The 72,089-nt window shown below is 44.3% G+C and overlaps 2 protein-coding genes across 2 annotated transcripts in view; one reads left to right on the top strand and one right to left on the bottom strand.

Annotated features, from left to right (window-relative positions):
• The window catches only part of LOC146607819 (uncharacterized), a 1,392-nt gene extending 297 nt beyond the window's left edge, over positions 1–1,095 (top strand). The window contains exon 1 of the mRNA XM_085348005.1: positions 1–1,095. This exon is cut by the window's left edge and continues 297 nt beyond it. Coding sequence (XP_085204131.1) covers positions 1–1,095 — 1,095 coding nt within the window.
• A 9,373-nt stretch (positions 1,096–10,468) lies between these two features.
• LOC146607820 (polyunsaturated fatty acid lipoxygenase ALOX15B-like) lies at positions 10,469–42,692 on the bottom strand. Its single transcript, XM_085347095.1, has 14 exons — positions 42,546–42,692; positions 42,225–42,423; positions 41,973–42,057; positions 41,328–41,450; positions 41,129–41,232; positions 38,557–38,723; positions 38,253–38,396; positions 27,053–27,256; positions 26,781–26,867; positions 26,525–26,694; positions 12,903–13,024; positions 12,678–12,778; positions 10,766–10,936; positions 10,469–10,660 (listed from the first exon to the last, which is right to left on the bottom strand). The coding sequence occupies exons 1-14, from the start codon at positions 42,690–42,692 to the stop codon at positions 10,469–10,471; spliced, it is 2,016 nt and encodes a 671-aa protein (XP_085203221.1).
• Between the last annotated feature and the right edge of the window lie 29,397 nt (positions 42,693–72,089).

Here is a 72,089-nt window from a genome sequence, read left to right on the forward strand (position 1 = left end):
GACATAATATTGCTGAACAAGCTGAATACAGCCCAATTGCCGTTGTGTGTGATGAACAATGGATCATTGTCAGTGGGGGAGTTGCCGCTTCACTTATGTGGATACATATACACCTACTGCCCTCCAGAGGATGAGAGCAGGTGTATGAAATGCTTGACCGATGCAAAGTGCGCTGAAAACTTGACATTAAGGAGGACTGAATGCAAGTCCAACCGGGCTTACAGGATACCAGTAAAGGCAAAGAGTCAGAAGTGGACAGGATGTTCAAGGACGGTGCCGAGCAGTAAAGGAACAAGAGTTTTGGCTGATTGGTATTTCCTGTGTGGACATAAAGCCTATCTATCACTCCCTGAGGGATGGGGAGGATTGTGTGCCGTGGTGAAATTATCCGATCATGTCTTCTTCATGGACAGAGTTGAACATCACCCTAGCAACCGACAGAAGCGTGAGGTGAATTTAGCCTCACCTGACTCGTTTGGAGTGACAGTAGACACTGGAGTGCCGCGAGAATTCCGCATTTGGAGTGGAGGGGCTAAGTTCTTCCAAAGTTTGATCCCAAACATCGGAGTTGCAGAGGTGCGGGATCATGTGGAGATCAACCGATATGCCCTACTGCGACACATTAATCTTACTAAGACTCTGGGAACAGCCTTAGCGGAGGAGCAACAGGCCATCAGAACGATGGTACTGCAAAACAGGCTGACCCTAGACTTGATAACAGCATCACAAGGAGGAGTGTGTAAGCTGATTGGAGAGACGTGTTGTACGTTTATTCCGGATGGATATACGACTGGAGGAGACATCTATGAGGCACTGCAGAACTTAACTGCTCTGCAGAAATATGTGGTAGACCACACATCAGGAGGAGACGCGTCACAAGGCTGGATAGCCTGGTTGACATCTGGACCATGGTGGAATATGTTCTTACGGTTTTTGACTCCCATTCTTACATTATTGGCATTGCTTTGCTTGTTTACAGGTTGCATTTTGCCATGTGTAAGATCGATGGTGAATAGAATGATTGCTAACACCTTTACCAATTACATACTGTTGCAGCAGAGTGACATGGATGCTAAGGCTAATATGTGTGTATGAAATGAAGCCTGCACTGAAAATGTTGACAAGTGGTGTAGAGCTGAAGATATATATACGCTGTATAGCCTTAAAAAATGACAATACAGGGTGGTGATGTTGGGTTTAGAGTTTATTATTGTCATTTGTATTAGGAAACATTTAATCATATATGCTTAGAGGTGTATAATCAATTGTGTAGTGATAAGTTGTGTGATCTTTAACAGGCTACAGAGGCTTGGTGTGTATTCCACACTGGAATGCACACCTGCATCTTGGGGGCATGGGAAGAGGTCGCATCTTGTTTTATTGTTTTATGGTAGGATTAACGTAGCTACATTTGTTTTAGTCTAAGTGCTTTTCTGTTTAGATGAACTGCTGGACTTCCTTACCGGGGGGGTCTAGTCTACCCTCTTCCTGACCAAGGATGATTGCCTTCGTGCCTTCATGTTGTTATATGACCTTTGACACACACACACACACACACACACACACACACACACACACACACACACACACACACACACACACACAGTATTCTTTGTTCACATGTATACCTATGTAAGATGTTATATGTTAATGACCCTATGCATATTCATGTAACCACAATAAAAGGAGTGCTGTGGGGAAACCTGGCTGAGAGTCTGACAGTGGTCAAGTGGTGGAACGACGCTTGGCTCCAGCCAGGTCTCCCTCATGCATGAGTAACCAGAGAACTTTGGTGCCTTGAGTCTTGCTTTTGCTGCGTAGCAGATTGTCCTTAACGTTCCAGCGAATAGGTTTATGTTACAAACCTATCAGTGTCGTAAACCCCCGCCTCTGTTCAAAGATGGTTGCTCACAGTGGACATAGAGGGCTACTTTCACTCCTCTTTCAAACCATCTGTCCTCTCTGTCCAAAATGTGAACATTGGCATCCTCGAAAGAGTGTCCTTTATCCTTAAGATGCAGATGGACTGCTGAGTCTTGTCCTGTGGAGGTGGCTTTTCTGTGTTGTGCCATGCGCTTGTGAAGTGGCTGTTTGGTCTCTCCAATGTAGAGGTCTGAGCATTCCTCGCTGCACTGTACAGCATACACCACATTGTTAAGTCTGTGTTTTGGCGTTTTGTCTTTCGGGTGAACCAGTTTTTGTCTGAGCGTGTTGCTGGGTCTGAAATGCACCAGGATGTCATGCTTGGAGAAAACTCTCCTGAGTTTTTCTGATACACCGGCTACATAGGGGATGACAATGTTGTTGCGTCTGTCCTTCTTATCCTCCCTCGCTGGTGTCTGGTCTTCTTTTCTGTGCCTCTTTGCTGACTTTAAGAACGCCCATTTAGGATAGCCGCACGTTTTGAGTGCTTCCTTTACATGTGTGTGTTCCTTCTTTTTTCCTTCAGGCTTAGAGGGAACATGATGAGTGAGCCCTCATCTGGGACTCTCCTCAGCTCTTTCCGGGACAGTGGTGCAGCTGCCCCTCTGTTGGTCTTCCTTGGTCTCTTGTGTTCTGGGGGCCTCTGGATGTCTGGAGTTTTGATCTCCTCCACACCTGCTTCACGCCCTGGAGGACGGGGCTGTGGCCCCCCCACACCCTCTAGCAGATTATTACATGAAGGAACCTTTTAAAAAACAAAAAACAAGCGCGTCCATGCTCACAGGTGTACACACGGGTGATCACACCCACAAACTACACCCTTTTTGGCTCCTACCTCAAAGCACACTGTGTTCTGTTGATCTTATGTGCTGCACAATAATGTTTAACATTTAGTATTTACTGTCATATTCCCATATATCATTGTGATGTTGTTTATTCTATTACTCTTGTTCTCTTCTGCTTGCTTTCTTTTTTCTTTCTCAGCAGGTGATCCAGGTGATTGATATATGCATTTTTTTTCTCTGTCCGTTCTGTTGGTTTTTGTCTTTTGCCCTTCTCCCCCGTCCCTCTTCTCAGCTGTTTCTCTTTCCCTCTTTCTTTCTCCCCTTCTTTCCCCCAGTCAAGTCTGTCCCGTATTCAGTAAGTGAAAATAAAATAAACAATAAAAGGTGAATCAAATGGACCATTACGGCAAGGCTGGGATGGTCAGTTTGGTAAAGTAAATCCGTTGGGCATCTTTCTTTGCCTTTAGACAACAATTCTGATGGCAAAAGAACCAAACGGGACAGGCCAAAAAACGAAAAAAAAAAAAAAAAAAAAAAAAAAAAAGAGGGAACATGTTCTGCCCGGTGGTGTAGGGTCCTAATTACTCCAAGTTTGTGTTCTGTAATCCAGTTTTGAGATCCCTTCCCAGACGCCTTAACGCCCACTCACATCCTGGGCCATCTGACCTCAGGAATTCGCATGATAAGGTGGGGCCAGGTTTCACAATGAACACACCCGAAACTCTGGCTGATTGGGACCCACACCCAGTTTCACACCATCGGTGATTAGAGGATCATCAGGGGGTCCTTTTGTCCCTCTGTGGGGGGTTACTCCCACTAGGTTATATCTGGGACTCTCCACCATTTGACCTTAGAACTGAAGAAGCTTCTCGGATGAGAGGTGAAACGTCTTCAAGCAACTTAAAGAAGTCCAGACGCTTTTCTTTGCAAGCTCCTTTGACCATAGGCCCATGAAAACGAAAAATCACCATGGCCAATGGCCATCGGCCACAATATATCAATTGTTAAGCTTAATGTGGGAATGTTTCACAAACATTCAGCGATGAACTTACATGCTTAGTTTACTTCTCTGGGATAGCTTTCTCTGAGATGAAATGCCAGTTTGGAAGCACGCAGCGAAGCTCCAAATGCTCCACCTGACCAATGACAGGTATCGCACACCACAGCCGTGCTATCACGTGACGCATACTGCTCTAACGTGCTAAGGTCATACGCTGGGTTACGCCATGTTGCAAGTTTTGTGAGGTGCTTTTGTGATAGTTAATGGATCGGATTATATTTTTTATTTCTCTCCAATATCCGATCCAGTAATTTAGGTCAGGTTCGGACCGATACCGACACTGTATATCGGATCGGTCCATCCAAACTTTGGACCCCAGTTGTCAACCTCGGCCCCTTACACTGTATTGCCTGTCTCAACCACCCCCTGAGCACACCCCTGAAATTGTTTATTTTTTTTATTTTTTTTTTATAACTTTTATTTAACTTTTTTCCCCAACAAATATAAGACTGGTTCACATCCAAAATAATAACACTACACAGCACTAGAATATTACAACATTATGTCCATAACTGTTGTCCTCTAGGATCCAGTTTATAGGTTACTCCCAGTGCTTCCAGTGGTTTCTTCCATTTGTCCACAAAAATTCGGGAGCTCCCATCAATATAATGTCCCAGCCTGATCAGAGTCATAACTTCAATGATGAGCGACTTCCATAGAGAAATGGAGGGAGGCTCAGCCCCCACCCATCTCAACATAATGCTTTTCCTGGCCAACATTAACAGTGACTGAATTACATGCTCATGTTGTACCAGTGAGACAGGAATATATCCCAATATACACATTAATGGGTTTTCTGTCACCTGATGACCAATGGCTGTACTAATATTGGCGCAGACCTCTTTCCAAAATGACTGAATAATAGCACATTCCCACAAGCAGTGGAATCTAGTGCCCACTCTGACCTTACACTTGAGACAGTTTGGAGATATTCCCATATTATACTTACTATAAAAATACGGAGAAATATACACATTGTGCAAAATTTTGTACTGCAGTTCTTTAAATCGGTTACAAACAGAGATTTTGGATGGAAGGAGCAAAATTTTGTCCCATGCCTGTATATCTATTTCACATTTAAGCAGCGTCCCCCAAGATTTTCTCAACCATGCCAGTTTATCCACAATTAGGGCATAAATCTCAGAATAAAACTTTGATACAAAATGTTTATGCTCCCTATTATCCAGAAAAAATTTCTCCAACCGAAAAGAGGCAGTTGAGATTTGTAATGATTTAGCATTTTTTAACACATAATTTCTCAATTGCAAATACTTATAAAACTCAGTCTTTGACATAGAATACTGGGACTTCAAGGATTCAAATGATTTAAACTCACCATGTTTAAAGAGGTCATAAAACCTCTTTACACCTACTTTATGCCATCCCACAAAGCTTGACCCTATGTTTTGCGGCAGAAGGTCTGGATTATTTATAAACGTTGACAAGATATTAAACGGAAGACTACTGTTAAAAAATTTTCTCAGTTTTCCCCACGTCCACATAGCATTATATATCAGTGGGTTGTGCTTTATTACGTGAGGTAAGTCATTTAGACGTTTCCCTAAGAAGTTAACAGGTGAGGATGGTTTACATAATACTTCCTCAATATTTAGCCATGGCAGATCAGAATGTTCATGTATCCAGGAAGAAAGAATCCTCGCTTGTATTGAGAGGACATAATTTTCTATGTTTGGCACTCCCCACCCGCCCAGATCTTTCGGTAACTGTAGTGTCTCCAATTTAATTTTGGGTTTTCTTCCTGCCCAAATGAAATCCACCATAGCCTAGTTAATTACTTTAATATCTTCTGATTTCAAAATTGCAAACAACATGCCTGTGGGATATAATATTTTCGGTAGGATTACCATTTTAATGAGATTTATTCTTCCCAAAAATGATATCGGAAGTGATCTCCATCTTGTCAGCATCTCCTGAAGATCTTGAACCATTCCATTAATATTTTCTCTATATAAGTGTCCAACATTTGGTGTAACTTTAACTCCCAAATATACAAAACCTGATGGTGCCCAATGAAAAGGTTTAACATATAAAGGTTCATTATCCCCTCCACTACACAAAGTCATTATAACAGATTTATCAAAATTTACTTTGTATCCAGATATAAGACCAAAGTCCTTGATACACCTAATAAGAACGGGTAAAGAGTTAACCGGGTCAGTCAGTGTCAGAAGAATATCGTCTGCATAAAGCAGAATTTTATGTTGTCTATCCCCAATTTTAACTCCAAGAACACTTGGATTTTGTCTAATGGCCATGGCCAAAGGCTCGATGGCCAAAGCAAATAATAGTGGTGACAATGGGCTACCTTGTGCTGTATCTCTGCTCAGTGAAAATGGGGAAGATAACAAGCCGTTAGTTAACACAGATGCTATTGGTGATTTGTATATAATTTTGATCCACCCCAGAAAGTTTTTTCCAAACCCAAATCTTCTCATTATTTCAAACATATATTCCCATTCAATTCTACCGAATGCCTTTTCGGCATCCATAGAAACAACAACCCCAGGGATCTGATGAAAATTTAAAAAATGAATAATATTAAATAGGCGTCGAGTATTATTATAAGAATTCCTCCCCTTAATAAAGCCTGTCTGATCAGCATGCACGACAGAGCACATGACTTTTTCTAGCCTAAGAGCCAGTATCTTTGAAAGTATCTTATTATCAGCACCAAGAAGGCTAATAGGCCTGTAAGATGAGCATGACTCTGGATTTTTATCTTTTTCAGCTATCAATGTTATATTAGCCTGATACATAGATTCTGGGAGTTTCGATTCTTCAAATGCTTTATTAAAAACCCTTAATAATAAACTATTTAACTTCATTTTCATTACCTTAAAAAATTCTACTGGGAAACCATCTGCCCCAGGACATTTCCCTGACTGGAGTGCAGATATAGCTTTATCCACCTCTATCATTGTTATGGGTGACTCCAGCAGGCTTACCTGATCTTCAGAAAGCTGAGGGAATACTAAGTCGTTTAGGAAGAAGCCTGAGTTAAGCCTTGTTATGTCCATCTCAGATTGATATAAGTTTGTATAGAATTCTCTGAAGCACTCATTAATCTGACGGTTTCCTACTTGTCTTTCACCATTCACATCCACAATAGCTGTGATAAAGGAACTTGATGGAGTATTCCTTGCAAGACGAGCCAGAAAGCGGTTAGGCTTACTAGCTGATTCAAAAAGACGTTGTCTGGCAAGAAGGACATCTCTTTCAGCCTTTCGCATTATCAAATTACGCAAAGATGTCCTGGCAATATTAAGCTCACTTAATGTTTCAGCTGATTTTGTTACATAGTATTGTTTCTCCAGCTTTTTTATATTATTCTCGATCTCTAACTGCCTTATTAATCGTTGCTTCCTTTTATGACTTGTGTATGAAATAATCATCCCTCTCATGTAAGCCTTACAGCTATCCCATAAAGTTCTCGTGTCTATCTCCTCTTTATCATTTATTTCTAAGAATACTGTTGTTTGCTCTGTTATGAAATGTATAAATTTCTCATCCAAAAGAGACAGTGTGCTCATCTTCCAAGACCTAGAGCGCTCAATATGTCTCATGGGTTGAATGGTTAAGACAACAGGAGCATGGTCAGAGAGACCTATATGACCAATATTTACCTGCTGAACTAACTGACTGATACACTTGGACATAAAAATATAATCTATACGAGATGCTGACAAGTGAGGGTTAGAATGGAAAGTGTACTCCTTAGATAGTGGATTATAGTGTCGCCAGACATCTATAAGGTCAAGCTCATTTATAATTTGCCAAAGGGCTTTGGAATTTTTGGTCAAAATAGATTGTGGGGGAAATTTATCCATTTTAGGGCATAAAACACAGTTAAAGTCACCCGCTAATATTATATTAGCACAGTCCATGTCCACTAATTGACTAAATAATACCGTATAAAATTCGCCATCCTGTGCATTCGGCGCATATATATTACCTAGGAGAACAGTTTCCCCATGCAACATCCCTTTAACCAATATATATCTTCCTTCATTGTCCTTGTGAGTGGCTGTAACATTGAAGGGAACATTGAAATTGTTTCTGCCAGTGGTCTCTCAACCAACCTCCTGAACATTTTTTGGACTCTTGTTCTCTGGCTCTGGCTCTGGCTCCGTTTGTTGGGATTCTATGAAATAATTGAATGAATTAAAATGAATGTAGTGAGATCAATGAGCTGCATGTTATGCAGACAGAGATGTTCTACAAGTTCTTCCTTTGAAACTCAAAATAAAGAGGCAGTAAGAGAATCTCAATTGTGTGTGCCACAATCCATTATTTCTGTTTTAACTGCACATCCTCAACTGTCAGGTGGAAGAATGTCAACCTATCAGACAAATCCTGATTTAATTAGGTGATTAAAATAATTTAATGCTTATAAGAGAAAATATCAGTGAATCTGTCCTAATATTCATTGAAATTCTAGGATTTCATTTGGATGTCTAGTACTAACAAACTAGCATGTGCCTGTGTCTGTGAGATGTACAAATAAAATCTATGTTTTTAAATATTTTACATGACTTTTTGATAAAAGATAAGAAAATTCACAAACATTGACAACACCGTACTTTAAGCTTTGAGTTTAATGTTTAAAACATGTGATCACGTCAAGTCAGTTAAAAAGTATTTTGAAATGAATTCTAAGATAATTATTAAGATGATTAAATGAAACAACATTTTAGACTCATATTTTGTCTCAGTGTCTGGGTATAGCATGGTTACATTAAAACGGAATGCAGACAATGCCTACATCGTGTTGAGAAAAAAAAAGGAAAACCACCCTGTTTATAAAACTTTCACTGCTGCAGCTTCATATCTATTCAAAAGGTTTCTCTGTGCACTGAGAAACAAAGAAGGTTATGATATGCATATGATTAAATTATGAAATACAAGGAAGGCTAAATCAGTAGAATCAGTTATAAACCAGAGCTCACTTTTTCCTCTGCATTCTATTCTAAATATGAAAGACATACAGTGCAGTAGTAATCAAGAAAAGACACCAATTCATCCATGAGTTGAAACAAATAACAAAACTTTTCACTATGTGACTCTTTCACACATACAGGGAGTGCAGAATTATTAGGCAAATGAGTATTTTGTCCACATCATCCTCTTCATGCATGTTGTCTTACTCCAAGCTGTATAGGCTCGAAAGCCTACTACCAATTAAGCATATTAGGTGATGTGCATCTCTGTAATGAGAAGGGGTGTGGTCTAATGACATCAACACCCTATATCAGGTGTGCATAATTATTAGGCAACGTCCTTTCCTTTGGCAAAATGGGTCAAAAGAAGGACTTGACAGGCTCAGAAAAGTCAAAAATAGTGAGATATCTTGCAGAGGGATGCAGCAGTCTCAAAATTGCAAAGCTTCTGAAGCGTGATCATAGAACAATCAAGCGTTTCATTCAAAATAGTCAACAGGGTCACAAGAAGCGTGTGGAAAAACCAAGGCACAAAATAACTGCCCATGAACTGAGAAAAGTCAAGCGTGCAGCTGCCAAGATGCCACTTGCCACCAGTTTGGCCATATTTCAGAGCTGCAACATCACTGGAGTGCCCAAAAGCACAAGGTGTGCAATACTCAGAGACATGGCCAAGGTAAGAAAAGCTGAAAGACGACCACCACTGAACAAGACACACAAGCTGAAACGTCAAGACTGGGCCAAGAAATATCTCAAGACTGGTTTTTCTAACGTTTTATGGACTGATGAAATGAGAGTGAGTCTTGATGGTCCAGATGGATGGGCCCGTGGCTGGATTGGTAAAGGGCAGAGAGCTCCAGTCCGACTCAGACGCCAGCAAGGTGGAGGTGGAGTACTGGTTTAGGCTGGTATCATCAAAGATGAGCTTGTGGGGCCTTTTTGGGTTGAGGATGGAGTCAAGCTCAACTCCCAGTCCTACTGCCAGTTTCTGGAAGACACCTTCTTCAAGCAGTGGTACAGGAAGAAGTCTGCATCCTTCAAGAAAAACATGATTTTCATGCAGGACAATGCTCCATCACACGCGTCCAAGTACTCCACAGCGTGGCTGGCAAGAAAGGGTATAAAAGAAGAAAAACTAATGACATGGCCTCCTTGTTCACCTGATCTGAACCCCATTGAGAACCTGTGGTCCATCATCAAATGTGAGATTTACAAGGAGGGAAAACAGTACACCTCTCTGAACAGTGTCTGGGAGGCTGTGGTTGCTGCTGCACGCAATGCTGATGGTGAACAGATCAAACACTGACAGAATCCATGGATGGCAGGCTTTTGAGTGTCCTTGCAAAGAAAGGTGGCTATATTGGTCGCTGATTTGTTTTTGTTTTGTTTTTGAATGTCAGAAATGTATATTTGTGAATGTGGAGATGTCATATTGGTTTCACTGGTAAAAATAAATAATTGAAATGGGTATATATTTGTTTTTTGTTAAGGTGCCTAATAATTATGCACAGTAATAGTCACCTGCACACACAGATATCCCCCTAAAATAGCTAAAACTAAAAACAAACTAAAAACTACTTCCAAAAACATTCAGCTTTGATATTAATGAGTTATTTGGGTTCATTGAGAACATGGTTGTTGTTCAATAATAAAAATATTCCTCAAAAATACAACTTGCCTAATAATTCTGCACTCCCTGTACTGTTTTAGGAGCTAAAGGAGAAGGACCCATGTCCTATCATTCAAATTGAAATACTGTTTTCAATCACCTCTGGATCCAAGTGTCTGTATGGCAGGTACAAATTCTTGTTCTTATTCTTTTCCTCCTGTTTGATTTCTGTACTCAGCTGTTTGAGCTTGTCTTGGAAATCACTTATCAGGTGGAGAGGAACCTTCTCACTAAAGTGCTTCTCTGGATAGTGGCCAATTGGGATCTGATGACATCAATATGGGAGCAAACATTTAGTTTTGCATTTCTATTATATCCATGAGTTAAGCACGATAACATTTTCTTCATGAAGTCTTTGCAGCGCACTTACACGATCAGAGTACTGCTTGCTGAGTAGCCACATGACAGCCATGCCATGAATTACTGTGTTTATCCCTGGGAATGTGGTCATCATAATTTTCTCACTTGCTGCCCCCTTTTCTGTTGGTGGGGGAAGTTGCAAAGAGGTAGGACTGTTGGGCATAAAGCCACCGTAGTCAAACTGCATTGTAGAAGAAATTAATAAGTCATTAATTATTGATAGGCTTTGAATTTTTGCTCTGGAATGTGATAGGGACGACAAGTTAGGGGGTCATTAGGTCATTAGAGGTCGGGCTAATTGACATCTAATGATGTGCTACCTGGTTGCTAGCTACAGAGCTATGGTCAGGCTAATATAAAAACATTAACACAGGATAGATGAAGATGTAAAATACTGACTGGGATCAAAAAAACTTGCATCATAACTTTGAAAGATTTAGGAGTGATAAGAGATAATGTCTCTGCTGTTTTTGATGAATTCATATTTAAACTATCAGCCAAGGGAAATGTGGACTAGTGACCAAGGCATACCAAATATTAGGTTTGGCAGATGGTAAGATAAATGAATCTATAAAGATAGATACTCCTTTGGTTTGATGTAGTGACAGATAAAGGCTCAAGTGAAAATTCTGTCCATTTTATTAAGGATTTAAGATTACTTTTAATGTGACTATGCTGAGCATGTTGATATATTAAACAAATCGTTCTCATCCCAAAATGTAACATACTGACGCTATGTGACATACAAACGACTTGACCTCAGAACTCGTAACATACACGCTCGGAAGCCAAATCACCTGTATGTTACACATTTTGAGGCATGAGAGCCATTTGAATTCAATCTATAAATGGGAATTTCGTTTCCGATCTGATAATGAATCACTTTGGAAAACACTATCTGATAGGGTTAAGGTTACGGTTTTGGTTAGGATTAAGGTTGGGGTTAGGGCTGGAAAAGATGGCTGGAGCGTGGTTTAGGGCTGCAGCTAGCATTCTATTGGATTTACTCCACAATCCGGAGCGTATCATAGTGACGCATCACATTCGCAATCCCAAGGCGTAACATCCTGATGATTTGTCATGTCCCACAGTGTTCCTGAGGAACGCGAAAGGTGACCTTCCGCATTCTTATGCTACGTGCCGGGTTATGGGTGAAATACAGTAGAATGATGCTCCCGCAGCAATACACGTTCCAGCCATGTATTTCAGCCCTAACCCTAACCTTATCTCAACTAGCACTTTATTGATGTTAAATAGTGTTTTCCAAAGCATTTCAAATACAATGAACATAAATTTGTAGATTGCTTCCAAATGGTTCTGTTTCCTCATTTTTCCGACTTGGTCATTTAGAGATGTGTTGGTTGCCCTGAAGTGTAATATGTTGATGATTTGTCACCTAGCGTAAAATATTACGCTTTGGGAGTGAGAACGTGTTGAGAGACGCGTAAGGGTACCTTTCGCGTGAACGACGTGAGCCGGCTCCTTATCGCAAACCGTGGGTTTTTTCTTTTTCTTTCTCTCACCCTCTCTCTCGCACTTTTTTTCTGCTTCACTCCGCATGCGAGCCTTGTGCAGTGTTCACTTATTCACAGGGGTCAACACACCAGGTACCTCTGGACATTTGATTAAGCAGACTATTAAATCAGATGCCTTTCCTGAAGCAAACCCAAAGGGATTTGTGTCTCCTTCTGGAATCAAGCTGGGAATCTTTTACATACGGTTTTACAGGTTTAAATCTGTAAACCACTACACTATGGAAACATGATGAAATCATTAAATATTGAAATCTTGTGTTTACTCTTGACAGGGGGGTTTTACAAAATCCCTGACAAGCCTTAAACTGATCTATTTAAGTAAGACAGACAAAACTACAGAATGTGATGGGGAAAAAACATTATTATGAGTAAACCATAAGCCTTCACCTGTCCAGAGTTGACAGCTGAGTGCTGAGCAGAGCAAGTGAAGATCACCATGGTGACAAACTTGACCATCTCATCGACAGTGCTGAATTTCTGCGGAATTCCTGATCACAAAAAATAATAAAGTGAATCACTTCAACACATACAGAGAGTTAATTTACATTGCTTTACAATAATATACAATGTCTCCGTTATCACGACAAGGTTTGATTCTTGTTTCAAACTTGCCTGTGCTTTCCTGTGACAGAAATCCATGCTCAAAGATTTCTTTAATCCAGTTTTGCACTTCAGTGTCTTGCTGGACCTCATCATCAGACTTGTAGTAATGGCCCAGCACTGAACTCACAAATCTTTGACAGAGACACATTCAGTCAAACACAATCCTGAAAGTATTATGGGTTGGAAAACACAATGTACAATTTATATTTATATTTCAAGTTATGAAAATGATTTGTTAAACATGTTTGTGGCTTTTACAGTAGAAAAAATATAACTTTTTTCCATTCGGTTTTTAATTTTTTTGTCTGAATTTAGATCAATTGTGCTAATATAGTATGTCAAAATTAAAAAAATAACTTGAATTTCAGATATTTGAGGTTGTGCTGAAAATAATGATACCAAACAAGGCAAGATAACAGTTTTTAAAGGTGAAATATAGAGGTGAAATCAAAAGTAGTCAAAAACGACCAATAAAACCCAGGACCCCAGAAGGTTAGATTAGATTAGATTAGATAGAACTTTATTAATCCCTCGGGTGGGTTCCTCTTGGAAATTCGATTTCCAAAAAAGCACAGCACCGACAGAAGTTACAGAGTTAAAGAATATTATATATATATATATATACACACACACACACACACACACACACACACACACACACACACACACACACACACATATATATAAATACAGAGACAATATAAATTAAATATACGAAGGGGATAAATGGGAATAAATAGGAATAAAAAATAAAAATACAAGTGAATTGCACATTTCAAGTATTGAGGTCTATTGCACTGTTGACTATTTACAAAAGTATTGCACAAAAGGTATTGCACAGTGAGGTGAAGAGGCACTACAGCTTAGTTGTTCCCCCCTCCTTTGTCCTCCTGTTTCCCCTCCCTCTCCCCTCCAGAGAGGAGTTAAACAGTCTGATGGCGTGTGGGACAAAGGAGTTTTTAAGTCTGTTAGTTCTTGTCTTTGGGAGAAGCAACCTGTCACTGAACAGACTCTTCTGGTTGTTAATGGCCGTGTGCAGAGGATGCCTGGCATTGTCCATAATGTCCATCAGTTTCTTTAATGTCCTTTTCTCTGCCACTGTCACCAGAGTGTCCAGCTTCATGCCGACCACAGAGCTAGCCCTCCTGATCAGTTTCTCCAGCCTGGATGAGTCCTTCTTTGCTGTGCTGCTCCCCCAGCACACCACAGCATAGAAAAGTACTCCAGCAACCACCGACTGGTAAAACATCCTCAGGAGCTTCCTGCAGATGTTAAAAGACCTCAGCCTCCTGAGGAAGTACAGTCGGCTTTGGGCTTTTTTATACAGGTGCTCTGTGTTGCATGACCAGTCCAGTTTATTGTCCACCCACAGCCCGAGGTACTTGTACTTGTTGACCACCTCCACCTCCTCCCCCTCTATCTGAACCGGCAGTGGACCTGCTCTAGACCTCCCGAAGTCCACAACCAGTTCCTTAGTCTTTGAGGTGTTGAGTTGCAGGTGGTTTGTGTGACTCCATGCGACAAAGTTCCTCACCAGACTTCTGTACTCCTCTTCCTGATCATCCCAGATACACCCCATGATGGCTGTGTCGTCTGCAAACTTCTGAATGTGGCATAATTCAGAGTTGTAGCAGAAGTCAGAGGTGTACAGGGTGAAGAGAAGAGGGGACAGCACAGTTCCCTGTGGTGCTCCTGTGCTGCTGACCACTGTGTCAGACGTGATGTCCTTCAGCCTGACGTACTGTGGTCTGTCGGTGAGGTAGTCGGAGATCCAAGCGACCAGGCAGGGGTCCACCTCCATCCTGTTCAGTTTTTCCTGAAGCATACAGGGCCGGATGGTATTAAAGGCACTGGAAAAGTCAAGAAACAGGATCCTGACCGTGCCTTTTCCCCCATCCAGGTGTGAGTGGGCTCTGTGTAGGAGGTACAGGATGGCATCCTCCACTCCGACACCCGCCTTGTATGCAAACTGTAGTGGGTCCTGGGCATGTTGTACCTGTGGTCGGAGGAGGTTGAGGAAGAGCCGCTCTAGAGTCTTCATAAGATGTGACATCAGTGCCACCGGTCGGAAGTCATTCAGCTCATTGGGCCGGTTCTTTTTGGGGACCGGGACGATGCAGGATGTCTTCCATAGGGCGGGCACTCTCCCCAGTCGCAGACTGAGGTTGAAGACTCGTTGTCTGCCAAACCAAGTTCAGCAGCACACGCCTTTAGCATCCTAGGACACACCTTGTCTGGGCCTGCTGCCTTTCTGGGGCGAAGCTTCCTCAGTTGTCTCCTGACCTGATCCACTGTGACACTGGGAGATGTTTGGGAGGAGGGGAGGGGGGGAGATGTCTTGCTGCTGAGAGAGGGATTGGAGGAGGGGGGTGTCATGGTGTCAGGAAGGGGGGGAAGCGAGGGAGGTAGGAGAGTGGGGATTGGACTCTGTAGTGAAGGTGAGGGTGGGGGGGTTGTGGGCTGGTCAAACCTGTTGAAGAAGTTGTTGAGTTCGTTTGCCTTCTCCACAGTCCCCCCCACTGTGCTTTTCTTGGTGTTGTGGCCTGTGATGGTTTTCACACCATTCCAGACCTCCCTCATATTGTTCCTCTCCAACTTCTGCTCCACCTTCCTCCTGTAGGTGTCCTTTGCTTCCCTCAGGCAGCGTTTCACCTCCCGCTGTGCTGCTTTCATCTCCTCCTTCACTTTGCTCCTGAAAGCCTTCTTCTTCATGTTGAGGACAGCTTTGACTTCCTGTGTTTACCCACGGTTTGTTATTAGGATAACACCGTACCGTCTTAGCAGGGGCGACCGTGTCCACACAAAAGTTGAGGTAGTCTGTAAGACAGTGTGTCGCCCCCTCTATGTCCTCACCATGTGGGCTCAGGAGCACATCCCAGTCTGTGGTGTCATAACAGTCCCTCAGAGCATCCTCCTTTTCTGGGGTCCATCTCCGGATGGAGCGCGTTGTGACCGGCTGCCTTTGGACGAGGGGTGTGTATTGTGGCTGTAGGTAAACCAGGTTGTGGTCTGACTTCCCTAGTGGGGGGAGGGGGGTGGCTCTGTATGCATCTCTCACATTAGCATATAGTAGATCAATTGTCCTGTTGCTCCTTGTGGGACAATTCACAAACTGGTGAAAAGCAGCCAGAGTAGAGTCCAGTGTGGCATGGTTAAAGTCTCCAGATATAATAATGAAAGCCTCGGGGTTTTGTGTCTGAAGTCTTGCTGTGACTGTGTGTATTTTCTCACAGGCAGCTGTTGCGTCGGCCCTCGGAGGGATGTAAACACACACACAGATCACATGACTGAACTCCCGAGGTAGATAATATGGCCGCAAGCTAACAGCTAGCAGCTCCAGGTCCGGACGGCATACCGAAACTTTAACGGAGACGTGTCCAGGGTTACAGTATCTGTTGTTAACGTAGACAATGAGTCCCCCACCTCTGCTTTTTCCGCTGGCCTGCGTGTCCCTATCGGCTCTCACGGATGTGAAACCGCATAGGTCTACGTTAGCCTGCGGCGTTAGCTCGGTTAGCCACGTCTCCGTGAAGATAAACAAGCTGCACTCACGGTATAGTCTGTGGTTGTTCAGAGCGCACAGTTCATCAATCTTATTCTGTAACGAGTTCACGTTGCCCATGATCACTGTCGGGATTGATGGTTTGAATCGCCTCCGGTGATCCGCTCTCCTCGCTCCAGCTTTGCAGCCTCTGTAGCTCCTCTTTAGCTCGGCCGGGATGTTGTGTCGCATGCCGGTCTGTCCCTTTGTTTTTAGTGCCAGCAGCTCCGCTCTCGAATAGATGAAGGAACTGGTTCCAGAAGTTTTAAAAAGTGCATTATCCATCTTGTATCGCTATATCTAGGAGGTATAAGTAGAGGAAGGTGAAAAAAAGTTTGAAAAGCCTAGTCTAAAAAAGTTAAAGTTAACAAAAAAGGTGCGGTGTTGCAGAGCTACTTGGAAAGGCTGCCGTCACTCCAGCGCCATCTTTAACCTTACAGGTTAAACACCTGTAATGTAAAAAAAAATGGATTTGAGAATGGATTATTAAGAGGTACAGTATATAAAATGGTTGATACTCAGTCTACTGATGTCCTTTTTTCTTCTTCTTCTTAAAAATAAATAAATAAATTTAGTTCTATATTTGGTAATGAGGTGGTGAGAGGAAATGGAAAAGTAAGATTGAGCTGTCTGGAACAGTCTGGAATCAGATCAGGGATTCTGGGTGTTCTGGTCTGTACCTGAATCAAGAAGCACTGAGACACCCAAACTCTACTGGACAGCACAAAAACAGAAACTTATCTTGGTCTTATTTTCAAAATGCTTACATCCCCATCTTCCCTTCCCCAAGTGGAACATGGCTCGGGCAGTGGCTGAACCAAAATTTGGGTGTGGGAGGAGTTTAGAGAGGCCATGGAAAAAGACTTATGGACTGCCTGAAAGATATTTTGGCAAACCGTCAGGCAACTTAGGAGAGGAAAGTGGTGTTACCTGCACTGTGTATAGTGCAGGTGAAGCGCTGCTGACTTTGACTGACAAAAATATTCGGGCAATGGAAGGAATACTTTGAGAACCTCCTTAATCCCACTGGCTCGTATTCCGTAGAGAAAGCCGAGTCTGGGGATGAGGGGATGATCCAACAATCTCCAGGGGTAAGGTCACTGAGGCAGTTAAAAAACTCCTTGGTAGTGGAGCCCTTGGGGTGGATGAGGTCTGCCCTGAGTTCCTGAAGGCTCTGGATGTTGTAGGACTGTCATGGTTTACGTGTCTCTACAATGTTGCGTGGAGATCAGGGGTGGTACCTCTGGACTGGCAGAGTGGGGTGGTGGTTCCCACCTTTAAGAAGGGGGTCCGGAGGGTGTGTTCCAACTATAGTGGGATCACACTCAATATTCCTTCTAGTCTGCGCACGTGCGCAATTGCGCACTGCTGGCACGGTCTCTGCGCATAGAAAATCTGCGTTACTCACAAATAAAAATCTAACCTGAATTTAAATTAAAATCAATACTTAAACACTTCTGCTTTGCAGTGTTAGTCAGTAAGTGCCTGGCTAGCAAAGTGGCGGGGCTGATGTGGAGTGAAGCCCCGTTAATGACAACGCGTACAACCATTGGAGATGTGAGCAGGACAGACGGAACCATTGACGGAAAAAGTGTGGACTTTATACCAGTTTTTAAATTGTGTTGATAGGCCATGTAAAACCAGAGTTATGATAAAAATCGTTTATATTTACTGCGGGAAGAAACGGTAAAAACAGTGTTTTATAAGGAAAACGCTAGAAAGCATTCTCCGCCTGTGAGCAAAAACAAAACCAAAAAAACCCCACCCTTTCCTATTGGTCGAAACATTTTCCATGTCGACCAATCAACAAATGATATGGTTACATGGCATTTAGTTGTTATGAAGGGGGGAAGTTTTAGGAGTGACAGCGGTGTTTTGAGATGTGAGAGATTTGCATCTTTTAGCGCAAATCTTGTGTAGTTAGTGTGTAGCGTAGTCAATAGTTTTGTTGTGTGTGTCAGAATAATGAGGCGACTACTGAATGCTATAGGTGTTACAGGAGTGATACATCTCCTGTTGTCAGGCCTGCAGGTATCAGGCTGTTGTTTATGGAATCAGAACGATGCAACCTTGAAACGAAACCGAAAAAAATATTGAAACCAAAAACAAATATTGTAACTGAAATAAATGTACTGAAAAATCTTGTATTGAAACGGAAAAAACTTTGAGACAACTTTGAGACAGACCCAGACCACAACTACTTTGTGGTCTGGGTCAACTTTGCTAGCGAGAGACAGAGAGAGGCGTTGAAAGGCTGCTCCAACGGGACTTATTATTTCAGAGGAAAACACGAACACAGTGTACAGTCCAGTCTTAATAGCTTACTTACAGCTGGGCTCGTCAGGCACTCTTTTTGGCTGCAGTGGTTATTATTATGTTTATATGCTTCCAGCTCCCGTTTCTGCTCCGTGACAGCTCGTACTTTTCCTTTCTCTCCCTCCCTCGCTCACAGACACATAACGGGTATGGCAGTCCATTCTCCCTGCAGCACGGACTACACTGCCCATGAGGCTACATTGTTTAGGGCGATGCCTGTACTCTGCTATTGCCTTCATATTAAATCCTTTTTGTATAATAATTTTTAGAGGCTCTTATTGCGTGTTTTGTTTGGGTTTCCACCGGTGTGGAATTACCAAAAATAGAGAGACCATAGCCTAACATATGAAACAGGAAAATACCGCCATGTAATCCATTTATTTCAACAAACTAACTGTATTCTAAATATCACCTATTGAGCGGTAACTGTAACGGATGCATTTACTCATTTTGTATTTTAAATACGTAACGCTGGTGCATGTATTACGTTACTGCCCAACACTGCCTGTTGATGAGATCTTGTGCCGTTCCTAAAACACCGGCCTCCAACTTCTAAAGAGACACCGGTGTCCCTAAATTTAGCAAATATTAGCTTCAGGCTAGCTTGCTACGACGAATAGGCTAATACCAGCATTTTACCACAACTTCACCAGATGTAGCTAAAAAAAACTAAACTAATGTCCAGTCCAGTGGGACAGAAAGGAAAGATGACAAAAAATGATTACTTACTTGCGGTTTGGAGGGTCAAGCTGAAATTGAAGCAGCCATTGAAAGACGGGAAGAGAGAAAGATGGCAGCTTGGTCAGCACTAGTGGCCTATATAATGTATGCAAATACATGCGGGCCGGAATTCCCCCCAGCGCGCCCCTGGACACCAAAACAGTGCCAGCAGATTGAAACTGAACAATGGTTTGAAACCGAAAAATGTATATAAACTGAAAAATGGATTGAAACTGAAAAATGGTTTGAAACCGAAAAAAATTTGATTGAAACCGAAAAATGGATTGAAACCAAAAAAAACTGATTGAAACTGAAAAAAAAAATTGTAAGCGAAAACAAAAAAATTACAGTTTCAAATAATTGTTTTTCACTATCATTTTTGTTTTTCGGTTTCAATACAAGATTTTTCAGTACATTTATTTCAGTTACAATATTTTTTTTTGGTTTCAATATTTTTTTCGGTTTCGTTTCAAGGTGGCATCGTTCTGATTCCATAGTTGTTCTCCTTTATCTCATAGTGGACAGAAATTATTATTTGGGGTGGCACAAATAATTTGTGTGGCATCACATTTGGTGCAAAACACCTGATTGTCCTGGAAATAGTTTGAAATGTTTATTTTAAAAAACGCCTTGGCTGCATTTTTAGGTAAATAGCTGCAAAAAACATTGTAGTTTGCATAACTCAGTTACTCTTTTGAAGAAGTAACTACCGTAATTGTCGGGCTATAAGCCGCTACTTTTTGCACAAGCTTTGAACCCTGCGGCTTTTAGTCAGGTGCGGCTTTTCTATGGATTGTCCATGATTTTTGTGATATCGTAAGACGATTTGTTTTGTTTGTTCCGCTGTTGTACGGCACTACGTTGCCTGGCGGAAGGATCGGGGTTCAAGAGTGGTATGTTGGTCACATGTCCATCCGCCAGGCAACATAGTGCCGTACAAGTAGCGCGAAAAACAAACTTCAAAGTAGCACTACGCGTTCAGCGGGAGTCGTGGATGACCAGCGGCGATAAACTTGCGAAAAGCAAGTTATGCTCAACACCACCAGTGGATTCTGACAGCGTGGAAAAGTGTGAAAACATCCACTATCACCAACGGATTTCGAAGGGCTGGACTGCTGCATGATGAAGAGGAGGACACCGCCACGGCCCTTCAGAGGGTGTTCGACTCTGACACTGACAATGAGGATTTCTTTGGTTTTGAAAGTGACAACGAAGGAAAGAAGCTGAGAGTGGATGACGAAGCCATCCTGAGCCTGTTCGTTTCCGACACTGGAGAAGAGGACTTTGGTGGTTTTAGTGCGCAGGAAGATGGTGGTGAATGACTGACTTTTCTTCTTGTTAAAGCCGTGTCACTGCACCCGAGCCTAAAAGGTAGTCCGAATCTATTTTTCTGGTGTGCTGTAGGTTACTGTTATGTACTACATTTGTTACTCATTTATGAAGCACAGCACATGTGCAAATATGTACCCATAACTTGTTTTTCAAAATATTAATAAAAGGGGTGTGTCTCCAAACAGCCATCTCTTTCCTGACAATTCGCTTTGTGCATATTCTCTTACATATGATAAGTCAACATTGAAACACCTGCGGCTTTTGGTCAGGTGCGGCTAATGTATGTACAAAACAGGATTTTCCCCTGATTTTAGCTTGTGCGGCTAATATTCAGGTGCGCTTTGTAGTCCGGGAAATACGGTATATAATTAATTGCCCAACATTGGTCATTATATACTGTATTTCGCAGACAGAGAGTTACAGGACTCTCTCCCAGACCACAGACTCATACTCATAATAAAAGTCAGAAAAAAATAAGGTTGTTTTCAAAATTGGAGTTCAAATTATTTTTACTTCCAATAATGTTAACACACTACACAGGTCATGAACAATTTAAATTTTCATTGTAAGTGGGCTAAAGCACTTAATTAAAAGTAGTCTAACATAAATGTAAATGCTGTAAGTTGATCATTTTTATAAACCATGTAACTTGGGTGGATTCGATGCTCGCATGACCCCAGTCCACACGTCTGCTGTTGCTCACAGTGGTCCAAGGGACCACTCAGGGAGTTTATGTGTTTGCGCAGACACATGAAAAATAAGAGGGAACTTTGATCACACTCCTCAGCTTACCTGGGAAATTCTATGCCAGTATGAGGAGTTTGCCCAACCAGTCTTTGGTTTAGGGCCCGGATGGCTTGGGGATAGAAGCTTCTCTTGAGTGTCTCTGTCCTTGCCCGGATGATGCGGAATCTTCTACTGGATTGCACAAGTTGGAACAGTTTGTTGCCAGGATGGGATGGGTCCTTCAGTCTCTGCGCTGCTCTAGTCCGGCATCCCCTGGTGTAGGTGTCCTGAACCGGGGGGAGAGCAATCCTGCAGCAGCGTTCTGCTATACGGATCACCCTCTGAGGAGCTTTTTAGTCCTTAACAAAGCTGTTCCCAAACCAGGATGTGATGTTCTGTGTGAAAATGCTCTCCACAGCGCCTGTATAGAAAGTCCTGAGGATCTCTGAAGAGACCTCAGGTGTCGTAGGTGGTACAGGCGCTGCCTAGCCTTTTTGGTCTGGACCTGAATATGGGCAGAACATGTCAGGTCTGAGGAGATGTGGACACCAAGATACTTGAAGGATGGCACCCTCTCCACTGGAGCTCCATTGATGATAGTGGGCTTGTAGTCTCTGTGCTGACTCCTTCTGAGGTCCACCACCAGCTCCTTGGTCTTGCCAACGTTCAGCTGGAGATGGTTATCCTGGCACCATGATGCCAGATTCTTCACTTCATCCATGTAGGCCGTCTCATCATTTTTGGAGATGGCACCCAACACCACTGTGTCGTCAGCAAACGTCACAATGGTGTTGGAGACCTGGGAGGCCACATAGTCTGAAGTGTAGAGGGGTAGAGGGAGTAGAGCAGTGGCGAGAGGACAAATCTGTCATGATCCTGGGCCATGTTGGCCCAGCATTCTTAGTTTCTTGTATTTTTGTATTTTGTTCCTTATGTGACTTCCCCTTGTTACTTTTACCCCCTGTGTGCCCCTCTGTCTATCTGTGAGCCCTCGTTTCCCCTCGTGTTTTATTCCATATTTTCCCCAGCCCGTTATGTCTTCGCTCTCCCCGTGCTCCCTCTCTCCTCCTGTCTGTGCCTCTGTGTACTTCCTGTTTTACTTTGACAGTCTCCCGTCAGTATGCGTCATGTTGTGTTGCTCCTGCCCTGTCTCGTTACGATTATCTGTGTCGCTCCAGTATAGCAGAGCAGACTGTACCCGTTGGTGAGAGTGACTGTCTTTTTCTCGTTCTGCTCGAGCATTCAGATCCCAGACATCATGATAACATACCCCTCGAGAGTAAAGCCGTGTTTTCCTCTGTGGATTACAATCTGCCCTCAGCTCAGCCATTAGCCTCACCAACCTCTGCTCAGCCATTAGCTTCGCCAGCCCAGTCAGTTAACTCTCCTACTGTTCAGCTTCCAGCCCAGTCAGTTAACTCTCCTACTGTTCAGCTTCCAGCCCAGTCAGTTCACTCGCCTACTGTTCAGCTTCCAGTCCAGTCAGTTCACTCGCCTACTGTTCAGCCTCCAATCCAGTCAGTTCACTCACTTGCTGTTCAGTTCGCAGTCCAGTCTCCAGTCCTCCAGTCCGCTGTGATTCAGTCTCCTGTTCTCCAGTCCCCTGTAGCTCCATCGCCCTCAGTTCAGTGTGCCGCTCCGTCGCCCATAGCCCAGTCTCCTCCCGTCCGGTCAGCCCAGTCTCCTCCCGTCCAGTCAGCCCAGTCTCCTCCTCAACCACCAACTCCACTCTCACCACCACCACTCGCTCAGTTTCCTGTTTCCCAACTCCCTGTAGCACAGCCATTTGCTCCGTCATCAGCAGCTACGTTTGCAACAGAACCATTAGCTCAGTTTCCTGTGCAGTCACCTACTCCACTCTCACCACAACCGTTGCTACAGCCATCAGTGCAGTCCCCTGTGCCAGTGCAGACTTCAGTGCAGTCCCCTGTAGTAGTTCAGCACCGCAGTACAGCTGAGCTGGCTGCAACCGTGGGAGAGAGTGACGGTGAGTCACACACTCAGCCCAAGTTTTCTGATCCCGGACCCCATGACTGTTCCACCACTGTGAGTAACTCTGTTTTGCCTGCCATTGTGTTGCCTGACTTGGATAACTCCGCCACTGTGTGTTTGGACTCTAAAGACGTTATTCCGAGTGACACCTTGGTGCCAAGTTATTCACCGACCGTCCTACCTAGCGATCTTTGTGTTCCTGAGCAATCAGATTCTTGTAACGCTCGCAGCATTTCCTCTGAGTTAGCCAGTATGAACATTTCACCTGTAGAGTTAGCGGAACCAAAGACTGTTATTCTACACCAGACTCACCGACATACTGCTACCAGCATTGTAGCCCCGCAGAACCGTTTTACTCAGCCTGTATATTCTGAGGTTTCTCAGTCTGAGCTCAGCCACACACCACCACCATCATCAGCTCAGGATGTAACAGTGCATGCTGAGGAGCACAAACCCCCTGAAACTGTATGTTCCATAGCTGATGCTCCTTCTAGTGACTGTTTCATGTTCCAGCCTGTTTTGTCTTTAGACATTTCTGATGTTTCTCAGCCAACTCCTCAACCAGCCATTGCTCTCTCGGCTTCTCAAATAGTTACTGAGAATGAGACCTGTGTTGCTGAGCAAGCCAATTTAACATCCACTCCTAGTGCTCTGCCTGAGCTAGGCGACACAGAGAATATTATCCATTCCTCTGCTATGAACAGTTTAATCATTACACCAGCTCCTGTATCTGTGACGCCCAGTGTTGCTCCGTCAGTTTCTCAGGCTGTGGTTTTTTCTGTGCCACAACTCGAGAAAGTTAACTCAGACGCTGCCTGTGTAAACTCCCCTTCGCCCGTGCCTGCTAAGCATAAGACTGTTTGCTCTGCACAGCCCCAGCCGTTGTATCTCGAGCCGACTGCGTGCCCTGTGCAGCCACAGTTAGGGTCCCCTCAGCCAGAAGTCTCCGCACCTGCTGGCTCAGCATCTGTCTCCGCTGGGGGTTCAGGAGAACCTCTCCAGCCGCTCCTCGTCTCCGCTGGCGGCTCTGGTCAGCCCGGCCAGCACCTCCTCGTCTCCGCTGGAGGGTCCAAGTCGCCTTCGCCTGGTCCAGCCTCTGCTTCAGCTTTGCCTTCGCCTGGTCCGGCCTCTGCTTCAGCTTCAACGTTGCCTGTGGCTGACACGCCACCATCTGGTCCTATGCCCACCAAGCCTCGACCAATACGCCCGACGCTTGGTAGCCGCTGCCGTCTTCCATGCAGTCGGCCTCCGGACCCGCTCTGTTGCCGCCGTCTTCCACGCGGCCGGCCTCCGGGCCCGTTCTGCTGCCACTGCCACTTTTTACGTGGCTGGCCCCCGGAACAGCCGAACTGTGAACTTTTGTGCTGTCGCCCCCCAGGTTGACCTTCTGACCTCTTCGGACTTTGCTCCCCTGTTTTGAACTGTTTGTGTATTTGTGGACTCAGTTTTGGGCTCCTGCTCCTTGTTTTGTTTGGTTTCGTTCCCTCCGTCCTGGTCCCCCGTCTCCCGCCCTGGGTGGGTTGTTTTCTGTTTTTCTTGTGTTTTGTTCTCGGGTTTGGGCTGTCGGGAGCCGGCCCTTGAGGGGGGGGGGGGGGGGGGGGGGGTTGGTGTCATGATCCTGGGCCATGTTGGCCCAGCATTCTTAGTTTCTTGTATTTTTGTATTTTGTTCCTTATGTGACTTCCCCTTGTTACTTTTACCCCCTGTGTGCCCCTCTGTCTATCTGTGAGCCCTCGTTTCCCCTCGTGTTTTATTCCATGTTTTCCCCAGCCTGTTATGTCTTCGCTCTCCCCGTGCTCCCTCTCTCCTCCTGTCTGCGCCTCTGTATACTTCCTGTTTTACTTTGACAGTCTCCCATCAGTATGTGTCATGTTGTGTTGCTCCTGCCCTGTCTCGTTACGATTATCTGTGTCAGCTGTGTTCCCCATATGCTCCCACCTCCCTCGTTAAATCGCTGTGTATTTATGTCCACGTTTCCCTCTGTTCAGTGTTGCATTCTCCCTCATTCATGGCCGTGTGTTTCTCTGTGTGCTAGTGTATTGCTTGCGAGTGTAGTTTCTTATCAGTTTGTTTCACCGTTTCCCTCCAGCATTAAATCTGTGTTTTGAGCTTATTCCTGCCTCTGTGAGCTTGCGTTTGGGTCCACTTCCTGCCTGCCACACAGCCGAATCATGACAAAATCCCTGTGGTGCTCCTGTGTTGATGGTGATGCTGTTAGAGACACATCTACCCACCCTCACCTCCTAAATTCTGCCAGTGAGGAAGACCAACACCCATGCACACAGATGGCTGTTGAGTCCTAGATCCCTCAGCTTTGTGAACAGTCTGCTGGGCACTATTGTGTTAAACGGTGAGCTGTAATCAACAAACAGCATTCTCACATAGCAATAGCTGCAGTAAAGCGGACGCTGTATTGATCTGTTGTGGTGAAGAGAGAACTGTGTAAAAGTGAAGCTCTCAATTTACCGGTCGATCTAAGTCCCTACCCTACCCTATGGTCACAAGCTTTGGGTAGTGTCCAAAAGAACAAGATCATGGATACAAGCGGCAGAAATGGGTTTCCTCCAAAGGGTGGCTGGTCTCTCCCTTAGAGATAGGGTGACAAGTTCGGCCTTCCGGGAAGGGGCTCAGAGTAGAGCAGTTGCTCCTTGAAAGGAGCCAGTTGAGGTAGTTTGGGCATCTGACAAGGATGCCTCCTGGATAAGATATTCCGGGCATGTCCCACTGGGAGGAGGCCCCAGGCAGACCCAAGACATGGAGAGATTCTATCTCTAGGCCTGCCTGGGAATGCCTTGGCGTTCCCCCAGACAAGCTGGAGGAGGGGACTGGAGAGAGGGAGGTCTGGGCTTCTTTGCTTAGGCCGCTGCCCCTGTAACCTGGCTCCAGATAAGCGAAAGAAGATGAATGGATGAATGGATGGTGTTCTAAGAAAGAACTTTAAAAACTCATGAAAATCATTTTCTAAAATTGACATATGCATTTTCAAACAAAGTAGCAATGGAACCTGTGAATGATATCCCAAAGCCTGAGCCCATAATCCCGGTAGTAGAAGTTTGGTACATCATTCAGCCCACGCTCTGCGATATCATCAGGGATACAGAGGGAGCTGTAGGTCAGTGAGGCCAGTGTTCTCTGCAGGATTGTGATGGCACCCTTTCCACCTGAAGCTGTATACTAGAGAACAGTCAAATCTCAGTGAGAGGCAAATACTGTACATAGTACTGGAAAATATATTTTTAGGTTTATTGGTCTTTTTATACCTTAGTAAAAGAACCAGTCTCAGACAATAGAAGGTCCCGAGCTAAGTAGTTGATCTGTAGAGTGTAGCGAGTGTGAGGTATGAGAAGCTGATGAAAAGAGAGAAATTGATTAGTTAGAACACAATTTCTTCATGTGCTTGTTTTATTGTCACGTTTTTTGTGTTTAGTTCTATGTTTCACTGCTCTACAACAATGAAGAAACTAAACTACAAAAGTCAAAGTGACAAGTCTTGATGCTTCTAGCAACACCACAGCTCCTAAACCTTAGTTACCTTGTACAGAGGATGCACCATGGGCAGGTTGCGCTCCAGTGACACTGTAAAAACTTCAGCCAGCAGGTGAGTGCGCAACAGGTGAGAACTGAGTTCAAACAGATTAAATTCTGCACTTCTCACAAAGATCTTGGCCAACAACCAGTCGTACACAGAATCACTAGGAAGAAAGATTGGGTTGTCCTCGGCTGGTTTCTGCTTCAGCTGCAGGAGAAGGAAAAAAATATTTTAATATATTAAATTAAATTATACATTAAATGTATTTGTTAATGCTGATCAATAACAGACAGGTTTTTTGTTTGTTTGTTTTGTGTTAAAGGAGGCATTGCTAGTCTGAAATATAACTGTGTTAACCTAAAACTTCAGTCATTCTACACATTTAAACTGTAACACTAAAGACGAAAAATCGGATTTAAAGAAAACAATGTTTTTAAGGTGTCAGAAAAGAGGCTGATATTTGAAAAGTCAATGAAATAATTACAAAACAGTCATAAAGAAATGACCCATGAAATATTGGCAAATTCACCTCAGCCTAACCCAGCTGAGGTGACCACCACCATTAGTAGAAGAGGTCATCAACTTATAGGATGATTGGTGGTTCGATCCCTGGTTGCTCCAGTCCGCATGCCAAAATGGCAAGAGTTACCCTGGGTTAAGAATACTGAACCCCGAGTTGCTCCCGATTTATAGCTAAATGTACACTACCAGTCAAAACGGGTGGCTGTTGCTCAGGTGGTAGAGCAGATTAGCTACTGATCTTCTCAGGTGGTAGAGCAGATCAGCTACTGATCAGAAGGTTGGTGGTTCGATCCTTGGCCTTCCCAGTCTGCATGTCAAATATCCTTGGGCAAGATACTAACCCCAAATTACCCCCCGATGCATTCCTCGGAGTGTGAATGTAGATTAGGTTGCACTTTGTCATGTAATTAATATATCCTTAGTGCTTATTTTCTTATTATATTGTTTTATGTACTTTAATAATGAAGGTTTGTAAAGCAAGGCCACTTTTGACTCATAAACTAAGTGCTCAGCCAGACTGAAAAACAGGATGTTAGTGTTGAGCTATACAAGTATATTAATAAATACAGGAAGCCAGACAGAAAAGAGGAACTTGTACCATATAAGGAATGTTGGTATTGTGGAGATACAGAAATTCTTTATTGCTGCCATATAATCTGCATCATTATAATTGCATTAATAACATTATTTACAGCATTATTCCATTTAATAATATTTCTCACAGTATTGATACTGCATTACAGTTGTTTATTGAAGATGTCCATTTGAGGATCCTTCCATTATGTTAACTTTTATTACAAGTACGGTTAGAAGTATTTTATACACATTGCATATCTGTGCTTATTTTGAGTTGATGTTCAGTTCATTGAGGGTCTTAAGCTTCACTGGCGTGACTGTCCAGGTGATACATGCTGAGGGAAACTAGAACATAGAAGGATAACTGCAATGCATGCTTACAGTACATATAATACATATAATCTAGGAATAGGCCTGAGCAGAGGCCCAAATGTTTCCAGCTTCTTGTTGCAAACCTGTTGCATTTTATTCTACTTGGTAACAGATGAGCAGAGTCAAGAATTAGCCTCAGAGACCCTGAGGGCTTAAGATTATTACCTTGTATGGAAGGTGTTATCAAAATGAGAAGTTCTATGTCTGTTTATAGCTATTAAAGATGTACAAGATGTACGATTAACTGTGACTAATATTTGGAATATTTGGAGATGTTTTCTCCAGGCTGTTACAGTTTTTTCTGATTGCTTAAGCACATTTTTTGTAACTATTGGCTAATTTTGCAAAACTCTTCACACAAATAAGAAAACCTGTCACCCAATAATCAAAACATTGTAGTTCTCTTGCAAAAGCAAACACAGCTAGATTAACTCTTCACACCTTCGTAAAAATGGTGTTTCCATATCAAACAGTACACACAAGCCATCATCTACTAAGCACACAATGCGCCAACTGCACACTGATGGTATGAATACAAAACACATCTGGCTTTTGCTTTCTCTGTGCACAAGGTAGGCTATGTCAGTTTGAGCTCATACTTCTGTCATAGATCCATAAGCATAGAGGGATCCAAACTTCAAGTAATGGTGTTTATTCAAACACATCAAAACAAACACAAGTGTTTATTTCCAAGTATAGGATTATTTGCAGTCGCCATAATGACTATATGGGTTACTTGGTCTGCAGTGAACATGCTTCCTCTGCCCCCAGCATCTGGTCATCTAGCAATTCTGTAAAGTAACATTTTCAGTATTTTTACATCAATGGTATTGGTGTGTTTCTCATTGGCATATGGCAGTGCTACAAATCTTTGTGCAAAGTGACTGTACTAACCGATTCTTCCTCTTGCTCCTCCTTGTCCTTGTCGTCCTCTTCATCCTACTTCTTCACCTCCACGTCCTCTTCCTCGGCCTCCTCTACTTCTCACTCTTTCTGCTCCCTCCATTGTACTCCGCACACACAGCTTACCTGTATTATAGTGCTTAGGCTGATTGCAAAGTGAACTAATTATCTAAAAAGGTTTTCACATGTGAAAGTATGCCAGACAGTTGGCAAATTAGTGTTACAGTTTTTTCTGAATGCTTAAACCCTAACTGTGATTCCTGTAGCACAATCTCTAAAACTATTCAGACTTATAGCAAAACCACTCACTGAGTTTGCAAAACTAAAAGCACAAAAACTGCTTTGCACTCAGTTTGCAATTTTGTAACACACACTTTGCAAAACTGTAGGCACAATTCACTGCACAACACTCAATTACCAAATTTCCAACACACTCCTAGCAAAAATTCCCCTCATCCCCAGACTCTGCTTCCTCCTCGGAAGACATGTCAGTGGGATTAAGGAGGTCCTCGAAGTATTCCTTCCACCGCCTGACAATTTTCTCAGTCGACGTCAGCAGCGCTCCACCTGCACTATACACAGTGCAGGTAACACCACTTTCCTCTCCTAAGTTGCCTGACGGTTTGCCAAAATATCTTTCAGGCAGTCCATAAGTCTTTTTCCATGGCCTCTCTAAACTCCTCCCACACCCAAATTTTGGTTCAGCCACTGCCCGAGCCATGTTCCACTTGGGGAAGGGAAGATGGGGATGTAAGCATTTTGAAAATAAGACCAAGATAAGTTTCTGTTTTTGTGCTGTCCAGTAGAGTTTGGGTGTCTCAGTGCTTCTTGATTCAGGTACAGACCAGAACACCCAGAATCCCTGATCTGATTCCAGACTGTTCCAGACAGCTCAATCTTACTTTTCCATTTCCTCTCACCACCTCATTACCAAATATAGAACTAAATTTATTTATTTATTGTAATGTCCCCAGTCTCCCTCGGAATGCTGTTGAAGCTCTGCCGGAGGTGTGCGTTGAAGATCTCGCGGACTGGGGCCTCTGCTAGACGTTCCCAGCACACCCTCACTACGCGTTTAGGTGCACCAGGTCTGTCCAGCGTCCTCCCCCGCCACCTGATCCAACTCACCACCAGGTGGTGATCAGTTGACAGCTCAGCCCCTCTCTTTACCCGAGTGTCCAGAACATATGGTCGCAGGTCTGCTGATACGATTACAAAATCGATCATCGACCTACGGCCTAGAGCGTCCTGGTGCCACGTGCACTTATGGACACTCTTATGTTCGAACAGGGTGTTCGTTATGGCCAAACTGTGATTAGCACAGAAGTCCAATACCAAAGCACCGCTCGGGTTCAAATCAGGGAGGCCGTTCCTCCCAATCACGCCCCTCCAGGTCTCGCTGTCGTTACCCACGTGAGCTTTGAGTCTCCAAGCAGGACAACAGAGTCTCCAGGTGGAGCACCTTCCAGCTTCCAGCTTCCCCAATTTCTGGGGGCGAGGTCACTGAGGCAGTTAAACAACTCCTTGGTGGCAGAGCCCCTGGTGTTGATGAGGTCCGCCCCAAGTTCCTGAAGGCTCTGGACGTTGTAGGGCTGTCCTGGTTGACACGCCTCTGCAATGTTGCGTGGAGATCAGGGGCAGTACCCATGGACTGGCAGACCAGGGTGGTGGTCCCCATCTTTAAGAAGTGGGACCGGAGAGTGTGTTCCAACTACAGGGGGATCACACTCCTCAGCCTCCCTGGAAGAGTCTATGCCAGGGTGCTGGAAAGGAGAGTTCGTCCGCTAGTCGAACCTCAGATACAGGAGGAAAAATGCGGTTTTCGTCCTGGTCGCGGAACACTGGACCAGCTCTTTATCCTAACCAGTCTACATGTGTTTTGTGGACTTGGAGAAGGCATTCGACCGTGTCCTGTGGGAGGTGTTGCGGGAGTATATCTATTGGGGATTGCTATGGGCCATTCGATCCCTATACAACCGTTGCAAGGGCTTGGTTCGCATTGCCGGCAATAAGTCGGACTCGTTCCCGGTGGGTGATGGGCTCCGCCAGGGCTGCCCTTTGTCTCCGGTTCTGTTCATAATTTTTATGGACAGGATTTCTAGGCGCAGCCAAGTGGCGGAGGGCTTTCGCTTTGGTGGCCTCAGAATCTCATCTCTGATTTTTGCGGATGATGTGGTTCTGTTGGCTTCATCGAGTGAGGGCCTCCAGCTCGCACTGGAACGGTTCGCAGCCGAGTGTGAAGCAGCGGGAATGAGGATCAGCACCTCCAAATCTGAGGCCATGGTTCTCAGCCGGAAAAGGGTGGAGTGCCCACTCCAGGTCGGGGATGAGTTCCTGCCCCAAGTGGAGGAGTTCAAGTATCTCGGGGTCTTGTTCCCGACGGATTGGGGCTGCAGCTGCAGTAATGCAGATGCTGCACCTTTCCGCCGTGGTGAAGAGGGAGCTGAGTGTAAAAGCAAAGCTCTCAATTTACCGGTCGAGCTACGTCCCTACCCTCACCTATGGCCACGAGCTGTGGGTAGTGACCGAAAGAACGAGATCGCGGATACAAGCGGCTGAAATGAGCTTCCTCCGAAGGGTGGCTGGCCTCTCCCTTAGAGATAGGGTGAGAAGTTCAGCCATCCAGGAGGGGCTCAGAGTAGAGCCGCTGCTGCTCCACATCGAAAGGAGCCAGCTGAGGTGGTTCGGGTATCTGACAAGGATGCCCCCTGGGCGCCTCCTGGGTGAGGTGTTCCAGGCATGTCCCACCGGGAGGAGGCCCCGGGGCAGACCCAAGACACGCTGGAGAGATTATATCTCTCGGCTGGCCTGGGAACGCCTTGGTGTTCCCCCGGATAAGCTGGAGGAGGTGGCTGGGGAGAGGGAGGTCTGGGCCTCTTTGCTTAGGCTGCTGCCCCCACGACCCGGCCTCGGATAAAGCGGATGAAGATGGATGGATGGATGGATGGATGGATGGATATCATGAAGCTCATTTAGAGAAGGCCAAGGGTTTGCAGCGCTGTCAACAAAGCAAAGTGTGGCTACTTTGAGGAATCTAATATAAAACATTAAGGTTATTTATCAATTTTTTCTTTGCTACATAATTCTATATATCTTGTTTCACCCATCCACCCATCCATCCATCCATTTCCTTCCGCTTATCTGGGGCTGGGTCGCGGGGGCAGCAGCCCAAGCAGAGAAGCCCAGACCTCCCTCTCCCCAGCCACCTCCTCCAGCTTATCCGGGGGAACATCAAGGCGTTCCCAAACCAGCCGAGAGATATAATCTCTCCAGCGTGTCCTGGGTCTGCCTCCTCCCGTGACATGCCCGGAAAACCTCACCCAGGAGGCGCCCAGGGGGCATCCTTGTCAGATGCCCAAAACAACTCAACTGGCTCCTTTCGATGCGGAGGAGCAGCAGCTCTACTCTGAGCCCCTCCCGAATGGCCAAACTTCTCACCCTATCTCTAAGGGAGAGGCCAGCCACCCTACGGAGGAAACCCATTTCCGCCGCTTGTATTCGTGATCTCGTTCTTTCGGTCACTACCCACAGCTCGTGACCATAGGTGAGGGTAGGGGTGAATCTTTTTTCATATATTTGATATATTTAGTATGTACAGTGGGGCAAAAAAGTATTTAGTCAGCCACCGATTGTGCAAGTTCCCCCACTTAAAATGATGACAGAGGTCAGTAATTTGCACCAGAGGTACACTTCAACTGTGAGAGACAGAATGTGAAAAAAAAAATCCATGAATTCACATGGTAGGATTTGTAAAGAATTTATTCGTAAATTAGGGTGGAAAATAAGTATTTGGTCACCTCAAACAAGGAAAATCTCTGGCTCTCACAGACCTGTAACGTCTTCTGTAAGAAGCTTTTCTGTCCCCCACTCGTTACCTGTATGAATGGCACCTGTTTGAACTCATCATCTGTATAAAAGACACCTGTCCACAGCCTCAAACAGTCAGACTCCAAACTCCGCCATGGCCAAGACCAAGTAGCTTTCGAAGGACACCAGGAAAAGTATTGTAGACCTGCACCAGACTGGGAAGAGTGAATCTACAATAGGCAAGCAGCTTGGTGTGAAAAATCAACTGTGGGAGCAATCATCAGAAAATGGAAGACATACAAGACCACTGATAATCTTCCTCGATCTGGGGCTCCACGCAAGATCTCATCCCGTGGGGTCAAAATGATCATGGGAACGGTGAGCAAAGATCCCAGAACCACACGGGGGGACCTGGTGAATGACCTGCAGAGAGCTGGGACCAAAGTAACAAAGGTCACCATCAGTAACACACTACAACGGCAGGGAATCCAATCCCGCAGTGCCAGACGTGTTCCGCTGCTGAAGCCAGTGCATGTCCAGGCCCGTCTGAAGTTTGCCAGAGAGCACATGGATGATACAGCAGAGGATTGGGAGAATGTCATGTGGTCAGATGAAACCAAAGTAGAACTTTTTGGTATGTCTGTGAAGGTTCTCAGTCATCCAGGTCATCGTAGTCAAAGGAGCTTGCAAAGAAAAGCGTCTGGACTTCTTTAAGTTGCTTGAAGACGTTTCACCTCTCATCCGAGAAGCTTCTTCAGTTCTAAGGTCAAATGGTGGAGAGTCCCAGATATAACCTAGTGGGAGTAACCCCCCACAGAGGGACAAAAGGACCCCCTGATGATCCTCTAATCGCCTGAGCCAAGGTGTGAAACTGGGTGTGGGTCCCAATCAGCCAGAGTTTCGGGTGTGTTCATTGTGAAACCTGGCCCCACCTTATCATGCGAATTCCTGAGGTCAGATGGCCCAGGATGTGAGTGGGCGTTAAGGCGTCTGGGAAGGGATCTCAAAACTGGATTATAGAACACAAACTTGGAGTAATTAGGACCCTACACCACCGGGCAGAACATGTTCCCTCTAAGCCTGAAGGAAAAAAGAAGGAACACACACATGTAAAGGAAGCACTCAAAACGTGCGGCTATCCTAAATGGGCGTTCTTAAAGTCAGCAAAGAGGCACAGAAAAGAAGACCAGACACCAGCGAGGGAGGATAAGAAGGACAGACGTAACAACGTTGTCATCCCCTATGTAGCCGGTGTATCAGAAAAACTCAGGAGAGTTTTCTCCAAGCATGACATCCCGGTGCATTTCAGACCCAGCAACACGCTCAGACAAAAACTGGTTCACCCAAAAGACAAAACGCCAAAACACAGACTTAACAATGTGGTGTATGCTGTACAGTGCAGCGAGGAATGCTCAGACCTCTACATTGGAGAGACCAAACAGCCACTTCACAAGCGCATGGCACAACACAGAAGAGCCACCTCCACAGGACAAGACTCAGCAGTCCATCTGCATCTTAAGGATAAAGGACACTCTTTCGAGGATGCCAATGTTCACATTTTGGACAGAGAGGACAGATGGTTTGAAAGAGGAGTGAAAGAAGCCCTCTATGTCCACTGTGAGCAACCATCTTTGAACAAAGAGTGGAACAAACTCTCTGCCATCTATAATCCAGTTTTGAGATCCCTTCCCAGACGCCTTAATGCCCACTCACGTCCTGGGCCATCTGACCTCTGAATTCGCATGATAAGGTGGGGCCAGGTTTCACAATGAACACACCCGAAACTCTGGCTGATTGGGACCCACACCCAGTTTCACACCTTGGCTCAGGCGATTAGAGGATCATCAGGGGGTCCTTTTGTCCATCTGTGGGGGGTTTCTCCCACTAGGTTATATCTGGGACTCTCCACCATTTGACCTTAGAACTGAAGAAGCTTCTTGGATGAGAGGTGAAACGGCTTCAAGCAACTTAAAGAAGTCCAGACGCTTTTCTTTGCAAGCTCCTTTGACAACTTTTTGGTATAAACTCAACTCGTCGTGTTGGAGGAAGAAGAATACTGAGTTGCATCCCAAGAACACCATACCTACTGTGAAGCATGGGGGTGGAAACATTATGCTATGGGGCTGTTTTTCTGCCAAGGGGACAGGACGACTGATCCGTGTTAAAAACAGAATGAATGGGGCCATGTATCGTGAGATTTTGAGCCAAAACCTCCTTCCATCAGTGAGAACTTTGAAGATGAAACGAGGCTGGGTCTTCCAACATGACAATGATCCAAAACACACCGCCCGGGCAACAAAGGAGTGGCTCCGTAAGAAGCATTTGAAAGTCCTGGAGTGGCCTAGCCAGTCTCCAGACCTCAACCCCATAGAAAATCTGTGGCGGGAGTTGAAAGTCCGTGTTGCTCGGCGACAGCCCCAAAACATCACTGCTCTCGAGAAGATCTGCATGGAGGAATGGGCCAAAATACCAGCTACTGTGTGTGCAAACCTGGTAAAGACCTATAGTGAACATTTGACCTCTGTTATTGCCAACAAAGGTTATGTTACAAAGTATTGAGTTGTATTTTTGTTATTGACCAAATACTTATTTTCCACTCTGATTTACGAATAAATTCTTTACAAATCCTACCATGTGGATTCATGGATTTTTTTTTCACATTCTGTCTCTCACAGTTGAAGTGTACCTCTGGTGCAAATTACTGACCTCTGTCATCATTTTAGGTGGGGGAACTTGCACAATCGGTGGCTGACTAAATACTTTTTTGCCCCATTGTATCTACAATGTAGAAAGTAGTAAAAAATTAAGAAAAAGCCCAAACGCTCAAACTTTTTTTTTCTTAATATATTTTTATTGATTTTATAATTGAGCAGTATACAACAATCACCTTCAAAAGAACACAATAGAAGGTGGACGGCAAGTCAACAAGGTGGTAATACAGCATACAGAAATGTTAAGACAGAGTATATTTCACCTAATTTTATCCATCAGGCTAATGACTGGTTGCCAAATCTTATAAAACACACTCTGTCGGTTAGACAAGGTAAACCTGATTTTCTCCAGATGGAGTACATTTCCAAATTCTCTCAACCACATTTCAAAGGTAGGAGGTTTATCAGACTTCCAGCAGAGAAGTATCAGCTTTCTAGCCACAAGTGTGGTCATTGACACAACCTGCGCCTCTGTCTTGTCCCTTGCCCATCCCAGTTCACACACCCCGAACAATGCTGCAAAGGGGGTACATGGGACCTCCCTGCCAATGGCTTTGGTCAGACAATCAAACAAATGATTCCAAAAAAGCTGTAGTTTTTGGCATTGAAAGAAAAGGTGAGATAAAGTTCCTCCACCACTTGAACACTTAACACAAAGGGCTGAAACGTTCTTATATATTTTTTCCACTTTAGTGGGAGAAAAATGTAACCTATGCACAACCTTAAATTGGATCAGACAGTGTCTAGCATTTATAGAACTACAATATATATTCTTAATGCACTCTTGCCAAAGATCATCAGAAACATCCACCCCCAGTTCTTCCTGCCACTGCTCCCTAAAAGTATCAGATGAAGAACTGTATACATCTAGTAAGGCCCTGTAAAAGCGAGACACAGCACCTCTAGTATAGGGCTCAACTGACATGAAGCTGTCAAGCACTGAGTTTCGAGGAATCAAATTGTATTGTGGAATAGGTGCTTTGATGAAATGTCTTAACTGTAAAATTCTGAAAAAATGTGAATTAGGAAGATTACATTTCACCCTCAATTGCTGAAAAGATGGAAAATGTCCATCAATGTAAATATCTTTGAGAGAACAAATCCCTCTTTCCTGCCATGTCACAAACGTGATGTCCTCCAGCCCAGGCCTGAAGGCATGATTGTTACATATTGGAGCATCCAAATACATTTTAGGAGCCTTTACTGTGCCCAATAGTTGGTTCCAGACCTTAATTGAATTTTGAATCACAGGATTTCTGCCATATAGTGTATTCTTCACTTTTATCGGGCTATTAAGCAGGGCTGGAAGACAAGTTTGTCTACAAGACAGGTGTTCCATCATCAACCATGAAGGTTGTCCTTCCAAATCAGCACCTGGAGTACACCTTCGCCAAAATGAAAAAATATTTAAGTGTGCAGCCATATAATATAATCTAAAATTTGGGAGTCCAAGGCCACCACAAGTCTTATGTTTAATAAGATGTTTTTTGGAAATTCTAGGAACCTTACCCGACCAAACAAAGGAGGATACAATAGATTCCAGCTTTTTAAAATATGACTGGGGAATGCACACTGGGATTGACTGAAAGATGTACAAAAATCTGGGCAAAACTACCATTTTGATGGCATTAATCCGCCCCACCATGGAAATTGGCAATGTGATCCAAAACTCAATATTCTTCTCCAATTCATTAACTTTTCTATCCCAATTTTGCTTTAAAAGTTGTGACACCTTACATGTGACTGTGATACCGAGACATTCAAACTTATCTAGTGCTATTCTAAATGGAGTATTATGCAGATAAGCCATGTCCACCCCGTCCGACAGAGCCATAAGTTCACTTTTTGTACAATTTATCTTATCAAAAGCTCAAACTTTTGACTGGTAGTGTATGTAATTATAATATTGTTCATGTGAGTGTGGGGATGTGTGTAAATGTTATCGAGAAAGTATGTAGATGTAGGAAACGGTGCTTTATGAATGTGTGTGAATGGATAAAAAGGGGTGAGGCTTCATAAACGAAGAGACTGATGTGTCTGACGCTCTTAGTTTACCGGAAATAAAACTTGATTATGGCTTTGGGAAGAACTTTGCTTTAGGCTCATGAACAGGAGAGATAAATTATCTTTGTTTCCTGTCAAAGAAAATCCATAATCACTTTCTAGATACACTCCAGTGTGGGGTGCCGCTACCAGCTACCTGCTTAAAGATGTTCTTAAAAAAAGTGTGAATGAAAGAGTAAATAAAAATACCTTAACCAATATTCAAACTTAGAACCTTAGTGTGATGTATGTCTGAGTTTAAAACTTACCTGAATAGCAACTGGCATCAGCGTATCATTGGGGGCTTTCTGGAGAAGAACAAGGGGAGCCATCAAGTACTGCTTCATTCCATTGATGGTGTTTGTCTGCACTTCATCCAAAATCTTGTAGTCACACAGGAAGATGTTACCCTTCTGTTTGAAATTTCAGAAAGAATGAGAAATGATTTGATCCCACACATACAGTCTGGACATTACATTTGAAAAATGTGTCAATGCAATCAGATCACCAAACATTTAGGTATGATTATCTAGAATGAGACAAAACTCAATTTCATTTCACAAATAACATTACCTCCATTTCATCTGTTAAACTATGCTGACCATGGAGTTTAACCATTTCATCAATGACAGGAAAGTTCTCAGGCAGTTCTGTACAGCGCCGGATCAACAAGGGGTTGGGACCATTTAAAAATTGGTAGCCAAAGAAAGAGTCCTCCCTCCAGTGGTGTATGACATAATCTGGAAACATTATATTTCACAGTGTTTAAAATGTTGAGATACATAATTTCTGTCACCTACTTTGTTAGCCTAATTTTTGACTGCAGACAAATCAGGAAAGCAAAATCGAATTTCACGTCAAAGACATATGGTGGGTAAAATAAGTATTAACCACATGACCAATTTTCTAAGTAAAGATATTTCTAAATGTACTGCTGACATAAAATTCTCTTCAGAAGTCACTAATAATCCAGCAAAGCCACACATCCAAAAATATCAAACCATAAATTTGAATAAGTCGTGTAATAATTCAAAACAGGGAAAAAGTATTAAACATATGAATAAAGGAAGGTGCAAAAAGGTGTGAAAAGTCATGACACCAGCTGAACTCTATCTGTATATAGAAAACAATCCTGCCACCGTGATCCATCTACCAGGATGATGAAAATGAAATGAGGGTGGACATTTCAGCAAGACAATGACCTCAAACACAGCCAACACAACCGTGAAGTGGTTTCAGATAAAAAAAATAAAGCTGCTAGGAAGGCCCAGCCTGAACTGACCTGAATACCATCGTAAATATATGGAGTGTCAAGGGCTGCGTTGTGCAGGCAGGAATGGAGGACCCAAAATGCAGACTCAACAGGTAGACATAACTGAAAACCACAGCTTTATTGCTGGACGAAATGCATACAAACTAAACTGGAAAAATCTAAGAATTACACTCACAAACAGAATACACAGCCAGAGATGAGGGAGAATGTGATTCCGAACAGAGGAAGACACTAAATACAAGAGGGAAACAGGGCAAAGAGGACACAACTGAAAACAAGGCTGGCAAATTCTCAAGCAGATGAGACAGGGGAGGAGCAAAACAGGGGAAGACACATACTGACAGGGGACTATCAAAGTAAAACAGGAAGTAAAAGGAACACAAACACTGAGATGCAGACTGACTAGGGTACAGGCACCAGTGATAGAATCAGAACCAAAATCAGAAATACTTTATTAATCCCTAAGGAAAAGGGGCGCATGATGATGGTGGTTATGTTGTTTAGGACGAACAGACTGCATCTGAATTTTTAAAGTTGTTCCAAATGTCCATCACTGGTCTGGATGTGTATTAATCTCCCACTGAAGAGCCGTGAACTTCTCCAAATTTTTTCCATATTGCATCTATAAGAACAGTCTGAGTACTCACAGCAGCTAGCCTTGTGGGGTTTTGAACAGCTGTAAGCGCTTTCTTCAGGACTAGGCCAGCTCCAAACAGCAAGAATCCAGTTATCATGGTTCTGAATAGGTAGATGTCTTCCATGTCCTCAATAGACAGTCCTGCCAGGCCCACGACACTGCCACCCATCTATCGTGTATCCAGCAGGGAACATCCCTCCAGGACACTCAGGTTCTCCCGTACCCAGGCTCCTCATCGAGAAGAGAGTGTCAATTGCATTAAGGGACCAGTTGATCAAATCCATAATTCTTCTTTAGGCTTTAGAAAGCAAGAACGAGACAGAGAGGCTGTCTAAGGGTTAGAGTTAGACAAGACTAGACAGGAACATAGAAGCTAAGCAGGAAAGCTAAGGGAAGGAGAGGGAGAAAGATGGGACCCCCTCCGTGGAAAGTGACAGAGACACGACTGGGGAACAAGGGAATAAACATAGAGAGAAGACTATACCTGGGGCATGAAACAGCAGGGAGGCAAGACAGCGGAAACCTAAAGACTTAGATTTGTAAACTAAGACAACCTAAAAAAATAACTAGACGGACGAGAGAGGGCGAGAAAGCAAAACACAGAGAGACAGACAGAGAAACATGAAGACAAGACTGACCTAACAGGGGAGGATCCAGATGCAAGTCCAGGCATGAACACAATCAAACACTACAACCTAAACTATAAATACAGCTAATTAAACAAGTAACAAGTCACACAGAGAAAACCCTAATGAATAAACAAGACTCAAAAACCATAAACAAAAAACACTGAGTCGACGACCCAGATACCCTAACATGGAGAGATGTAAAGCTCATAGTTCAAAGAAGGAGCCCACTGGACCTTTAGGATTTGATGACTGTTTGTGTAGAATGTCAATAGCACCTATAGAAATATATTTACTTAAAAAATTAGTGCCATGTTACTTGTTTTACCCGCTGTAACTGTTATCCAGAGACCTGATTATATTAACCATGTTGCTGTCTTTAGATACTGAAAACTGTAAACTTTTCATATTGTCTGAGTTGTTTTTGCTTTTATTTCTTTTAGCTGAAATAGCTGAAGTTTTTAAATGTACACATTTTTAAATTTAAGTACAAAATGAAAAGACATTAGAAAAGTATTGACATCTTGCTAAAAGGACTTCTACCTCAGCTTTGTACAAAGTGTCCCACTTATTTTTAAGGTTATTCAGTGTGACATAAGGATTTATTACCTGATATTTCTGTCCGATGAAGACACAGCAAGTGACAAATATCTTCAAGATTAGCAAAATTATCCTCACACTCAGCTATCTCTATCAGTTCCAGCTCTGTCAGTCTAGAAAATAAAGGCAGCGTAACTTTTTTTAAGCTCCTTTGAGAAGGTATATTTATATCTATAGATAGATAATAGGATATTAATTAAGACTTTACGCTGTGACTGCAGTGTAGGCCATTTCTGTAGTCCTAGTCAAAGAGAAGCGGATTTCACAGGGTAGAGATGAAAAACTGTCTGCTTTCATGCAGTGGGGAAGTCCCTCTTCATACACATCCCAGCTGGGAAAAAAAAGAAGAAAAGGGTTAAGAGATTGGGATGGTCCTCATTCACAAACAGTCTTTATGAATAAATCTGTCCATGTGTATTATTGTTTCATGCACTAATTTGTAATGTTGTTGTTATATTAATAATAATGGTAGCAATAGTCTCTCAGAGCAAGACATATTCAGTATATCTGAGCGTGAGCAATGTTTCTGTGCTTTTTGAACTTCCTCCTTAGAGTATAATGTTTAAGTTTCTGCAGTGAGAGTAGGATAGTTAATGGTAGCTAACATAAACCAGAAAAGACAGAAGAAAGACAGCTGAAGGTTTGATCCATAAACCAAAATGATCCCTCCATGACTCAAATGTTTTCATTGTTAGTGTTTGGTAGAACACATGTAATGCATATTAATAAATCTTTAAAGGTCTCATGTGTTGGCTAATTTATCCTCATTTGCCATAAACATACACCCAACCAGAGTTGGAGCAGATTTTAGTTTTTGTGTACAAATGTTAAAACACATGCTGTGATCACTTACCAATAGATTTTCCGTTGTTGCTCGAGTTCCTGCTGCCGACTGTACTCACCAAGAAGGCTGATGTTGTCTTCAAAGACTCTAAGGGCTTAAAATATAATAATAACAATAGTAATAATAATGATACATAGATCAGCATTGACTGATGTCAGGCATGTTTTTTTAAAATACAGCGCGGTTTGAATTTAACAAGTCCAATTTCCTATTCTTCTGTCTTGGTTCTATATAATCAGTCTTTGGCATACTTCTACAAACCTGTCCCCTCTCTGAAGTAGTGCACCTCATTGTCAATGATCCAGTGATACACAGGGAAGTGGTAGGTGTCTCCTTCAGGGGAGGTCACGTCCACTTTGGCAAGATACCAAGAGTCGTTGAGAAACCTTATCTGTTTGTCTAACTCTATCAGCGTCAGCTTTCCAAGGGAGGTATCGCATGATATGGTGAAGTGTGACACCTGAAATAATGACAGAAAAGCTCTGAAAATACAGAGAGAAGCTTCAAATGTGTATGATAATCACAATACAGTCACTGCAGAGGTGAGCACAGTTTAGAAATGGAGTTGGGTTTCACACTCACTGCGCCTTTGTAAAAAGATGGTGTCCACTGTGTGAGATGTGTGTGTTTGCTCTCTCCAGCAGTGCCAACCAGCTTAATGTAGATCTTGTTAAAAGTGGTGGCAAAGGCTTGATTGCCAGTGAACATAGTTACTTTGTAGCTCACCATTTTCTCTCTTGAGAGTATAAAAAAAAGTTTTTAAAAATCCTGATGGAGAGAGAGAATGATATCAACCCAAAGATATCATTTCAGATTTCAGTAGCATGTTCTACTAAAGCTCAGTAACAAAAATGTGGCAATACTGGGATAGTAAGGTGTAAACAAGGTGCTAATGGTAATGTTTTGGAAATAGCTGTTTATTACCACTTAATTAGTAAAACTAACTATTCAAGCTATATTCAAGTAATAATATTTTATCAGTGGCTATAGCTAATCAATATTAAAATTCATGTAAGGGAGTAAAAACAGTTTTATTTGGGAGTAATCATGTAGAAATAACATATCCATATGAGGTAAAACCAGTTAGTAATGGTTTAGTAATTTATTGGTAACAATAGATTAAAATGGTAGCAATAAAACTGTTGTAATTGTCTATGTACTAATTTTTATATCCTGAAGATTTGGTAGCAAGTTCAAAATCATAAAATAGTATTGATTGATGTTGTCTTATAAGAATATCATTAATCCTCCCAGGTATTTTTCTTTCTTTGAAGAGACATGTAGCAATGAGCAATACCTGTAATTAGCACTGCAAATGCAAACCTGTCTGTTGCCACTACATTTCATAGTAATAGTTCCTTCAATTGAAAACCTAGCTTTTTTAGCTTGCATTTCTCACTTAAAGAAAAAATAATTGAGGAACCTGAAAATGTTTTTCAATATTGTTTACCACATGAAACAAAATGAATATGCAGCCTTTTGCTACATGAACCAGCAAGGATAATAAGCCCAAAACCATGTAATGTTCCTGACATAGGGGTGCAAGTTGGCATGGTTTCTTTTTGCTACAGATTGTTCTTCCTACAGGCTCTCTCCTCCCATGTGTGCAGAGCCTTGGGTTTCCCGCTCCTCAGCTGGACACACCTGATTGTTATCTCATTCATCAGTGCCAGTATAAAAGGACTACCCAAATCATCCAGTTTCTGCCAGCTAGTCTGTCTCTTATGAGTGGTGACAGGCCAAACCCATTTTTTCTGAATTGTGTCTGCATTGTATTCCTGCTCTTAGGAACCTCCTTTCCTTCTACAAACCCATTTACTCCTGATAACACAAACAGGAAATGCTACTTCTCTTGTGCCATTTTGTAATAGTGCATGTGGTAGTAGTGTCACCCTTCTTTTTGTCCTGTACTATTCCCTTCTCTCTTTTTTTCTTTCTCTCTGACTGTTAACACTTTAAGACCTACCATACCGCCAGAGATTATCTTTATATTTTTACATGATGTAGTCTATCAATACAACCATTATAGTCTAAACTTTAATAATATGTATGCATTAAGTGCATAATAACTACACAAATTGCAAAAAAGTGCAATAAACTACAAAAAAAATCGAAAATCGTTTTTGTTTTTAAAAAATCTATATTTCTAGTTAGAGAAATTTAAGAGGTTTATCCCTCAAACAATAAATACAAAAAAGTTGCACAAAATAGTTTCCAACAACAGGAAATTAATTTTGAGTGTCTTAATAGTTTTATCTTTGAGATACACCAATTTTTATATACTGCAGGAAAGACGAAGAAAAAACTATTGCAAAGACAAAAAGCATGTGCATCCAAATAAACAGTGCAATTTGGGTTATAAGCATCCCAGAAACTATTCAGAAAAGCATTAGGTCAAACATGACTTTAAAAAAAAAACAGCATAGGCTTATAAGGCCTCAAACGTGAAAAAAAGCTACATTTTCCGCGAAAATGTCAATTCCGGTTTTTAGGCAGGTAATGGTGGACATGCAATAGTTCGCACTGACATCTATTCCAACGTAGGAAGTGTTACGAACAGCTGATTGGATCGGCAAAGCGTGTTTCTGTTTTTTATGCAATTTTTGCAAGGCTATGTGTGGAAAGAAACCTCTGGTTTCTTATGGAAAAAAAATTATTGCGCTAGCTTATGCGGTTGCAGTTCTAAAGGGATTTAAAAATGGTTACGCAAAATGAAGCCAACCAGTTTTAACGGGTTACATAAAAGTATGAACATGTATTTATATTTTATACTTGTGTTTGAATCCTGCTGCTTATCACACACTTGATTGTGTGAAAATCTACATCACAGTCAGGACGGACTGAGAAACCCACAGCTGTAGGCCATCTGTGATCATCTCTGAGGGAGATCTGATGGGACAGAGGCTTTCCAACTTGATGATACACCAGGACAAATTCACAGCGTTTAAGGAAGTGGAGAAGAAAGAACAGCCAGCACCAACTGAGAAGTTGAGAGGAGAATAGACAGACTCTCTTTGTGAAGGACTGCTAGAAAAGTTTAAAATAACTAATTATCTGTCAAGCTAGTTGTTATTTACATAATGATCTAAAAAGTATATGCTGTTGGGCACAGAAATAGATGCCAATAATCATGTCTGCAGCGGGCCTGGTTCTATGCTGGGGCAAGAGGGGGCAACACCCCCTTAAACAAACGTCCTGTCCCCTTAAGTCAAACTTTTGGAAGTTGAGAAAGAAAACTAGAAAGCGAAAATTTCAGAAGAAATTTTAAGTGTGCCTATGCCGCTGCTAATCAGTGTAGTTTGCCATTCATACGCGGCTACAGAGAGCAAAACTCAGCAGAGCAGCCATTCTCCACCATGAACTATGGTAAAAACAAACACCGCTCGCGCCTCACAGATGACAGCTTACAGTTTTGTGTAAAGATGAGGTGACTTCGTACAGCCCCGATTTGCAGACGCTGTGCACAGAGGTTCATGAGCAGAAGTCCCATTGTACCGCGGCAGACCCGACAATGTTTGCATGAACACGCTTTGTAGCATTACTTTATTGATCACTTTTCACACATGGTTGGTGTACCCACACATCCGGCTGTAGCTTTTCATCTCACAGCCCGACAAACACCAAAAAAAACACAACTTCCCTTCAACTCATTCATGTCACCTGTTTCTCCATCACCGGTTCAGCTCTGATGATTCAGTAAGGATATCTCCTGATTCCGACCAGCCGCCTTTACAGCTGTGGCTCCAGCAAACATCAGCTGATACTAGAAATTAATATCAAATAAATTCTAACAGCAGCTGATCAAGCTTAAACGTGCTGCTGTTGTTTAACGCGATAAACAAACAAGAGAGAAAAGCCCATCATTGATCAGTTTCATGATTGAAGTTGCAACAGGCGAGAGAATGACAGGGGAGGCTGCGTAACGACAGAATAAATCCAGCTTCATGTCTTCTTCCGTTCTACCTGAAGTACAGGACAAACTGTGTTCCTTTTCAGCTCAATACGAAACGCGTAATATTTTCTCTGAATGCGGGAAGATTCCGTTTCCGCGGGACGATTCCGTTTCCACGGGACGGTTGGCAACTCTACTAACTAACCTTATGTGTAAGCCAGACCCAGTCGCTCGGCGGCTGCCTCGCATCTCTCCTTTTCCCCGTCTCTTTTCTGTCATACACCGGTGGCTAGCTGCCCTCTGTTGTAGCTCCGCGTTAGCCACCACCAAACAACTGAGTTATTTTTTCCACATCGAACAGCATCTGGACAATCCACCAACTTTCACTGTTTTTACCGTTACTAAAATGAATAAATGAATCACCAGCCCATATAAATGAAAAAATAAGTCCAGCAGCCAACCAAGAGTAATCACGAAATACTAGGGGGTGAAACGAGAGCATGAGCCGGCCTGGGTGTCAGCCAAGTCGCGCTAGCCAGCTAGCTGGCTAGCTGCCATGCGGCACTACCAGTAACATCGTAAGAGAACTGTTGCTAATATGGGATGTCTTGATAAAACGAGCAGATATTTGAAGTTTACACACCTACATTCTCGCCTGAAAATATCTTAAAAGTTTATTTTGTGACCTAGAAACACGAATAAAAGCATTATAAAATCGAAGTGGTGGCTGCCATTTTTTGACTCGCTAGAGGCGTGCTATGAATTGTGGGATATAGCGTTTTCCACCAAGCATACACCATTTCGCTTACCGTAAGTATTCAATGGTTTGCGCAACCTTAAAACTTCCAATGGTTCCTGAAAGCAGCGACGCTGTGCGCGCCGTTAATATTGTCGTCACTACGGTAATCCAAATAAGGGTAGACAGGCCGTACTACTCCCGGCATACCACTAGAGAGAGCCAACACACCACAAATGAAGTTTGAAATCTGTTTCTATGGGGCCAAAAGTTGAATCTTTCCCATGGGCCTAGAAATGGGCCAAAATTTGCACTAAAATTTAAATATTTAAAAAACTATAAAAGTCATAAACACCAAAAGTCATAGCATACTAGTCCAGATCCAGCCGCACAAAATGATATAACATATGTAACCCTTGTCTCAAAACTGTGCGGCAGATAAGCACGGGAAAATTTGCACTAAAATATTAATAATTAAAAAACTATAAAAGTCATGAACACCAAAAGTGAAAAAAGAAAATTCTGCTGAAAACAGGTGAAGAACCAGAAATTTCTTGCTGAAAAGTGGTGAAAAGCAAAAAATTCTACTGAAAGGGGTAAAGACGGAGAAATTTTTGCTGAAAAGTGGTGAAAAAAAAATGGTGCCCTGAGAAGGATTCAAACCTGGCACTCCTGGTCTCAAGGCGGCTACTCATCTCACTGAGCCAAACTCATTCTCACAAAGAAGTGATGTAGAGATTGACAATTCTACTTAAATGAGCAGAAGCTGCTGAGAATTGTGCTGATAAGAGGTAAAAAGGCTGAAGTTCTGCAGAAAATAGGCGAATCAGCAGAATTTCTGCTGAAAAGAGGTAAAGAAGCAGAAAGTTGGGCTGAAAAGAGATGAATCAGCGGAATTTCTGCTCAAAAGAGCTTTTTTCTGAAAACAGCTGAGATTTGTGCTGAGAGGTGAAAAAGCTCAAAATTTTGCAGAAGAGGTGAATAGCAGAATTTGGGCTGAAAAGAGGTGAAAATTCTGAAAATTTTGCTGAAAAGAGTTCAAACAGCAGAATTTCTGCTGAAAAGAGGTGAATGAGCAGAATTCTGCTGAAAGAGGTTTTTGCTGAAAACAGCTGAAAAAGCTGGGATTTTTGCAGAAAAGTGGTGAAAAAATATTCTGCTAAAAAGGGGTGTAAAAGCTGAAATTTGTGTTGAAAAGAGTTAAGAAAGTTTAACTGTTAACTGAAGGAAATATTGCCATAAGCGGGATTTGAACACGGGCATCCCAGTCTGAGAACGGCTGCTTATCTCACTGAGCTAAAACACAGCTCAGCCCGACGAGCAGAAATAAATAAATTATTATGTGGATGCCTCAAAGGCATCCACACAATGGATGGCACACAATAAGTGTGCCTCTTGGCAAAGGGACACTTAATAATAGATTATCCAAAACCTGTATATGGACAAGATTCAACCCTTGTTCGTTCTGTTTGTGCAAGGGCTCGACAGAGAAGTCCAACTCGCCCTCCCCCCAGCTAAACATCCAATCACTATTAGTATGCAAATGAGCCGGTGTCAGGTTTCTCAGTAGGCAGAGCAGAGCAAAATGAAGCAGCTAATCTCTGTTGTCGAAATCATAGCGACTTGTGAGATGTGAGAAATGAGGAAGCTCATTTCTGCCGCTTGTATCCGCGATCTCGTTCTTTCGGTCACTACCCACAGCTCGTGGCCATAGGTGAGGGTAGGGACGTAGCTCGACCGGTAAATTGAGAGCTTCGCTTTTACACTCAGCTCCCTCTTCACCACGACGGACCGGTGCAGCGTCTGCATTACTGCAGCTGCAGCCCCAATCCGTCTGTCGATCTCCGGCTCCCTTCCTCCATCACTCGCGAACAAGACCCCGAGATACTTGAACTCCTCCACTTGGGGCAGGAACTCATCCCCGACCCGGAGTGGGCACTCCACCCTTTTCCGGCTGAGAACCATGGCCTCAGATTTGGAGGTGCTGATCCTCATTCCCGCTGCTTCACACTCGGCTGCGAACCGTTCCAGTGCGAGCTGGAGGCCCTCACCCGATGAAGCCAACAGAACCACATCATCTGCAAAAATCAGAGATGAGATTCTGAGGCCACCAAAGCGAAAGCCCTCCGCCACTTGGCTGCGCCTAGAAAGCCTGTCCATGAAAATTATGAACAGAACCGGAGACAAAGGGCAGCCCTGGCGGAGCCCATCACCCACCGGGAACGAGTCCGACTTATTGCCGGCAATGCGAACCAAGCTCTTGCAATGGTTGTATAGGGATCGAATGGCCCGTAGCAATGGGCCAGACACCCCATACTCCCACAACACCTCCCACAGGACACCCCGAGTGACACGGTCGAATGCCTTCTCCAAGTCCACAAAACACATGTAGACTGGTTGGGCAAACTCCCATGCACCCTCAAGTATCCTGGAGAGGATAAAGAGCTGGTCCAGTGTTCCGCGACCAGGACGAAAACCGCATTGTTCCTCCTGTATCCGAGGTTCAACTAGCGGATGAACTCTCCTTTCCAGCACCCTGGCATAGACTTTCCCAGGGAGGCTGAGGAGTGTGATCCCCCTGTAGTTGGAACACACCCTCCGGTCCCCCTTCTTAAAGATGGGGACCACCACCCCGGTCTGCCAGTCCACAGGTACTGCCCCTGATCTCCACGCAACATTGCAGAGGCGTGTCAACCAGGACAGCCCTACAACGTCCAGAGCCTTCAGGAACTTGGGGCGGACCTCATCAATACCAGGGGCTCTGCCACCAAGGAGTTGTTTAACTGCCTCAGTGACCTTGCCCCCGGAAATTGGCGGGTCATTCCCCTCATCCCCAGACTCTGCTTCCTCCTCGGAAGACGTGTCAGTGGGATTAAGGAGGTCCTCGAAGTATTCCTTCCACCGCCTTAATTCTAACCAATATAGAAATTATCTATTAGATTACATTAGTCTTGACACAGCCTCTGCCACCACATCAGATCAATTGCTCTGGGCCCCTTTTATCAGCTCCATCACCTAGTGGGGGTGGGGGGTCATAGTTTGGTCCCGCCTTCACTGTTGTGATTGGTGAGGGGGTAGGGACAGGCTTAGGGCGTCGGGGGGTTCCCCGGAGGCATCTTCCTTGGGGGGCTCAACCCGGGGTAGCGGTCACGTCCGGTTGAGGGCTCTGTTGGCTCTCAGGTGACTGTTTCCTCGCGGCTGCGTGCAGCGGGGCTAGGGGAGGGTCTGTGCTGACGGACGTGGGCTACTGACCTGGCAACCTGGCTGCCCCTGGGTGGGTCCGGGATGGGCGTGAGGTTCTGGGGGTGCTCCGTCTCTGGGCGGGGGCCCGGGCCGGGCCTCGGGGGCTCGGGTCCTGGTTGGTGTGTTGCCGGGGTTGTGGGCGGGTGGGTGCATGGGGGCCCGGCCCTGGAGCAGGGTGCCGCCGGTGCATCGAGCCGCCTGGGGGGCTCTTCAACTGGTGGGGGGGATGGTCACATCTGGCAGGAGCTTTCTTCTCTCAGGAACTCTCTGCAGGAGGGGGAGATACAGGAGAGGTGGAGGAAGATCTCAGCCTGGGCGTTTACCGTCTTATGTAGTCTGGAAGATGTGTGGTTGGTGGGGTGGGTGCAGTTTTCTCTGTGGTGGGGTTGGGTGGACTGTCCAGGGCTCTGTGGAGCCGGGGGGCGCTACTGCACTGGGCCCCGGTCTGATGGGCCTGGGCCCCCCTTCCCTGGCGGGTCGCGGAGGGTGGGAGTGCCTACTGGGGTCAGCGGGGGAGCTGGCCCCAGGGAGGGGTTACCTGCCCCTCCCTTCCTTCCCTCCCCATCTCCAGCTGCCTCCCTCTTCCCGCTCCTCCACAACCACCCACACATGCAGGGCCTTGGAGTGGGGGTATGTCACCAGGGTGCAGAGGAGGCTACCCCCCCCCCTGTCCCCTTCTGGCTGCCTCTGCCTCAATTTTATCCCACATCTTAGACATTCACATTATTCACACTCTCATTACACATACATATAGGATCTTGGGGGTGGGCACAATCACGGAGTCCAAATCACCATCAGGGTGTATACCTCACCCCTGACGTCGTTGCCCACCTCTCAATTTTAAATACACTTAGTCATTGAGGGTTAGCAGGAGGGACTATGCGCTTACCTGCTGCTCCTTGGCAGGTAGCTCCATGCCCTCCTGGGTTTTAATTGCACCTTAGAACACATATGCATCAACACTACAATGAGCGGGTGGAGGGAGGTTTGGAGTCTTCTCCCACCCCCATTCTCTGCGGCCTGCTGGAGCGGGAGGGCTAGTAGGAGGAGTTGGCCGTCCGACTGCGGTCTGGGGTGTGGGGCCTCCCTGCTGCTGCGGAGTCGGGGTGGTCTGCCTCTCCCCACCGCAGGGAAAAGGGTAACACCACCTGGGTCTGGGTGCAATTCCCCCCTCCAGGGGCAAGGGTACCTAGACCCGGATTGTAGAGTACGCTTGGGGAGTGTGATTGTGTGTACAGCGTCTCTTTATGTCTGTCTCCACGTTGGTTGAGTGTGGAGTGAGTGCATATGAGAGCATGAGGGTGGGAATGGATGTTTGTGTCTGTGTGTGCCTGTATGTCTGTGTCTATATGTCAGGTTGGGTATCAGACGCCACCTCTCTGGGGACACCTCAGGCCCTCCAAGGTTTGGAGGCCTATCTCCACCCACCACCACTTCCCCTGCCGGTGGCGGACTCCCTCAGGTGTCGGTGTGTTGGTGGTTCTTTGTGTCTGGGGGTGGGCGTCCGGGTACACACCGGCTCACTCCTTGGCGGCCGCTTGTCGGGGCCTGGGGCCTGGGGCTCGCTCGGGCCCCCTTTGGAGGTGGGGTGCCCCCGGCCTCTCGGCCTAGGGCTCGGTCACTCAGGCGCAGCTGGGGGCCGGCGGAGCTCACGGGCGCGTCACTGCAACCCCCCCTGGCTTCTGCTCCGCGGCTGCTGAGTGAGCCCTCATCTGGGACTCTCCTCAGCTCTTACTGGAACAGTGGCGCGGCTGCCCCTCTGTTGGTCTTCCATGGTCTTTTGTGTTCTGGGGGCCTCTGGATGTCTGGAGTTTTGATCTCCTCCATACCCGCTTCACACCCTGGAGGACGGGGCTGAGGCCCCCCCACACTCCCTAGCAGATCATTACATGGAGAAACCTTTGGAATGCAAGCATGCTGATCCACACAGGTATGCACACATGGGTATTCACAGACGCGGACTAAAGCTTTCTTGGCTGCTGCCTCAAAGCACACTGTGCGCTGTCTATCTTGCGTGCTGCACAATATTGTTTATTACTTAGTAAATACTGATATCTATGACTAGCTAGTTTATTGTGATGGTGCTTTGTTTTCTCTATTATTATGTTGCTCTTTGTTGTTTGCTGTCTCCTCTGTTTGTTTGTTTGTTTGTTTGTTTTTTTTTTCTCCATACAGGTGACCCAGGAGTTTTTTTTTTTTGTCTCTCTTCCCCCCCCTTCTCACCGTCTCTTCTCCCCTTTGGTTTTCTTTCTTTCTCTCCCCCTCTCTCTCTCATTCATTCCCCCTGTCCTATTTATTAAAAAAAAAAAAAAAAAAAAAAAAAAAAAAAAAAAATGACAAAGGATGAACTGAAGCTCTGCCATCACGTAATGTCGCATACTGCTGTTTCTGATGTCATTTAGAAAAAAAAAAAAAAAAAAAAAAAAGAGAAATGAAAAATACAACTATATTTGCACACTCAAAGCCCCACCCAAGCGTTCAACTCTGCACTCAACAGTTTCCGCGTTTCATACACTGATGTAATCACAGCGATTTTAGTCAAGCTTATTCACTTTTTTTTTACATAAAGGAAAGAGGAATTTGGTCAACTTGGCCAATGAGAACAATAACAAATAACTTGGATATGGATGAATCTGTAAAGGGAAACAGGAGACCGTTGTTGTAGAGTGAATTGAGAAGAGAGAGAGTGGAGCTGTTCAGTTAGAAACAAGGAGTTCAGTTCCATGTAAAACAAACAAGATTAAAGCGTAACAAAAATGAAAAAATAAAGTTAAAATGTTTTGTGTTTTACAAATTAGTTTGAGAATTGTAGGAAAAGACATGGTGAATCGTTTTTGGGGGGTTTTTGTAAATTGACTTATAACTTGACCTACCCTTTTTAGCTTTGTTAATATTGTTAATAGTGAGAAGTGTTATTGCTGGGTTCAAATTTATTTAACGTAGGCCATCCAATTAAGGTAAATAAAAAAATTTTAGTTGTTATAAACTGATGAAGAAACATTTATTTCATTTTTTGTTGTTTTATTTTTCAGTTTCGCTCTGAGGGATTGCCACCTCAACCTCCTATTTATTTTTTGTAAGAAATGTCAAATTATAAACAGAAAGTTCTAGAAATGACAACTCTCATTGTTAATGATGATTTTAACTTTTTTTCCATAACAATGATAGGTGTCTTGAACAAATATTCCACGTTAATATTTGACTAGTACTGTTAGCATAGTCTCTGGAAATAAATTCAATTTTAAAATCATCTGAAATTATGGCGTATGTGCACCTGAATATTACCAGCTAAACTTGAGATAGTTAATTTTTTATTTGTAAGGATCAAAAAGAATAACTAGCTGTGTCTTCACAAATGTTAATGACAAAATATTCGGTGTTGTGAAGAAATCAAACATGAGCTGAATAAACAGTAAAAGACCTAAACACAAACTGTTAAAGGAGAAAACAGAGCAAACTTACAGTTTCTTCCAACAGATAGATGGACAAGAAGCTCCACTCCGCACCTTGATGGAAACGTTATTGAGATCAAGGAAAAGTGGGTAGGAGATTTGATAACCGCGTGCGCTGAGAATTGAAACAGCCAGTGTTTCTAACACAACTGCAGACGTAAAGTGAGTAGCAACTGCAATGTATAGAAGATGAACTACGTGATTCTGCAAAGCGATGCTGTTTCTGCCCGAAGCAGCGCCTCCCACGTATGAGTTTCTCTGCTGGTTTTTGGGTGGTGTCCTGAACTGAGACATGGTTTTGCCCCAAGAGCAGTGCAAAATGCATTTCGTTGCCCTGTACCTGTGCATGTGCAATGACAATAAAGTTGAATTCTATTCTATTCTAATTCTAAAATGCCTTCCACACCTGTGATGAGAGTTGCGGGCCCCTGTCTGACGCCACCTCTGAGGGGATTCCATGTAACCTAAATACCAGTTCTACCAGAATCTTGGCCATTTCAGTGGCTGTGGGGAGCTTCTCTAATGCTATGAAATGTGCTCCTTTGGAGAGTCGATCTACAACAGTAAATATGGCTGTTTTTCCTGCTGATACTGGTGGGCCGGTAACAAAGTCCAGAGCTATGCGTGACCAAGTGCGATGGGGCATGGTTAGTGGTTGCAACAGCCCTGTGGGTGATTGGGTGAGAGATTTATTGCGGGTACAGACAGTGCATGCAGCAACATATTCCTTCACATCTTTGTCCAAAGTCTGCCACCAAAAATACCACTAAATCAGGTCCTGACTCTCCTTTGGTGACATGAGAATTTCCCAGTGTGGACCCACCTTAACACCTCGGACCGAGCTGCCGCGGGCAGGGTTAGGGTTATATTATCTTATCTTATATGGACCACTCAGACTGAGTGTAAGTCAGTGGAATGTTCACATGTTAAGACATGAAACTTTGATGTACCTGTCAGTGTAAAAAGAATGCATGACAGTTAGGATTAGCTCTGTCAGTTATGCAGAATTCAGTTCTCAGAAGTCCTGGGGGAAGTTCCTCATAACAACAAATTTGTAAATCCAAACCTGCTGTACTGGGTGTTCATAAAAAGGTGTGCTGCTACTTCTGATAGAAACAATACAGAAGGAGGCAGATTTTCACAATGAGAGGATGTGTCCCAGCAGGACTTTGATGTATTTTGACTCACAAATAGATTAGATGGGCTGGTGTTATCTGATACATGGCCCAGACTAACAGCAGTTGCTGAAATAATCAAATAAACACAATTTTTTTTTGTGTTCATGGACATGCACTGTCACACTTTTTTCATGTTATTAAGCAGTAATGTATAAGCAATGGATGTTAATAGCTGATTGCACTTTCTGTAGACGAGAAATAAAGAAGTTATTACAGCTAAAACTTTGAAAGGGTGGGCATATTAATATTATTGTATTTTGTTACGGTATTTTATTAGGCTGCATAACAAAACTATAAATTTATCAACCGATTATGGATAAAACGAGAAGTTTTCATGCATTATTAAAATAATAAAATCACTTTTTATTAACTTTTTGCTTTCATTTTAGTCTAAAAATCAACTTGAATTTGGTTCCAATCAAAGAACCTTCTTTTAAAGGCTATGATTGTCAAATGGACTTTTCTTCATCCATCCATCCATCCATCTTCATCCGCTTTATCCGGGGCCAGGTCGCGGGGGCAGCAGCCTAAGCAAAGAGGCCCAGACCTCCCTCTCCCCAGCCACCTCCTCCAGCTCATCCGGGGGAATACCAAGGCGTTCCCAGGCCAGCCGAGAGATATAATCTCTCCAGCGTGTCCTGGGTCTGCCCCGGGGCCTCCTCCCGGTGGGACATGCCTGGAACACCTCACCCAGGAGGCGCCCAGGGGGCATCCTTGTCAGATGCCCGAACCACCTCAGCTGGCTCCTTTCGATGTGGAGCAGCAGCTGCTCTACTCTGAGCCCCTCCCGGATGGCCGAACTTCTCACCCTATCTCTAAGGGAGAGGCCAGCCACCCTTCGGAGGAAGCTCATTTCTGCCGCTTGTATCCGCGATCTCGTTCTTTCGGTCACTACCCACAGCTCGTGGCCATAGGTGAGGGTAGGGACGTAGCTCGACCGGTAAATTGAGAGCTTCGCTTTTACACTCAGCTCCCTCTTCACCACGACGGACCGGTGCAGCGTCTGCATTACTGCAGCTGCAGCCCCAATCCGTCTGTCGATCTCCGGCTCCCTTCCTCCATCACTCGCGAACAAGACCCCGAGATACTTGAACTCCTCCACTTGGGGCAGGAACTCATCCCCGACCCGGAGTGGGCACTCCACCCTTTTCCGGCTGAGAACCATGGCCTCAGATTTGGAGGTGCTGATCCTCATTCCCGCTGCTTCACACTCGGCTGCGAACCGTTCCAGTGCGAGCTGGAGGCCCTCACCCGATGAAGCCAACAGAACCACATCATCTGCAAAAATCAGAGATGAGATTCTGAGGCCACCAAAGCGAAAGCCCTCCGCCACTTGGCTGCGCCTAGAAAGCCTGTCCATGAAAATTATGAACAGAACCGGAGACAAAGGGCAGCCCTGGCGGAGCCCATCACCCACCGGGAACGAGTCCGACTTATTGCCGGCAATGCGAACCAAGCTCTTGCAACGGTTGTATAGGGATCGAATGGCCCGTAGCAATGGGCCAGACACCCCATACTCCCACAACACCTCCCACAGGACACCCCGAGTGACACGGTCGAATGCCTTCTCCAAGTCCACAAAACACATGTAGACTGGTTGGGCAAACTCCCATGCACCCTCAAGTATCCTGGAGAGGATAAAGAGCTGGTCCAGTGTTCCGCGACCAGGACGAAAACCGCATTGTTCCTCCTGTATCCGAGGTTCAACTAGCGGATGAACTCTCCTTTCCAGCACCCTGGCATAGACTTTCCCAGGGAGGCTGAGGAGTGTGATCCCCCTGTAGTTGGAACACACCCTCCGGTCCCCCTTCTTAAAGATGGGGACCACCACCCCGGTCTGCCAGTCCACAGGTACTGCCCCTGATCTCCACGCAACATTGCAGAGGCGTGTCAACCAGGACAGCCCTACAACGTCCAGAGCCTTCAGGAACTTGGGGCGGACCTCATCAATACCAGGGGCTCTGCCACCAAGGAGTTGTTTAACTGCCTCAGTGACCTTGCCCCCGGAAATTGGTGGGTCATTCCCCTCATCCCCAGACTCTGCTTCCTCCTCGGAAGACGTGTCAGTGGGATTAAGGAGGTCCTCGAAGTATTCCTTCCACCGCCTGACAATTTTCTCAGTCGACGTCAGCAGCGCTCCGCCAGCACTATACACAGTGCAGGTAGAGCACCGCTTTCCCCTCCTGAGACGCCTGACGGTTTGCCAGAATCTCTTCGAGGCAGTCCGAAAGTCTTTTTCCATGGCCTCTCCGAACTCCTCCCACACCCGAATTTTTGCTTCAGCCACTGCCTGAGCCGCATTCCGCTCCTGAGACGCCTGACGGCTGCCTCCGGAGTCCCACAGGCTAACCAAGCCCGATAGGACTCCTTCTTCAGCCTGGTGGCTCCCTTCACCTCTGGTGTCCACCATTTGGTTCGGGGATTACCACCACGCATGGCAGGCACCAACCACCTTGCGGCCGCAACTCAATGCAGCAGCTTCGGCAATGGAGACGCTGAACATGGTCCATTCGGACTCAATGTCCCCAGTCTCCCTCGGAATGCTGTTGAAGCTCTGCCGGAGGTGTGCGTTGAAGATCTCGCGGACTGGGGCCTCTGCTAGACGTTCCCAGCACACCCTCACTACGCGTTTAGGTGCACCAGGTCTGTCCAGCGTCCTCCCCCGCCACCTGATCCAACTCACCACCAGGTGGTGATCAGTTGACAGCTCAGCCCCTCTCTTTACCCAAGTGTCCAGAATATATGGTCGCAGGTCTGCTGATACGATTACAAAATCGATCATCGACCTACGGCCTAGAGCGTCCTGGTGCCACGTGCACTTATGGACACTCTTATGTTCGAACAGGGTGTTCGTTATGGCCAAACTGTGATTAGCACAGAAGTCCAATAACAAAGCACCGCTCGGGTTCAGATCAGGGATGCCGTTCCTCCCAATCACGATTCTCAAATGGACTTTTCTTCATATTTAGTATATATTTATATATAGTTTTGCAAGAGGCATACAAGCACTGTGGAAAAAGTAATCGTAAAACTGTTTTTGTGAACACTCTGCTCCCTACGTTATGCTTTAAAAAATGTGATACATGCAATGTGATCATCAAAGAACATGATTTTTTTAAAAAACTTTTATTCTTATGCCTTTAAAACTATGTCAGATTATCATAAAAACCTTATTTATATGTTATAATGTTTTTCTTACACCATGTGTAATTTTTATAGACACCTTGTTCATTTTATCAATGTGTAATTATGTATTTTTGATAAATAAATAAAATATTTAATCTTGTATTTGTGTACTTTTTGGTGATTCAATAAAAAAAATGTCACATATCGCTCTGATAAACACAGATGTCTGAAAGAAATGTTTGATGGAACAAAGGAAACAAGTGTCTTGCTGCTGAACTTTTAAGTCACCATGGTTTAAATGAAAAAATGCCACTAGGAAATAGGGCTGCCACAAACGATTATTTTGATAGTCGACTAGTCACCGATTATTTTTGCGATTAGTCGACTAATCAGATCATCATCCATTGGACGTAAAACGTACAGCTTATTGCACCAGCAGCATCTCCTCTTATATAACTATCATTAGCTCTTATATAACTATCATTAGCTTACAGCTTTAAGTGTTTAAGGTATGTGCTAACTAAAAATAAAGACAAGATGATAGTTTGTTTCAGTGAAGTTTAATAAACTCCTTGCTATCTAAAATATAACAGGACACCGGAGTAGATTCCCCAGCATCTCACACTTCTGATAATCAGTTGTCTGCTTGACGTTTATTCAGCTATGTAAAAACTATAACTTTAATCTCAGCCAAACAGATTTACTCAGGAACAAATAAAATACTAAAAAAAAAAAAAGCCAAACAATAACATTTTTAAGTTATCTAAGTGACTCATATGTTTAACCTGAGTAGCGAAAGACAGCGGTGGGTTTGAAAACGATTTGCCGGGAGTCTGGTGTTCTCACGGCTCTAGTTAGCCTAGCCCCCGGCTAGCTATCGAGCTAGTGGGTAACAGACGTCTCCGAAAACGTCGGAGCGCTTTTGAAAATATGCGGTGTCTTGATAAACTGAGCAGATATTTAAGGTTTCCACAGCTACATTCCCGCCTGAAAATATGTTAAACGTTTATTTTGTGACCCAGAAAGAATAATAAGAGTAATATTAAAACTAACTAGCTGCCGCCATTGTTGGAAACTGAGCTGGGCCGCGCTATGAATTCTGGGACACAGCTTCTTCTTCGGGGTTTAACGGCAGCTGGCATCCTTGTACATGCAGTGCTGCCATCTTCTGTTTCAATCCGTTATTACACTCTTAAATCCTACTACATATTCCTGTGTCTTTTGTGATCTTACAAAGCTTCAAACGACGCGTCGACTATTACAGTTTTTTCTGAATGCTTAAACCCTAACTGTGATTCCTGTAGCACAATCTCTAAAACTATTCAGACTTATAGCAAAACCACTCACTGAGTTTGCAAAACTAAAAGCACAAAAACTGCTTTGCACTCAGTTTGCAATTTTGTAACACACACTTTGCAAAACTGTAGGCACAATTCACTGCACAACACTCAATTACCAAATTTCCAACACACTCCTAGCAAAAGTATACACATGTATGGCTATCATTAACACTAATTTGCCAACTGTCTGGCACACTTTCACATGTCAAAACTTTCTTAGATAATTAGTTCACTTTGCAATCAGCCTAAGCACTATAATACAGGTAAGCTCTGTGTGCGGAGTACAATGGAGGGAGCAGAAAGAGTGAGAAGTAGAGGAGGCCGAGGAAGAGGACGTGGAGGTGAAGAAGTAGGATGAAGAGGACGACAAGGACAAGGAGGAGCAAGAGGAAGACGAGGAGGGGGGAGAGGAAGATGAGGAGGGGGGAGAGGAAGGGTAGGAAGAGTAAGAAATAGAATTGCTGATGACATCAGAGCTACAATAGTGGACCATGTAATCAACCGTAGAATGACCCTGAGGGTAGCTGGCCAACGGGTCCAGCCTAACTCGAGCCGCTACACTGTAGCAAGTACCATAAGGACATCTTGAAATGAGAATCGGTTAGTACAGTCACTTCGCACAAAGATTTGTAGCACTGCCATATGCCAATGAGAAACACACCAATACCACTGATGTAAAAATACTGAAATTGTTACTTTACAGAATTGCTAGATGACCAGATGCTGGGGGCAGAGGAAGCATGTTCACTGCAGACCAAGTAACCCATATAGTCATTATGGCGATTGCAAATAATCCTATACTTGGAAATAAACACTTGTGTTTGTTTTGATGTGTTTCAAGTACACCAGTACTTGAAGTTTGGATCCCTCTATGCTTATGGATCTATGACAGAAGTATGAGCTCAAACTGACATAGCCTACCTTGTGCACAGAGAAAGCAAAAGCCAGATGTGTTTTGTATTCATACCATCAGTGTGCAGTTGGCGCATTGTGTGCTTAGTAGATGATGGCTTGTGGGTACTGTTTGATACGGAAACACCATTTTTACGAAGGTGTGAAGAGTTAATCTAGCTGTGTTTGCTTTTGCAAGAGAACTACAATGTTTTGATGATTGGGTGACAGGTTTTCTTATTTGTGTGAAGAGTTTTGCAAAATTAGCCAATGGTTACAAAAAATGTGCTTAAGCAATCAGAAAAAACTGTAAATCAGTCGTCGACGATTTTGATAGTCGACGTAATCGTGACTAGTCGACTAATCGTGGCAGCCCTACTAGGAAACTAGCAGCTCTAAGTATTTATGTAAAACATGAAAAACTCCATATCAGTGATATCTACAAAGGTGTACTCATTTCTTTGTTATGGTACTTTACTGTTCCAATGAAACAGCGTGTGTGTGTGCACCGCGGATGACGTCAGTGCGCACACTGTGTCTGAGGAGGATGTGCGGAGGTGCTTCAGGAAGGTGAACGGCTCAGCTGGCTGGAGTGTTCACGCACATCTTCAACCTTTCCCTCTCTATGTCTGTAGTCCCAGCCTGCTTCAAAATGGCCACCATTGTCCCTGTACCCAAATCCTCCACCATCTCCTCATTGAACGACTGGCGACCTGTAGCCCTGACCCCCATCGTAAGCAAATGCTTCGAGAAGCTGGTCAGGGACTTCATCTGCTCTGCACTACCCGACTCACTGGACCCTCTACAGTTCGCATACCGCCACAACAGGTCCACTGATGATGCCATAGCCCTGACACTACATACTGCCCTGTCACACCTGGAGAAGAGAGACACGTATGTGAGAATGCTGTTTGTAGATTACAGCTCAGCATTCAATACCATCGTTCCCTCGAAGCTGGACAGGAAACTGCAGGATCTAGGACTGAGCAGCTCCCTCTGCAGCTGGATCCTTAGCTTCCTGTCTGACAGACGCCAAGTGGTCAGACTGGGCAGCATCACCTCATCCCCCGTCACTCTGAACACTGGTGCTCCACAGGGGTGTGTACTGAGCCCTCTCCTGTACTCACGCTACACCTACGACTGCACGGCCACTAACAACTCCAACATCATTGTGAAGTTTGCGGACGACACTACAGTGGTGGGTCTTATCACCAACAGTGATGAGACAGCTTACAGGGAGGAGGTCAGCGCCCTGATCCACTGGTGTCAAGACAACCATATCACCCTCAGCGTCGCAAAGACAAAGGAGTTGATAGTGGACTTCCGGAGGTGCAGAGAAGTACACACCCCCATCACCATCAACGGCGCTGCTGTGGAGAGAGTGAGCAGCTTCCGGTTCCTTGGTGTACATCTGGCTGAGGATCTTACGTGGTCAGTGCGCACAAACAAAACAGTGAAGAAGGCGCAGCAGTGCCTCTTCCTTCTTTCTCAGGAGACTGAAAAGATTCGGCATGAGCCCCCGCATCCTCAGGACCTTCTATCACTGTGCCATTGAGAGCATCCTCACTGGATGCATCACCACCTGGTATGGCAACAGCACCGCCTACAACTGCAAAGCTCTCCAGCGAGTAGTGCGGTGCTCTGAACGGATAATTGGAGGTGAGCTTCCATCCCTCCAAGACATCTACAGGAAGCGGTGCCTGAGGAAAGCGGGGAGGATCATCAAGGACTCCAGTCACCCCAGCCATAAACTGTTCAGACTACTTCCATCAGGAAGGAGGTTCTGCAGCATCCGGTCCCATACCAGCAGACTGAGAGACAGCTTTTTCCATCAGGCCATCAGACTGCTGAACACTTCATAGACACCTCAGCTTCACCACTGGAACTTTAACATTATGCACTCCATACTGTACAGTAACGCCACTGTTTTGCACATGTCTCACTCTGTATATTTTATTTTATATATTTTATTTATTGTTTACTCTATTTAATTTGTAAAATATGTGTACACACACACACACACACACACACACACACGTAGAAAAATATTTAGTATACACATCCAGAAATGCATATACTATTATATATTGTACATATATTTATTAGTTTCAGATGTAGCCATTCTTGTATTTTGCTTGTTTACATTATTGTATTTTGCACAACTCTGTTGCTTGTGAAGCTCGCACACAAGAATTTCACTCACATGTGCTGTACCAATGTACCTGCACATGTGATGTGACAATAAAAGTGATTTGATTTGATTTGACAAAAAGAAAATGTCATTTTAAAGTACATTTTTCAGCAACCTGACCTATTTTTAGGGGCAAGAATGTTGATGTTAAACAGTTGTAATCTCAATTAGAATCCCAAACTGGCTTTTCTCCAGTCAGTGTTATGGTGAAATTTAACTTGTTCTTTTGTGTAATTGCACATGGCCCATCACAGGACCCCTTAGTAAGCTGTACAGCATAACCCCTGTTGCGAAATCAGTTTCACCCCGGTTCGTTTTATTCGTCGAAGCTTCCAGAGACGGCACCGGACTCAGTAGTCATTTCACAAAACCTTTATTCATCTTTATTCATCTTCATTTAAGCATGCAATCTTCTAGAAGGGAAGACTTGCCAGGCCGGTGTCCCTCTGCAAAATCTTCACTCCTTTGTCTGTGAAACATAGTTTTGTAGGAGCAACCCTGTGCTGCAAACTCTGTGTCTGTGTCTATGTGCACGAGCACGTGAGTGTGCGTACCCGTATGTCTACGTGAGTGCACGTGAGTGAGTGTATGCATGTACCTGTGTGTATGTGTGAGTGCACGTGAGTGAGTGTGCGTGTGGATGTGTGTGCGTAACAGTTAAAGCACTATGTGCCTATATCTCTATGTACGTGCCTTCCTGAGGGTCATAAAAGCCCATCTCCCTTCCAAACCAAAGTTATTTAGTTACAAACTTTGAGACTCCCTCCCAGGCATGCCCTGAGGAATTTCCACTCAACATTAAGCTCTCTTTGTCTCACTTTCACAGTTCAAACTGGGGGAGGGCCTCCTAGAAATCTACTCCTAAATTCCTGACACACTCAGGCCTTTATTACATCGACCTTTATTGCAGTGTCAGTGTCTCTACAATAATTCTACATTCTAACACATTTCTAAACTCTAAAATAAGCTACGCATATCTTCAATTCTCCCTTTTTATCTGCCCTAAGGCAGATAAAACTACACTACAGGGAGTGCAGAATGATTAGGCAAGTTGTATTTTTGAGGAATAATTTTATTATTGAACAACAACCATGTTCTCAATGAACCCAAAAAACTCATTAATATCAAAGCTGAATGTTTTTGGAAGTAGTTTTTAGTTTGTTTTTAGTTTTAGCTATTTTAGGGGGATATCTGTGTGTGCAGGTGACTATTACTGTGCATAATTATTAGGCAACTTAACAAAAAACAAATATATACCCATTTCAATTATTTATTTTTACCAGTGAAACCAATATGACATCTCCACATTCACAAATATACATTTCTGACATTCAAAAACAAAACAAAAACAAATCAGCGACCAATATAGCCACCTTTCTTTGCAAGGACACTCAAAAGCCTGCCATCCATGGATTCTGTCAGTGTTTTGATCTGTTCACCATCAACATTGCGTGCAGCAGCAACCACAGCCTCCCAGACACTGTTCAGAGAGGTGTACTGTTTTCCCTCCTTGTAAATCTCACATTTGATGATGGACCACAGGTTCTCAATGGGGTTCAGATCAGGTGAACAAGGAGGCCATGTCATTAGTTTTTCTTCTTTTATACCCTTTCTTGCCAGCCACGCTGTGGAGTACTTGGACGCGTGTGATGGAGCATTGTCCTGCATGAAAATCACGTTTTTCTTGAAGGATGCAGACTTCTTCCTGTACCACTGCTTGAAGAAGGTGTCTTCCAGAAACTGGCAGTAGGACTGGGAGTTGAGCTTGACTCCATCCTCAACCCGAAAAGGCCCCACAAGCTCATCTTTGATGATACCAGCCCAAACCAGTACTCCACCTCCACCTTGCTGGCGTCTGAGTCGGACTGGAGCTCTCTGCCCTTTACCAATCCAGCCACGGGCCCATCCATCTGGCCCATCAAGACTCACTCTCATTTCATCAGTCAATAAAACCTTAGAAAAACCAGTCTTGAGATATTTCTTGGCCCAGTCTTGACGTTTCAGCTTGTGTGTCTTGTTCAGTGGTGGTCGTCTTTCAGCCTTTCTTACCTTGGCCATGTCTCTGAGTATTGCACACCTTGTGCTTTTGGGCACTCCAGTGATGTTGCAGCTCTGAAATATGGCCAAACTGGTGGCAAGTGGCATCTTGGCAGCTGCACGCTTGACTTTTCTCAGTTCATGGGCAGTTATTTTGCGCCTTGGTTTTTCCACACGCTTCTCGCGACCCTTTTGACTATTTTGAATGAAACGCTTGATTGTTCGATGATCACGCTTCAGAAGCTTTGCAATTTTGAGACTGCTGCATCCCTCTGCAAGATATCTCACTATTTTTGACTTTTCTGAGCCTGTCAAGTCCTTCTTTTGACCCATTTTGCCAAAGGAAAGGACGTTGCCTAATAATTATGCACACCTGATATAGGGTGTTGATGTCATTTGACCACACCCCTTCTCATTACAGAGATGCACATCACCTAATATGCTTAATTGGTAGTAGGCTTTCGAGCCTATACAGCTTGGAGTAAGACAACATGCGTGAAGAGGATGATGTGGACCAAAATACTCATTTGCCTAATAATTCTGCACTCCCTGTAAAACTAAACAGAATCACAATTCCATCGTTGGACTTCCTCTGCCCTGTCACTTTTGGAGCTTGGCACGCTCCCTTCATCCTCCAGGTTCTCCCGTTCCAACGCTGCTGAAGATTTGAGGCAGAGCACGTCGTACACCTTAGTTGTCTTCCTCAACGTCAACGTAGAAAATCTTTTTCATTTTATTTACATTTTTTCTGTGCGAAGTCTCCTTTCAATCTCCTGGAAGCCCAGTAGCACAGCTCTCTGTGCGATGTCTGCTGTGCTGAAGATGATCTTTGATCCTCCTGAAGCCTCTCTCCTGGCCCCAGCTTCCATCTTGTGGGCGCTCTTCCTTACTCGCTTCTTCTCATGGTACCTGCAGATTAAAAATCGACACTCCTCTTGTGGCACACTGCTCTCGCCATGTGTCAACTCCCCAATGAGACATGTACAAGAATGTTGCACATTCTCTCTAAAACAATTTCCAGGGTTTCCCACTTGGAGCAGCCATACTCCAACCTGTAACCCTGTGTAAAAACATTAGTCAGCAGTTACATGTTAAGCTTGTTTAACTCCCAGCTACACCTGGAGCCTGTATCCTGGAAGACAAATATGTTAAATCAAACTTCACATTTGCAACCAACTGTAGATCATAAGAGTATTAAAGTATTCAGCATAAAAGACAAGTATCATGTGCAGGTTTTCTCCAATCATTAAATCATTATTATTGCCATAATTTGCCCCAAATCATGAATCATCCCAATTTATTCCACAATTTAATCGGTGACTTTCCTTAAGCAATGTCACTCCACTCATTTTATCACTATGAGCTCAATAGTGGCCAGCTAATGAGCCCCATATTAGACTATTCCATAAACACTGCATCTCTTATTTGTTTTCTCATGTCACTTGTCCGTCTCTGCTGAATCCTCTACATGCACTCTTAAAGAAAAAACAAACATTAGCAACACACATGGATCATCCTGGTGGGCAGGCGTTGGCCATCCACATTCCAGAGGTGCTGTAAAAGGTCATAAAGTTAAGCCTGCTGTAAAAGGAGTGATACTGGTTTCAACACAGGATGTGTCTCACATGTTATTCACATTGTCAAAGTAACATTCACATTCTCCCCTGTAATATTCAACATTTTCCGAAGAACACAGTGTAATAGCATCATCAACGTATAGCCTGTAAACACAGTTCCCTTCACACATAAACCCAGTAATCCTGTGGTAGAAAACACATTAACCATTAGTGTCCTGTTCTAAATCACATGATCTAATCACATGATTAAACCTCTGCTGTAGAAAAGAAATGTAAATATTAGCGCTGCGCAGGTGTATACACACTTTCTCACAGTAACTTCTGTGAGCAACACAAGCCCATGAGTAACACACCCCTGGTAGATTCACAAACACAGAAAGTGGCATTTAAAAGTTAAATCGGCACACAACCTAGGATGTTGCTGTCATCTTTCTGCTCCTGTGAAAGAAACACACATAAATTCATCCACCCTCTTGTCCTGTCTAGGTGGAGGTTAACCTTGAGTAGTGGTCAAGTCTTGTCAGCTTTTGTCAGCTTTTACTAGTCAGTTTTTTTTTCACTCATTCATTCATTCATCCATTTTTTCTTTGCTGATAGCGGAAACTATCGTCGCATTTTCATTTCCACCCTCAGCAAAATGACATCATTTCAAAAAAGAAAAAGAAGAACTTTAGATCAGATTACCTCGCCGAATCCTTTTTAGGCAGGGACTCTCATTTTCTAATTGTCCAAAATAAGCGGCTTTCTCCAGAGCCCATTGTAATTTTAGAGAAACTCACTTGCAACGGTTTTCTCGACATGTCGTATAGCGCTTTTAATTCCCATCATGCAGATCTGCTTAAAGAAAAGAAATTCACAGACAAAACTCTCAAACAAAACTCCGAAAGAAAATGCTCAGTGCACTGTTCAAAAACAAAAAATAAAAAATAAAAATAACAGATCAAAATGAAAAATAAAAATACAAAAGCCCGGTCTTAGGACTTGTCCCTGTCATGGTCCTGAGCCTGCTGACTCAGTGTTTTGTGTTTCCTTATGCGTAAATAAACACTCACTTGCACCCCAGCCAGTACCTGCATTTTGGATCCTTTTTTTCAATACACCACATGACTGCCCCCAGCCGTGACAGTACGACGCGACCACAAGATGGATCCAGCGGACTTGCCCGGGGAGAGCGACCTCACACGCGCCCTACGCCTGGTGGACTGGGTAACCCACACCTCCAATGCATGAGCGAAGGTTGTGGGGATAAATGCCATTGAGGCTATCCTGGCCGGAAATCCCTATTTCCACCACGTCCGGGGATTTACAGACTTAATCGCTGAGCTGCATAAAGCCCGGGAGGCGGTGCAAGCTCGGGAAGTAGCGGATTCTGCCCAGCAACAACGGACTATGAGCGTCACAAAGCAACCGTCTCAGATTCACCCACCGGAGGTTTCACGGCCCAACCCCCCAGAGGTTTTTCCCTGCCTGTCGGAGCCGTCAGCGGTGGGGAGGAAACATTCGCGCTGCCGGCGCTTCACCCCACAGCCGGATTCAGGGACTCCTGTGCGACCAGCTGTGGTGAGTTTTAAGGAGTTTTAAGGAGTTTTAAGGCCTACTGGTTCTGATCTGTTCCTGCCAGAGGCCCGTGCGCCTACTGGTTCTGATCTGTTCCTGCCAGAGGCCCGTGCGCCTACTGGCTCTGATCCGTTCCTGCCAGAGGCCCATGCACCTACTGGTTCTGCCCTGCGTGTGCCAGGAGCCCCTGCGCCCACTGGTTTTTGGACTGTTTTTGCTGGGGGGCCCGAGGAGCCCGTCCAGCCTCCTGCCTCGTCTCCTGGGGGGCCCGAGGAGCCTGTCCAGCCTTCAGCTACAGCAACGTCGCCTGCAGCAGCCTCCTCATTAGCTGTATCAGCGACGCCCGCAGCAGCAGCTGTTTCACCCACGCCTGCACAGCTGTTTCACTATTGCCTGCAGCAGCAGCTTCAACATCTTCGCCGTCGCCTGGCCCGGCCTCTGCTGCAGCCTCACCGTCGCCTGGTCCGGCCTCAGCTGCAGCCTCGCCGTCGCCTGGTCCGGCCTCAGCTGCAGCCTCGCCTGGTCCGGCCTCTTCATCAGCGTCTCCTGCGGCCTCCGAGTCTTCATCCTCGCCAGCTGTGGCCTCCGTGTCTTCATCCTCGCCAGGTCCGAGTCTTCATCCTCGCCAGCTGCGGCCTCCGTGTCTTCATCCTCGTCTGGTCCGGCCTCCATGTCTTCGTCTTCAGCGTCGCCTGGTCCAGCTCCCGCTTCACCCTCGCCTGGTCCAGCTCCCGCTTCATCCTCGCCTGGTCCAGCTCCCGCTTCAGCTTCGCCTGGTCCAGCCTCATCATTGGCTTCGGCGTCGCTTGCAGTGGCCTCCTCTTCAGCGTCATCAGCTTTGTCTTCGCCTGGTCCAGCTTCAGCCTTGGCTTCAGCCTCCGCCTCAGCTTCATCAGCTCCGTCTGGTCCAGCCTCCGCCTCAGCTTCATCAGCTTCGTCTGGTCCAGCCTCCGCCTCAGCTTCATCAGCTTCGCCTCAGCTTCATCAGCGTCGCCTGGTTGAGCCTCCGCACCCGCTTCAGCGTCGCCTGGTCCAGCCTCTTCTTCATCTGGTCCAGCCTCCGGTTCAGCTTCTGCCTTGTCTGGTCCAGCCTCCGCCTCACCTGGTGCCGCAGGGATCATGCCACCTTCAGGTCCCAAACTGCCGCCTCAACATCATCGGTCATTTGTCAGGCCGCTTGTTGGGCATCATCACCACCGTGGCCGGCCTCCTACACGCCACCACTGCCTTCCGTGTGGCCGGCCTCCAGACTTGCATTCCCGCCGCTGTTGCCGTCCGCACGGTCAGCCCCCAGAACTGCTTCCTCGCCGCCGCCGTTGCCGTCCGCACGGTCAGCCCCCAGAACTGTTTCCACGCCTACTGCCTACTACTACTAGTACTACTACTACTACTGCGTGGCCGGCCTCCGGACCTGCCCCACTGCCGCTGCCTTTCACACGGTCGGCCCCTGGAACTGAACTGTTTTGGCCTCCGGCGCTGTCGGCCTCCGGGTCGGCCCCCTGAACTTGTCCGTCTGGGCCTTTTTGGACTCTGTCCCTCAGTCCTGGACCCCCACCGCCCGCCCTGGTCGGGTTGTTTTCTGTTGTTTTTGGGCGGTTTTTTGTTTCTGTTGGGCTGTCTGGAGCCAGCCCTTGAGGGGGGGGGGGGGGTACTGTCATGGTCCTGAGCCTGCCGACTCAGTGTTTTGTGTTTCCTTATGCTTTCGTTCATTCCGATTATGTATTCTGTTGTGATTTGCCATTTGTTAGGTTTCTGTTCTTTGCCTACCTGCTCCCACTTCTCTGTGTTCCCTCTGTCTGTCCATGGTGTTATTGTGTCTACTTATGAGTCCGCCTGTCAAGTTCAGTGTCCTGTCTGGTTATCTGTCTGTTAGTTTCCTGTTTTATTCTGAAAGTTCATGTCTCATGTCAGTGTGTTCAGTTTTACCACTCCCCCGTCTCGTTAGCCTAATTTCTCCCAGCTGTGTCTCCCTCCTGTGGCCCATTCCCTGATTACTCCCCGTGTATTTAAGCCCTGTGTTTTCCTGTGCTCTCTGTCGCATCGTCTGTTTAATTCCATGTCAGTCTGCATTATTCTATGTTACCCGGTATTCATTCTGCGTCTCTCTGACATCTCTCTTTGTGCATTTTGCTCCTCCTCTCGTGAGTGTCTGGTTTAAGTTTTGTCTGTTAGTTTTCCCAGTTTAGGTTTGTTTACTCCCCGCTCTGCTCTTCCTGTTTTTGTCACCTTATCACCGCTGTAAATAAACACTCACTCGCACCCCAGCCAGTACCTGCATTTTGGATCCTTTTTTTCAATACACCACATGACTGCCCCAGCCATGACAGTCCCAAAATATTCTTTCTCTGAAAAGTAAAAACACCAAATCTAAAACTTGGTGAAAAATAAAAATACCTCAACCAATTAAATCCCCAAAACTCTCATCAACCAACCACACGCTTCACCCAAACGCATTATTCTTTGACATAATCAGTTTCTTCTTTTGTCCCCAGGTGTGTGCCATGGTAAAACCTTCCCCATACACCAGAAACAAAAAAACAAAAAAAATCTGCTAATTTCACTCATTTTAACTCTGGCTGCAGGATTCTGCTATCATTCAATTGTATTCCCCAAAATAATACTAATTGAGTCGTCTATGTATCACTTCTCAACCCACTCAATAAACCAGACAGGATGATGGTAACAGTATTGCCTACTTAAAATTGTGTTTGATCCTAATGAGCTTCATTACATGTGTGTCTGTGTGTTAGTAAGGTTAATACATTTTCTATTTCTGTGTATCCTTTTATGTACCTTCCCCCTTTTTTCTGAAACAAAACTCTGTTCCCTCCAAATTTTGTTTCAGAAACATCTAAATGAAAAACTCTGTCTTAGTCAGGCACAGCTAAACCCCAAATGCTTACAGGTTACCATCAGCAACCACGCTGCTTGTTGTTAACCCCTTCTACAAATACCCTCTTTTAATGTGTGCCACTTTATGTATGATTTTGTATTCTCTGTAGTGCATATCATGTGCATGTGTGGTGTTGTCTTTCCGTTTTTTCTAACAGTACTCTTGCATACCTCAGTGCTTGTCTTCCTCCTCCTTTTGTGGTGGTCTGGACACTGTCAATCCTCCACTTCAAGGCAGTCCCTTGTCTCCCCAGATTCCTTAACCCAATTTGATTCCCCACACTAAAACAGCAGCATTCCTCTTTGTCCTCACCTGCTCCTTCTTTCACTTTGGTCTCTTCTCCCACTTTGCAGTCCAATGACAGTCAGTTCTCTTCAGCTTTTGTCCCATGTATGCTCCCACTGTCTCTTTCATTGCCATCTTGCTCCAAACACGGCAAGTGTCAAACTCCAACACTCTTCTGCCGGAGTCTTTTTAACTGAATTTAACAACCTCCTATCATCCATTATTAAATTAGAGAAGGTGGTAATGTTGGGAGATTTTAACTTTCATATTGATGATGCATCCTGTAATATGGCTGCTGACTTCATGACTATCACAGAGTCTTTTAATTTTATGCAGCATGTTTCTGGCCCTACACACGTAAAGGGTCACACATTGGACCTTGTTTTCTCCTTGAGTTTGAATATAAATGACATTCGTGTGGAAAATGTCCATGTGAGTGACCATAGCTGCATATATTTTAACTTGTCGTTTTATTTGGATCCCCCGGCTACCAAAATAACGATTGAAAGGCGAATCATAAACCTGAACGCCGGCAAAAGGTTCTCTGCCATGTTTGATGCTGAAATGACTTACAATGATTTGGACTCTCTTGTCTCATCCTTTAATAACCAGTGTACTTCTATTTTAGACATAGTGGCACCTCTGAAAAAAAGTACTGTCCTACGTTTGAAATCTCATCCTTGGTTAAATGAAAACATTCGTAATTTCAGGAGATACTGTCGCAAGCTAGAACGTTTGTGGAAGGCTTCCAGGCTTGAGGTTTATAAGTTACACCTTAAAGAATCTATCCTCTTGCTAAATGACATGTGGAAAAATGCCAGAACAGAGTATTTTTCACACCTAATGGCTTCAAAAAAGAAAGATCCTAAATTCTTGTTTAAAACAATTAAGAGTATTGTTTCTCCTGATGCTCCTTGTGCACCAGTTCACTCAACGTCCGACCGCAATGAGTTTATGAACTATTTCAGAAATAAGGTCATTGCAACCAGGTCTAATATCTCTCCATCATCTTCTCAATATCAAACTTTTAACTTGCTCTCCTCTGATACTTGGTCGTCTTTAACTCCTGTTACATTACAAGACATCAGAGGCCTGCTTTGTCATATAAAACAGACTTCAAGCCCCCTTGATGTCCTTCCATCTTCATTTTCCACTAGTGTGTTTGATTCAATTGGCCCCTGTATTGTGGAAATAATAAATACTTCTCTTCATACTGGCTCAGTCCCCAGCTTCTTTAAACAAGCTATTGTTGAGCCAATATTAACCCTTTAAGACCTACCATAGAACCAAGTCCGCCAGAGCTTATAGTATATTTTTACATGCTGTGGAGCCATTTTTTGGAGCATTTCAAGTTGCTATACATCAATACAACCATTATAGCCCAAAGTTTAATAATATGTCTGCATTAAGTGCATATTAATTACATAAATTGCAAAAAAAGTGCAATAAACTACAAAAATTTAAAATCGTTTTTGTTTTTTTAACATATATTTCTAGTTAGAGAAATTTAAGAGGCTTATCCCTCAAAACTGTAAATACAAAAAAGTTGCACAAACTAGTTTCCCACCACAGGAAATTTATTTTGAGTGTCTTCATAGTTTTATTTTTGAGATACACCAATTTTCATATACTACAGGAAAAACGAAAAAATATATTATAGTGCAAATTTGCAAAATAACAGCATATGCATCAAAATAAAATATTTCCAGCAGTGCAATATGAGTCCTA

The sequence above is a fragment of the Diplotaxodon limnothrissa genome, linkage group LG23, assembly GCF_057381915.1.
Source record: "Diplotaxodon limnothrissa isolate DT_005_m linkage group LG23, D_limnothrissa_male_GT1.1, whole genome shotgun sequence".
Lineage (NCBI taxonomy): Eukaryota > Metazoa > Chordata > Actinopteri > Cichliformes > Cichlidae > Diplotaxodon > Diplotaxodon limnothrissa.

Coding starts and splice junctions, on each gene's coding strand:
- LOC146607820 (XM_085347095.1), bottom strand. CDS start 42,692: ATGGTGAGCTACAAAGTAACTATGTTCACTGGCAATCAAGCCTTTGCC. Junction 42,424..42,545: donor CATCTTTTTACAAAGGCGCA/GTGAGTGTGAAA, acceptor TCATTATTTCAG/GTGTCACACTTCACCATATC. Junction 27,257..38,252: donor TGATGCCAGTTGCTATTCAG/GTAAGTTTTAAA, acceptor CTTCTCCTGCAG/CTGAAGCAGAAACCAGCCGA.